General features: G+C 38.7%; 1 protein-coding gene across 2 annotated transcripts; it reads left to right on the forward strand.

Annotated features, from left to right (window-relative positions):
* The first annotated feature begins 15955 nt into the window (after window positions 1-15955).
* Window positions 15956-58098, forward strand: SMARCAD1 (SNF2 related chromatin remodeling ATPase with DExD box 1). Of its 2 annotated transcripts, XM_087724108.1 has the most exons (24): window positions 15956-16068; window positions 23453-23780; window positions 25115-25286; window positions 26700-26877; window positions 27410-27473; window positions 29427-29518; window positions 31817-31900; window positions 32334-32418; window positions 34495-34883; window positions 40675-40877; window positions 41477-41567; window positions 42540-42639; window positions 45267-45326; window positions 45497-45572; window positions 47121-47256; window positions 48480-48617; window positions 49033-49128; window positions 49262-49379; window positions 49929-50050; window positions 51872-52060; window positions 54223-54341; window positions 54909-55091; window positions 55815-55924; window positions 57545-58098. In XM_087724108.1, the coding sequence occupies exons 2-24, from the start codon at window positions 23540-23542 to the stop codon at window positions 57604-57606; spliced, it is 3108 nt and encodes a 1035-aa protein (XP_087580234.1). In that variant the 5' UTR covers window positions 15956-16068; window positions 23453-23539; the 3' UTR covers window positions 57607-58098. The 2 variants fall into 2 exon arrangements, 1 of the variants encoding a protein (XP_087580234.1); XR_015697860.1 differs by lacking the exon at window positions 57545-58098 and having other exon boundaries at window positions 54974-55091; window positions 55815-55922.
* Window positions 58099-72089: the final 13991 nt, after the last annotated feature.

A 72089-nucleotide genomic window follows, 5' to 3' on the forward strand; every position in this document is an offset into this window, starting at 1 on the left:
GAAGGCTTCAGCAATTGAGATAAGAAAGACAAGGATGCCTATTGTAAGCTAGCACAGGTGTGCTTTCCCAGACACCTGATTTAAAGGCCCTCTATATGCTGCAAGGAAGCATATGGTAAACCCATCCCAGGCCCAAATCCATATGGAATACAGGCAGGAATCACATCTTTAAATTATAATTATGATTTTTTTTCTAAAAGAAAGACCTTACATTTCATTAAGCATTTATACACAGCTAGTTCTGACACATCAATTTCACTTTACCTTAGATTTTCTTTTGTAATTTTACTTCAAATTAGAATGGTTTTTTTTTTTTGTAAACTCATTACTACTAGTCTCCTCTTTAATAGAGTTACCAGCTACAACACTAAATTTTCTCACCCACGAGCAGAAAGTTCAAAATGTACAGGGGAGCTATAACCACATTCCTACGGATAATATTGGGAGGGAAAAAAGCTGGAGATCTCACTCAGCTTTGAAAAGAGTTATGTGAGGAGCTTTAAGAAAAACATAGTCAGCAGTTCAATGTATTGTCTGCTTTAGGAGAAAACCTCAAGAATCCATTGCTTTTGGCTTGCAGAAACACTTAACTCAGCCTCCTTTTCTCTAATATACATTGCGTTCCGTTTCCAAATGCATTGAACCATATGATATTTTGTACTGGTGCATTTATATCAGATGAACTGTGACTGGAAATAAAGCTCTGTCTTCAGGAATAAAAAAAAGAAAGAAAGAAAGAGACCTGTCCCTGATCTAAATTCCAAAAAAACAAAACAAAACAGACAGACGTATTATATTTTTACTGCCAGTGGTTTATAACGACCATTCTTTTTCTTCCTCCTCTTCTTCCTAAGTGAAGGCTAGCATAAGGACAATTGCTGAAGCAGCCATCATAACATCCCACTACTAGGGAAATCCAGACTTACGGCTGCTCAAAGGAGAAATACATGACAGATCCATTGTTCTCTAGTAGCAGGATATTGGCCTAGCATAAAAACGCATGCAAACTTTGAAGGCTTTGAATATTTAAGGCAGGACACTAGTGGCTCATCTCAGTGGGAACTACCGAAAAGGGGAACCTGATTAAATTTAATGTCATTGTCACACTTTTTTTTTCCATTGCGAAGAATTATATAGGTAGCCATAGCTACGGCACTGTTCAGACACCATGACCACAATATTCTCCCTCAGAGGTTGGCGTCACGGGCCGAATTGTTCCCTCAAAGAATGTAAATTCATTGTGGGATATGATTCCGATCATTTAAAAAGATTTGTTGGTACCTGATCTGTGTTTGTTGGGTGGTTGGGAGACACTGAAATTGAGAAATGAGGGCAATAGCTGACTAAAAAAAAAACCCTTATGCAAAAGATTCCAAGTAACTCAGCATAAATTCGTGTTTTCCTTGGAATTAACTATCACGTCCCATGCCAAATTATTTTTTCTGTTAATAGCAACTCTTGTGAAAGAAATCACATTTTGAAAAAGCAAAACGTATTTATTGCTGAATTAGTACCTTGGAAAAAGTTAAAACTAAAGCAATAAATAAAAGTAAAAACTGCATAGACGAATTTAATGCCACAAATAAGTTTCTTACATCTCTAGGACCTGAAAACATAAGACAAGATTCTGCATTTTCTTTGGATAAAAGTGAATTTACAACATGGATTTAGTTCCATGTAGTCCATGAAATCATCACAAAACAAACTTTTCTTCCAATTTTGGTTTATGTGATAAATGCTGATTTAGTTTCTTGTGCATCTTCAGTTCATGAAACCTTTCTACAGAGAGGATTTCTGGTTTCAGAAGAACAATAGAATGGCTGTAACATATCAGCTATAGCAAATTTGCTCCATTCTGGAATATAACAACTATTCTTTAGCTGGACGGACTAATTAGACTCATTTCCATCCGAAATAAGTTGGGCAAGCATGCCTCATTTACCACTCACTGAGATGCATGAATAAAGAAATGTCTCTATCTTTCAGGGACGGCACCATTGAAAAAAATACTAGACAATAATTGAAGAGACGGAGAATAAAATCTCAATGCCTTTCTTTTTAATAGTTTGGGATGGTTAATATCTAACACCAGTTCATATTTTCTGTTCTGAGTTTCTGTTTCACAGCAACTATGCTTCACTGATCACAAGGCTCTTAGTAAATAAAACCCAATACACTGAAAAGGAAATCTATGACTGCAAATGGTTGACACAAGTCTAGGAGCTATAGCAATTAGTGTTCCACAACATAAATACATTACAGATCTGCATAAGTGTAGCATGAATTTTCCAGAAAAATTCTAAGAGTGGATAACTGAGTGTAAAGTGGGTGTAGTTACTCATTTACAGCTTTACAAATGTATCTGTGCCATCATGACCCACTTTCATAAGTAATAATTAGTGAATGTGGACCACAAAGAAATCACTTACTTTAGTCATAATACTCCAATCTTCCAGTAAAAGTTGGCAAGATAGCAGAAATGCATCGCCTTTATCTCCTTTAGATTGCTTGATGGGTTCGGTCTTAAGGTCTTGTAGCTCCAGAACCTCTTTTTTCCAAGTCATACTTGGGAAGTCTAGTTTGTAACTATTTTTGGAATCAAGGTCTTTGGGGCCATGCTAACCTCCAGGGCTCTATTTTAATCAGCATTTATAGCACACTAGGGGGAGAGGTCATTCAGAATTTCAAGTGAGTTTTCATCAGTCTCTCTGATAAGGGTTTCAATCCTTGTTGCCACCTAATTCAAAACAAGAAGCAATAATTTTCATGGTGATCTGGGATTGATAATGGAACTGCATTTGTTTTTTAACTTCTTCTTTAAGAGCTTAAGGCAGTGGCAAAATTCAATTTTTTTTACTATCAGTTCTGTGGGTGTGGCTTAGTGGGCGTGTCAGTGGAAGGATACTGCAAAATCCCCATTCCCTCCCCACTCCTGCGGGAAGGATACTGCAAAATTCCCATTCCCTCCCCACTCCTGCGGGAAGGATACTGCAAAATCTCCATTCCCTCCCCACTCGGGGGCCAGCCAGAGATGGTATTTGTCAGTTCTCCAAACTACTCAAAATTTCCACTACCGGTTCTCCAGAACCTGTCAGAACATGCTGGATTTTACCCCTGGCTTAAGGCTACATAGATAGAGGGAAGCATTCTCACGTTTCCCTAACAACAAATTTGTAGAGTAATTTGGACTGAAAGATAACAGGTCCACAATTACTCAATGAATCCCATGATCAAATGGGGTGTCTCTAGTCCCAATACAAAATATAATCCTTTACCTTATATTATTATGTGCCTGTCTGTTTCTTCTACTAAATAATGATGGAGGGGAAACTACAAGTAGAATTTTAAATTCTATACTCATTTTATCTTTGTTAACTGGAAACTGACCATTCAAAGCTGCCACCAGTTCTAGCAGGTTGACCGTCTTCCTTGGAATGTCAACATTTTGTGCTTCCTTTTATGATTTAAAAAGTAATTCCTACACACAATAGAAGCAGCCCTATTTCCAAAATATACTTTAAGGCTTTGGTCATGCAATCCAAAGACATCAGCACAAAACATATCTGTGGATTTTTCCTGACCTGAAAACCCTGAAAAAGGAAATGTTCTCCATTGCTTGCTGCAAGTATGATTAAAAGAAGTTTTCCTCGTCAATTCTTAATCCTTTTGACGAAATAATTTTTTTTCTACCTTGTATTCAAAGCAGAGGATTTTATTTTAAATAATAGGGGTTGGTGGGTAGAGTGCTGATTCTTGTTCTTTCAAAAGACAAAAGAACCCAAAACTAGTGGCTACCTGAAAATAAATTCTACTCAATTTAGCATAATCTTAAATTTGAGAGGGGTTGGATAACCCTTCAAGTGAAGAACTGCCGTGTCTGGAACTCTATTCCCCAGGGAGGTATGGACGTATTTGCCAAGTTCTACTCACACTCCCACACAGACACAAAATGATAAATGCAAAAATAAATATAGAAAAAAGACAGCTGTTACTTGAAAAGCAATATTCTTTGTATGTGTTGATCTTTTCTGAACTGATTTTAAAAAAGAGTATCTCAATGGTAGGCATTATGGCAACAAATCTCCCTTTATAAATTTTCCGCATCCCTTTTTAAATTAATATTAATTAATTAAAAGCGATAGCCATTGCAATACAAAACATCAACCTCCATGCCTTCTGTATTTGGCTTCCTATTGCCACTATACATGTTCTTAGAAATAAAAACAATGCCAGACTGCAGAGACAGCAAAAGATACTGGCTTTGTGTGGGACAGGACAATCAATGCTCTTCCCCCCCCCGCCAGATGTGTTGCACACATATAAAAAGAAGTGAGTCTTCAGGAACACAGTTGCACCCAATTATTTTTAAGCCAACTCTGCCACTATCCTGGGCAATCGAAGTTCAGAACTGTGTTTATAAGTAGCGACCATTCAGAGTTCTGATGGACCCCCCAAAAGGTACTTAGAACCTCATTCCAAAATTCTGATGGTGGCACGCCCCCTGCTGTTGTATAGCCGCATTTTGGATGCTTGGCAATGGACTCACTGTTACAACTGTGACCGCATTCTGTGATCACATGACCACAATTTATAAAGACTGTTTTGCCAGTTTCCATTGTTTGAGGCTGGTTTTCCACCAGAAGAAAAAAGAAAAGAAAAAAGAAATGCCCATAAGAATGAATGGATTTGCTTTATGATTACCCTGATCACTTTACGATTGGCATGATCTCTTTACAGCTGCTTCAAAAAAATCATGATGTAAAATCAAGTCGGTCACATCATCATGACTTACAGAGGAAATTCCAGGCTCCGTTACAGTTGTTATTAGAGAACTACCTATAGAGGTATACCCACCTGGACAAAGAGGAAGAGGAAATAGGGAGAGTAAAATAAATGTTAGGACATTGTAACCTCACTGCTTTTCCTGTCACAGGTTATGACCACCACCATGGTTGCCATTTTATAAGACAACATCATTGTGGTTGCCTCAACCTTGTGTCGAAATTCCACATGGGATCACCTGCCTAACAGATTTCATATGGATGGCTGTATAATCTTCAGTTCTATTTCTACAGTGGCTGGACTCTTTCAGAACACAAATGTGTTCAGGTTGCTCAACAGCTGATTTCCTTCCTTTACCCATCTCCAAAGCTTGGAAGGGAAACATAATTCTAGTTGTAAAGGCCTGCTTTAAAGCTCTCTTGCAGCAATCTAAAGATGCATTCCTTCCAACCATTGCGTAAAGTTCTCTAAAACCTTACAGGGCTCCCATTCTCTGCAAAGGAAGCCTGGCATCTAGTGGACATTCACCGCTGTGTCAAAAAGATTATTATAGACAACTGGGACAGAATGAAAGGAAAACCACACAATCAGGCTTGCAAATAGTCCATTTCTAGCTACGGGTTTTATTGTTTTTGCAAAAAAGAATCAGAATATGAATACTGGTAGGCAAATGAAGTTCTGATACCTGAATGAGCAATTTAATGGTATACTTGCTTATATGATAAGTAAGAGAATATGTACATCTGTCTGTGTTATTTGAAAATATTTTTAAATGCCTTTCAAAAATCTTCATATTAGAACTTAAAGCTCCAGGGAACATTACCACTGACTAGATATAACTTTTGCATGCAAATGACTGAAGCATCATTGGAAGAAAGCAGTTCAGCTAGGTTTAACTTGGCATAGCTGTCAATAATTAGTTATTTGAGTTATAAAAGATTAAAGTTTGTTACCAAATCATAAAAATTGAAACAATAAATAAATGAAATGCAATAATAGTTCTCTTACTATAAGTTTAAGATAATGCAGTGTTTCTTCACTTCTTAAATTCTTCATGTCTTGCTTAGCTTCCATACATTATTCCTGAAATTAGTGAATATGATGCCAAAATCTTTTTTGCAACTATCCAAGAGCTTTCTTCCCCATTCTTTTGATTTTTTCAATGTTTTTTTTAAAATAAAATTTCTGGTATTATTTTCAGTTATTCATCATTGGTGGTGGCTGGTGGGTTATTTTTAAAAACCTTTCCATCATTCTGAAATCACTGTAGCTAGTAAGTAAAACACATATTTCTTTGGTGAATCTAGCTTTCACCACTGATTTGCTTGTCAGAACTCAGCTGGAAAAATCCCCAAATGGCGATCATGTGATCCTGGGTTATGCTGTAACCATTGTAAATACATGCTGGTTGCCAAGCACCTAAATTTTGAATACAACTGTGGGCACTGCACGACAATCATAAGCGCAAGAACCATTCATAAGTCACTTTTTTCAGTGCTGTTGTAACCTCAAATGGTCACTGAACAATTATAAGTCTAGGAGTACCTGTACACGCCTGTCATTAATGAATATTTGTTGCCTTAATGGGATGCAGTGGCTCAGTGGCTAAGAGGCTGAGCTTGTCGGTCAGAAGGTTGGCAGTTTGGTGGTTCGAATCCCTAGCACTAACGGAGTGAGCTCCCATTACTTGTCCCAACTTCTGCCAACTTAGCAGTTCGAAAGCATGTAAAAATGCAAGTAGAAAAATAAGGACCATCTTTGGTGGGAAAGTAACAGTTTTCTGTGTGCCTTTGGCATTTAGTCATGCCAGCCACATGACCACGGAGACCTCTTCGGACAGTTCTGGCTCTTCAGCTTTGAAACGGAGATGAGCACCACCCCCTAGAGTCGGGAACAACTAGCACATATGTGTGAGGGGAACCTTTACCTTTTTAATAATTCTGTGCCTACACCAGTATACATAACCAAAAAAGTATTTGTGGTCACAATAACTACTGAGCAAGGTATTACTGTTATGGGTATATTCAAATAGTTCACGTGATGCATTGGATTCTGAATTTCAAAGTGCAGAGGTGGGAATTAAAAGGAAGGCTCGTCAACCTGGTATCAGATTGGAGGGGGAATTTCGTGCAGATATATTATCGGGAAAAAAGCAAGCCAGCAATTTATAAACTCTGAACAATTTCATTTTAAAAAAAATCTATATCAACAGTTGCCGCCCTGATTATGCTCTATCCATCTAAAATAAAATTCAATTTTCAAATTGAATTGACGATTCAAAATTATGAACTTGAACTGCAAACCTTTCTCCATCTAGTGGACAAAATAGTGTAGGACTGTGAATTGTTTCTGTTTTTACATTTTTTACCATATACCGGTAAATTCTACTTGAAGCCATCAAACATCATAGAAACCTATAATGATAAGGTAAGCTTACTTATTAGTGACTGATTTTTTAAAGTGCTGATTTTTTTTTCCCCAAAGGAGAATTAATTCGTTGGTAAATAAATGAAAACTTTAACCCAGCAAGTCAGGCCTTTTAAATACTTTAGACCTACTTTCCTCTGGATCCTGGAGAGAACCAATTAGGTCGGCCACTGAAAAACCTAATAAGTGTACAAAGGTTATACTTTTCTCTTCTGTTAATTAGGAGGCCATTATATACCAGTAGCTATTAAGTTTATTGAGGCAGAGACAGCTCCCCAGGTACTAAAGCACATGGAAATTATCTCATCAAAATCTTAAGAGCCTTATTTCAAGCGTCCTGCTGTGCCTCTAACACATCTGCAGGAGTTGAACTGTGCTAGTCTCTCCTACAACTGCCTATATTTGTCAATTTAATTATGGGCTTAAACTAAGTTTTGCTAAGGTTTTTGGTTTTAGCAGCTCTGATTCTTTATAATTTCAACTCAGCAAGAAGATCTAGTCCCATAAGAATCTTTGATCCAAATTTGCCGGGACCAAAGCTGGAATTAAACATACACATCCAGGTTCAAGATACAGTCCTCCAAAATTAGCAGGGAGCTTTTACTATACTTTTTGGGCTGAAAATTAATAGAAAACTATTCTAATAATGTTCTCCCAAGTTTATTTTAAAGCTCTGCCCACGACAGTATTAGAAAACATGTTTTCTCAGATGTTGAGTTGGGAAGTTAATGGGGCCTGTGGGTACTACTGTTGTGATTGCTGTGGTTCTTGACTGCCGTTATGTATATTTTTATTTTAGTCTTCATTGTTTTATTAACTTTGTTAGTTATCCAGAGCAAGTATTATGGGATGATGGGCACACAAATTCATTTAAGTAAGTAGATGGAAAAAAAAATACTGTCCTTCCAAAAATATAAATTTTAGGGGTCCCTGGAAATATTCAGAATGGATTTTGGTCTTGCTTACTATGGAATCAGTGTGTGTTACAATTTATAGATGCTGAATATCGCGTGTAAAGCCCCACATGGATGGAGGCAGGTTATTTGTGGGGCTGCCTCTCCTTGAGGTTATCTGCCTGCCCATCATGTCAGATACATGCGAGTATCCTCCAGGTCCTTCCATTAAACGTCAACATTTAGTGGGATCTAGAAAGAGCATCATTCCCATAATAGCCCCTGTTCTGTGGTACATCCTTTATAGAGTGATCCAGCGGGCTTCCAATCTTTTTAACTCCCCCAAAAGACTGTAAAATGATGGATCTTCCCCCAGGAGCTAGAATTGAGTAAGATGGGAGCCTGTACATGGTTTTGTTGGAGTCATCCAAAGAGAATGGCAGAGGTACCAAATTTGTTTTACAGTTTTGATTGTTTCTTGTTTTCATTATCAGGAACTACACAGAATTGTGTTCTAAGAATGGCAGACATACAAATCTTTTAAATAAATAATCTATAGAACTAAGTGTCTCTTATGTTTATATACTGCATTTTTTTCCTATCAAGGAACACAGTAACCAGATCAGTAGTGTTGCACCAGGCATCTTCAGATCATAACAGTTTTTCCAACCAGACATCCTTCAAATGTGTTGAGTTACAACTTGTCAGATTATGTCGTAGCAATCTGCACTGGAAACATTTAATCCAAACAGCAGGTTTCTCAGAGCTCTGACCAGCAACATTTATTGTACTTGTACTACTTGTACTTGTACTTGACGCCTCTTCACCCATCGTGGGTATAGGCGACTTCCATGGAAATTTGACGCCACTGTTTTCGGTCCTGGGCTAGGGTTGTCAGGTGGTGCAGCCAGTCGCTATTATATGATTTTCGGCTAAGATTGAATGGGCGCATGACTATATCTTCGGCTTTCCGTTTGAAGTGACGCAGAGTGGTTAGACGAACACCTCCTTTTGGCCGTTTCCAGGTCGGACCGGGCTCTGCAAGCAGGGGAAATTTTGGGATTCGATTATCTGGCATTCTCAATGTATGGCCTAGCCAGCGCCAGCGTCTAAGTTCTATAATGGCAGATACATTTTCATTGATATCAGCAACATTTATTAGGAAAAAAAGATTAAGGTTCCAATAGTACAGAATGTATGTGGCTCAGGGATGACGTGTTAGGTTCTTGGTGTTCTTTGAGCTCAGGTATTGTTTTCTGAAGCTGTCTCATTACCAGGCTATGGTAATGGTAAGTGCATGGAACAGTGGCTTGGCTGGCAGGCAAGGGAAGAAACAATAGCCTAGTCAAGGAACCATCAAAGATACTATACCCCAACCCAGATTGGCAGGGCAAACTACTATTTGTAAATAAATCAGCACAAAACGTGCACAAAAAGACAACCAAGCTTAAGGCATATCAAGAACCCAACAGAAATCTAAGATTTAACACAACAATTTCAATGAATATTCAAATTTGAAATGAAAACTTAAGCAAATCATTGCAGTTGTTATGGGACTCATGTGGTCCCATTGATTTTGCTTGTCGGAAGACGGCTGGACAGATTGCAAAGGGCAATCCCATGCCCTGGGACACTGCAGCTATCTTAAATACATGCCAGTTGCCAAGAGATTGATTTCTGATCTTGTGACCATGGTGAATACTGCAATGATCAGAAGTGTGAGGACTAATCACAAGTCACTTTTTAGCACCTCTGTAACTGTGAATGATTGCTAAACAAAGGGTTATAAGTTGAGGACTGCCTGTATGAACCAGTTGTCTATTGGCTTCTAGATCTCTTAAAGTAAACTCTCTAAAGGCCTAGACAGAATTTCTGAATTGATCCTATATATTCATATACAGTACTAATCCCCCCATTCTTTTTTAAAAGATCTTAAGTAAGAAAATGTGCTGATATGTTGTGCTTCTGTTAACTGAAACACCAGCAGATGTTTCATCTGCTAAATGAGTTTTGTTAAAAAATAGACCTGGAGATATTTTTATGATAAATATAATTATTAAATCCTTTGGCTGGCTAAAGGTGAATTTTAAGAAGATAAGCATTTCATCAATCACTTCGGACTACTTCAGGCTAGTAAACATTTGTTTTATAGAGCATTTAATAAATAAAAAGAAAGTTATTACCACAAAGTGTGGTTCACTGGTTAGATTAAAAGCAAGCACTGAGTGCTTGTTGTTATTTGAAACTTTAACTCTAACTTTTAGTGGAAGAAAAGCATTTATTGCTGTTTCTGGACTAATTCCATTATTTAACAAGTGACTATTCTTGCTACAAATTGTAAAGTAAGTAAAAATAATCTTCTGGAGCAATGTCTTCAAAGGAAGTTTCTTTATCCCTACTGATTTTGTAATATCAGTTAAGAATATGAGAAATGACCTTGTAAAATCAGATGTATTTTTCACAGAACACTCAATGAAGGTATTTTTAAAGAAACCCAACTGTGAAATCTCAACAGTGTTTTGATGTTGGCATTATCTTACTCTCTAACATAGCATTCTCTAACTACTTTGCCATGTTTCGAAGACTAACACAATCATTCATAATTTTCTTAGCAGATTGTGGTAAAGTTGTAACTGTAATGTATCTTGCTTATAAAAGTTTTGGACAAAGTATCCATGACATTTTGTTATGCAAGGATGTTAAGGGTGAATAGCAGGGCAAACAGATACACAGCTAACCTGAACATTTTATTGAAAGTGTAATCAACAGTTCCTCATCAAATTGACTGTCCACTGGGCTGCCACAAAGTCATGGATTTCTGAACATTTTTATTAATGACATAAGTGAGGAAGGAGAGAAAATGCTTATCAAATCAGCAGTTAACATAGGATTGGTCACTAATACTCTAGAACAGATTATAATTAACAAATTATTACCCATCTTTTCTCAAGTCTTTCATTGTTTGTTTTTGCTTCTTTAGGTTTATTTTCATAGTAAAGGACACATTAAAATATACATTTTGTTCAAGGAATAGGATATATGTCCTGGCTTCCGCTTTACATTTTCTACTGTTTGACAGTTTACCTTTAGAGCAGAGTGACTAATAATCCTTTCCAGTACAGTATTTCAGTTTGTATTTTATTCTTCCTTGCTTTATTGTTCCATTGCTCTTAATCTGATTTTAGTATAATCTTCAGTTTCTCAATACGTTATAAGAGTGATTTTAATTTTTCAGCAGTCTTTCACATTTCTTGATTGTTTCATTATGTTTCACTGCCATTTTCTGGTTGAACATATGCAAAATATACCACAACAGAATTTCGTTATTTGCAGGTATGTGCCCTCAGATATGCCAAAAGTTGATTTTAGTACCAGAAATCAGAATGGATGGGTGCAGGGAGTAATTTTTTAATGACCACTCGTTCAACAACTGTTCAAACTTAAGATGATGCTGAATGAATAGTAGCTACAATTGATCCTTGGAGTTTCAGCTTCACATCCCTTTGGGACATATTAGCTGGAAATCACCAAAGTCAAAGACTAACACATCTAGAGAAGATCAAAATGCAGGACACCATTACAAACAATCTAGGGATTGTAAGAGCAGTATCTTTTGTCTCAACCTTTCAACTTCCTTCTGTTCCTGAACCTCCCAAACAATGTAAATTAGATGTGCTGGTAACAGAAAAATGTGTATGAAGTTAACAAGACATATGAAAATATGTTGAACTTAATTTCCAGTTCTATCCGAAATGTCCACATGTGCTTGGCTTCAAAAGACCAGTTTCAAAATTATTAAAGAATTTGAAGTTGGCATTAAATAAGCAATCTCTAAATAAAAAAAAAAACATTAGGGAAATTTATGACAGTCAGTGACAAACCTGAAACCTGGACGTTATGGATAAAAAACGCTACTTCTGGAGTTAATCTGATTTCATCGTTGAAACCAGGGTGCAGTTACATTGGCATGTTTTTTAGTATAAAAGTTTAGTTCTGCTGGTGAGTGAATCTTTATTTTGCAATTGCAGCATAAAATACAGATAGTCCTTGCCTTTCAACAGTTCATTTAATGACCGTTCAGTTATGTCTTTGGAAAAAGTGACTTACAACCGTTTTTCACATTTACAACAATTGCAGAATCCCCATGGTCATGTGATCAAAATTCAGATGCTTCACAATTGACTCATACTTATGACGGCTGCAGTGTCCCGGGATCATGTGTTCACTTATATGACCTTCTGACAAGCAAAGTCAATGGGGAAGCCAGATTCACTTAACAAGCATGTTACAGTGCTGCACTTAACAACAGTAGCAAAAAAAATCTGTAAAATCGGAAAACTCACTTTACAAATGCTTCACTTATCCGCAGAAATTTCGGGCTCAGTTGAGGTCGTAAGTTGAGGACTACCTGTATTGGTTGTTTTCCTAGCTTTGTCTGGTTAATTGGGGAAGGAATTAATGGTTGGGAATGATTATTTTTTTCTGTGAAACAAACTCAAAATGAAGCTCAAGAGAGTTGGTTTCAGCTCAAAACATTTCCAGAAAGATTGGCAATTCCACATGAGGCACTCAACACTATTTTGTTGTCTATGAAGATTCTCAGTCATTCAGGTCATGGTTATCCCAAAGGTGTTTTTTCAAGTGGAAACTGGAAATGCCACACACTTCAGAGAACTATAACTCCTTTTATACTCTTAGAAATTGTAAGTTAAAATCCCCCATTCCGGCTTCTTGCTTTGGTTTTGTGTATTCTTTATTGCCCTGCTAAAAGATAAAAGCCTTCCTCACAGGCAGTTACATGAAATAAATATATAATGTATCATTTAGTTACAAATACAAAGGCATAATATATATGTGTGTGTTACAGGAAACAAATATTTACATATGCAAGTACAAAGGCATAATCTAGTATTCCAGTACATTATATTCTGGTATTATTTAGTATATCTTTATTATTATTTCCTATAGGTAGCCACAATGTAAAAAATATGTTGAGACTATTCAGGCTATTTTCCAAATCAGTGAAAACAGAGGGATAGAACCAATATCATGTGAAGTGTGAATACCACTATATAAAGCCTTGGTAAGCCACATTTGGAATACTGCATCAAGTTTTGGTCGCCATGATGTAAAAAAGATGTTGAGACTCTAGAAAGAGTGCAGAGAAGAGCAACAAAGATGATTAGGGGACTGGAGGCTAAAATATATGAAGAACAGTTGCAGGAACTGGGTACCATATTTTTCGGAGTATAAGACGCACTTTTTCCTCAAAAAAGAGGCTGAAAATCTGGGTGCGTCTTATACACCGAATACAGCATTTTTTGCCTCCCGAAGCACCGCCTCTTCACCAAAATGGCCATGCATACCCTTATGGAGGCTTTCACAGAGCTCCTGGGGGCTGGAGAGGGCAGAAATGAGCAAAAAAACAGGCCCTTTTTGTCCCACTTCCAGCCTCCAGCAGCACTCTATAAACTTCCATAAGGCTATGCATGCAATTTTTTTGACAAAAAACAGGCCTGTTTTCGTGATAAATGGGCCACTTTTTGCTCGTTTTTGCAAGTCCCCCCAAGGCTATTCATGCCTTTTTTTGGGAAAAAAACCAGACCCGTTTTTGTGAAAAACGGGCTATTTGGGGAGGTTTGCATAGTGCAAAATCTTTTTCCCCCCTTTGGAAAGCTCTTTAACTGATTGATGAGAATTACATTGATCAAGTGTATTTCTCCCTATCTCTATTTCTCTCTCTATCCCTCTAGGAGCCAAGGTGGCGCAGTGGTTAAATGCAGCACTGCAGCCTACTGCTAGATCAGCAGGTCAGCAGTTCAAATCTCACCGGCTCAGGGTTGACTCAGCCTTCCATCCTTCCGAGGTGGGTAAAATGAGGACCCAGATTGTTGGGGGCAATATGCTGACTCTCTGTAAACCGCTTAGAGAGGCCTGAAAGGCCTATGAAGCGGTATATAAGTCTACTACTGCTATCTACCTTCCTACCTACCTACCTACCTACCTACCTACACACACACACTCTCTCCCTACCTATTGTATTCCTATCTATATTTCTCTTTCTCTGTATCCCTTTATCTACCTACCTACCTAATTACTCTCTCTCCCTACCTATCTACTGTATTTCTCTCTCTTTCTTTTTCTCTCTCTATCCCTCTATCTACCTATCTACATTCTCTCTCCCTACCAATCTATTGTATTTCTCTATTTCTCTCTCTCTCCCTTTATCTACCAACCTACCTAACTACTCTCTCTCCCCCTACCTACTATATTTGTCTCTCTATATCCTTCTACCTACCAACCTACCTACTCTCTCTTTCCCTACCTATCTACTGTATTTCTCTCTTATCTCTATCCCTCTACCTACCTACCTAACTACTCTCTCTCCCTACCTACATACTGTATTTCTCTCTCTTTCTCTCCCTCTATCTCCCTCTATTTATCTACCTACATATTTAAAAAAAATAATTGCCTCTTCAAAACTTTGGTGTGTCTTACACTCCGAAAAATACGGTATGTCTAGTTTAATGAAAATAAGGACTAGAGGAGACATGATAGCAGTGTTCCAATATTTCAGGTGTTACCACAAAGAAGTGGGAGTCAAATTATTCTCCAAGGCACCTGAGGGTAGGACAAGAAGCAATGGGTGGAAACAAATCAAGGTGTAGGAAGTTATCACCCAGCCCTCTGCCAGAAAAGTGAAATATCCTAGGAAATATTGAAAAGGCAGAATGTTTCTCTGGATGTGAAAAGGAAGAAACATGTTTTAAAAGACAGAATAGCTTCTTGCCCATCCCACTTTGTCAATGGACCATTAAGAAGGCCAAGTTAGGCCACTTTACATAATAAAGAGCTCTCCCCTTCAACTCCAGGGGAATGGGATTAAGGCATGATAATATTGGCCCTTTACCCAACTCACCACATGGCACCTGAGAACTCAACCAAACCTGGATTCAAAACGCAGCCTAGAGAGTTGCCCCTGCATGGCCCCATGGGAGTCTGACAACCAATCAGAATACAAGCTCAAGATCAAAGGCCAGAGAGGGGATAAAACCAGAGAGTCAGCATCTCAGTCCTGCCTTCTCTTTTCTCCACCAACATTGAAGCATGTGATCATCTTTTCTGTTCAGGACTCAAGCCATATGGTCCTGTCCACCATTAAAACCATCTTTCCAAGCAGCCTCCATGTCTCCAATGTATTTTTCCCCACTTGGAGCCGAACCCAGAAGGACATTTCTTTCATCAAAGGAGAGAAACAACTTAGAACTGAGGAGAAATTTCCTGACAGTGAGAACAATGAATCAGTGGAACAACTTGCCTCCAGAAGTTGTGAATGCTCCAACACTGGAAGATTTTAAGAAGAGGTTGGATAATCATTTGTCTGAAGTGGTGTAGGGTTTCCTGCCTGAGCAGGGAGTTGGACCAGAAGACCTCCAAGGTCCCTTCCAACTCTGTTATTCTATTCTATTCTATTCTATTCTATTCTATTCTATTCTATTCATAACTCTACACAAGAAAGCTGGTGAAGTACTTCCAATCGCTTCTCGAAGAAAACTGCGCCTGCGCACTCCATTGCGTTCCGGCCGTTCCGCGCGCGTGGACATCATCTTCGCCATTCCATGTAAAGAAAAAAAAACCTCCTCGGCTACTGAGGTGAAAAAAAGAAACCTGGACCAACGGGATGCTGGGCAGAAGGAACGGGCGGCGGAGGGGAGGGAACCACACCTATGAGGTCATCAGTAGGCGTCTTTTTGAGAGTAGCGGGCTTTCTGAAAAACCCAGGGCCGCCCGGCTCCTGGCAAAGCGCTCGGCGCGTCCTTCCGTCGTCATTACGGTCGCTGTTGTCGCGTCACCGCTGCCGCCGCCGCCGGGTTCTTTCTGCCCCCGCTTCTCACCTCGCCGCTCGTTCTGCCGCCGCCGCCGCTCTGCAGCCGCTCCTTGCCTGCCCGGTCGGGGTGGGCCCGCGGTAAGGAAAGCGCGGGAAATAGCCGGCCTGAGCTGGAAGGATGCTCGCTCCCCGGCCCGCCCGGCTTTCTCTCTCCTCCCTCCCCTCCCCCTTCCCGTCTTTTGTCTCCATCTCTTTCTCGGCTCAGCCACGGGGGGAAAAAAAAATCAGGCCCGGAGGAGACGTGGCGTGGACGGGCTGCCCGAGGTGCTCCCTGAGTCTCATGATCGTGGTGGGCTAGAGACCCGGATTGGGGGGGGGGCAGGCAAGCGACCCCAAGGAAAGGCGGATTGGGGAGGCTGGAAGAGATAAGGGAAAAATTTTTTTGGGGGGGACCGAATAAAATAGGGAATTGAGGTGGGGGGGAGGAAAAGCTGTGAGGGGGGACCCTCAGATGAGGTGGGGGGCACGATTAAGGCCTGCTGGATTCTGGAGAGAAATGTTGCTGCATCGGGGCGAGGGGGGCGATGGAGGAGAACAATAATGTGGGGGGAGGGAAAAATCTGCTGTTAAGAGGGATGTGCGGTAGGAATCTCGTTTCTAATCAATGCTGAGCAGAAGGAAAACTAAAATCATGCCAGAAGGGAGGGGAAGACGAATGATCTGCCTTGGGAGGAAGAGCGCCTTTCTGATGAAGAGAGATGCCCTTGAATGGGTGGAAGATATCCCGCCTTTTCACCAAGCGAGCTAGAGGAAATAAATCTTATCTAAGGCATAAAAAAAAATTCTGTAGCTATTAGGCATGCGTTAAAAAAACAAAGACAAAACAAAAGGAGAATTGCTGACTAGTGAAATAATGATCTGTGGTCGTGGATGGGAATGCAAGCCTTGTAGCATCTTGTATTTTATCTATTTATTTGATTTGTCAGTTGTTTACAAGATATAAGAATCAACATGAGTATGAATGAAATGGGGACAAATAAATGGGGACAATAGGCACGGTGGTATGCATGTGCACGCCCCTTACAGACCATTTAGGAATTGGCTGAGGGCCACACTAGACAGTCTAAGGTTAAAGTTTTGGGGATTTGAAGATGTAATAACAGAGTCAGGTAGAGCATTCCAGGCATTGACCACTCGGTTGCTAAAGTCGTATTTTCTGCAATCAAGTTTGGAGCGGCCGAAAATCATATAATAGCGACTGGCTGCACCACCTGACAACCCTAGCCCAGGACCAAAAACAGTGGCGTCAAATTTCCATGGAAGTCGCCTATACCCACGATGGGTGAAGAGGCGTCAAGTACAAAGTACAAGTACCTTCAGTTTGTATTTATTGTGTGCTCATGTATTGTTGTGGTTGAGGCTGAAGTAGTCATTGACAGGTAGCACATTGTAGCAGATAATTTTATGTGCTACGCTTAGGTCAGACTGAAGGTGGCGTAGTTCTAGGTTGTCCAAGCCCAAAATTTCAAGCCTGGTGGTGTGGGATAGTCTGTTGCAAGCAGAGGAGTGGAGTACTCTTCTCGTGAAATACTTCTGGACCCGCTCAATTGTATTAATGTCCGATATACAGTGTGGATTCCAGACAGATGAGCTGTATTCGAGAACTTGTCTAGCAAAGGTTTTGTATGCCCTAGTTAGCAATACAATATTATCGAAAAGAAGCTTTGTAACATTAGGTTAACAACTCTTAATGCCTTTTTGGCGATGCTGTTATAGTGAGCTCTAGAATTTAAATTGTTTGATATGAGTACTCCTAGGTCCTTGACAGAGTGAGGGTCATCTATGAAGTTGTATCCGCCTAGCTTGTATTTGGTGTTCTGATTTTTCTTACCGTTGTGTAGAACAGAGCATGTGTTGGTTGAGATTTGGAGGTGCCACTTTTTTGATGAATATAGGAAGTCCTCTTTACAACTGCCCCATCTAGAGAGTTAGAGGTGGTGATGAAAACTTTTGCAACTGATCCTTGCATTTAGGATCTTTACTGGTTGTAAAGCAAAGGAAAGCTGAATGAAGCACAGTGACAGTTTCGTTTAGCGCCCACTTGGATTGGCGGCTGATCCCATTTGTGATCATTACTAAATGAGGACTACCATTACATTTATACAATATAATGATCTTGATTTTCTGCCGTAATGTTATGTTCAGTCTTGGTTTAGTCGTAGAGATGATTTGAAATATTTTGATGTATTAATGACTGTATTTGTAAAAATCAGTGGTTTTGAATTATGGGGTATTTTTATATATACATGCAGAGTTGAAGGTTGGTTGCAGACTGTGTTATAGTAGAAATAAAGTATGTGAAAATAAATTCAGTGCTTAACCAATGATTCAATATTGAGAGCAGTTAAGCCCGTGATGGTGAACCTATGGCACGGGTGCCAGAGGTGGCACGCGCGCCATCGCCAGGTGCTGGAAACGGCACGAAAACAGCCAAAGACGCCCAAAAACCAGGCCGTTTTTGACTGTTTTTCAGGCCATTTTAGGCTGTTTTTTGGAGCTCTGGCGGAAGAACAAAAAACAGCCTGAAAATGGCCTGAAAACAGCCCCCCAAACCAGTCAAAAAACAGGCATGTGCGCGCCGGCCAGCTGGTCTTTGGGTTTCCGGTGCATGTGCATGCATGCATGTTCTGGTTTTGGCACTCAGTGCTGAAAAGGTTCGCCATCACTGAGATGGGCCAATGCCCCTTGATTTTTTAATATGTATTTTTTTAGATAAACCTTTTCTTGGGGTGAAGTTGGTTGTCTGTTGGTTAGAGACATGAATATGCATGTACATTCAGAGGATGCTGTGTTGGATAAGAGGCAATAATTATTTTCAAAAAATGTTAGCATATGAAAATGTTAAGGGAATATGGAACTGCAAATTAATGTATCAAAGATTGAGGGAGTTGTGTCAGACAGGGGAAAAAATGGAACAAAATGTTATAAAGTAAATGTTAATGGCAAAACCTACAGCAAATAAATGACTATGTGAATCATGGTAGACTGTTCCCTGAAAATAGAAAAATGGTGGAATTTTAAATACAAATGTTGATAATAAAATTCTAGGTAGTTTATGGTCTGTAGCAGGGGATGAACATTTATTAAAAGAATTTAAAATGCATACAAAATCATGCTTCCGTCTACTTTGTTATATGTAAATAAGAATTGATTGTCATGAAAAATATAAAAGTAACTAATGTAGTGTGGATGTACTACAGGTAGTCTTCGACTTACAAGAGTTCATTTATTGACCATACAAAGTTACAATGGCACTGAAAAAAATAATTTATGACCATTTTCACTCTTACAACCAGCATCCCTGTGGTCATATGATCAAAATTTGGATGCTTGGCAATTGATTCATAGTTATGATGGTTACAGTGTCCTGGGGTCATGTCAACAGCTTTTGCAATCTTTTGACAAAATCAATGGGGAAACCAGATTCACTTAAGAACCATGCTACTAACTTAACAAGTGCAGTGATTTAATTAATAACTGTGGCATCGTAAGATGGAGCAATACTCACTTAACATAAATGTTGGATTTAATTGTGGTCGGAAGTCAAAGACTACCTGTTCTTAATATGAATGTGATAAAACAAGTAAAGAGAGTCAAGAATGAATGGGGGTTGAATCACTAGATTGAAAAGTGAGTGACCACAATAGAAAAATACCTTGAAATTGTTTAGTCATACTGAGAGAATGGTTCTATAGGGAGATTGAGAATGGTGATCAGATGGAGGTGTTGACATCCTTAAAGAGAGAAGACGGAAAGTTTAAAACGTGGAAGGCAATGTATTTACATAGGGGAAAAGGGTTTGAAAGGATAAAAAGGTATTGAATAGATTTTTAAAATGTGGAAGGCAATGTATTTACATAGGGGAAAAGGGTTTGAAAGGATAAAAAGGTATTGAATAGAACAGTTAATGGTGGCATATGTAAATTAGAGTTACTTAAATAGCATTTTCTTTTCTGTGGTTAATTTCCTTTGCTCACTATTTCTCATTGACTTGCTCTACTGTGAAAGGATAACTTAAAGCATGACAATAGCCTGCAAAGACTCATGTTGCAAGGCCACACTGCAAAAATGTACATTTGCAAAAGGCTATATTCTCAGTCAAAGCACATTCTAGAATAGAATAACAGAGTTGGATGGGACCTTGGAGGTCTTCTGGTCCAACTCCTGCTCAGGCAGGAAACCCTACACCACTTCAGACAAATGGTTATCCAACATCTTCTTAAAAACTTGCAGTGTTGGAGTATTCACAACTTCTGGAGGCAAGTTGTTCCACTGATTAATAGTTCTAACTGTCAAGAAATTTCTCCTCAGTTCCAAGTTGCTTCTCTTCTGGATTAGTTTCCACCCATTGCTTCTTGTCCTACCCTCAGGTACTTTGGAAAATAGCTTGACTCCCTCTTCTTTGTGGCAACCCCTGAAATATTGGAACACTGCTATCATGTCTCCCCGTGTCCTTCTTTTCATTAAACTAGACATACCCAGTTCCTGCAACCGTTCTTCATATGTTTTAGCCTCCAGTCCCCTAATCATCTTTGTTGGTCTTCCCTGCACTCCTTTCTAGAGTCTCCACATCTTTTCTACATCGTGGAAACCAAAACTGAATGCAGCATTCCAAGTGTGGCCTTACCAAGGCATTATAAAATGGTATTAACACTTCATGTGATCTTGATTCTATCCCTCTATTTATTCAGCCTAGAATTGTGTTGGCTTTTTTGGCAGGTGGCTCACTGCTGCCAAACACTGCTGGCTCATATTTAAATAGTTGTCCACTAGGATTCCAAAGATCCCTCTCAAAGTTACTACTATTGAGCAAGGTACCACATATACTATACCTGTGCATTTTGTTTTTCTGCATAGAGCTTCTATAACAAAAATGTCAAACTTGTCAAGATACATCATGTGGTGCATCGCGACTCCCCCCCTCATTAAAATGGGGGTGGGGATGGCCAGCGCGTGACACATCTGGCCCAAAGGCCGTGAGTTTGACACCCCTGTTCTTTAACTGCAGATCTTGAATATGGGAAGAAAGCTCATGATGCTATTAAACTGCTCTTCTTGGCATCTCAGAACCTCAGCAAGATGAAAGAAAACGATTGCTGGAATGATAGAGGATAAATGAATCTCTTCAACCTCAAATTCCCAGGTGTTTTCTAGGCATACAAATTATAAAGGGAAGTTCTTTGTACATATTTCCATAATATAATATACCCACCATTGCTCTTTCTAGTGCCATGTAGGCTACGCAGATTAGCAACATAACTATTCTATGTAAAGGGCCTCAAGTGTTGAGACTAACAGTTTTGTGAAGGGAGATAGTGAACTTATACAAACCCATAAACGTCTTTGTGTTATGCAGAAGGTGAATGTTTTTAAACGTTTGGACATTGTACTACATTGTGCCACAACCTTTATAGTCTGGGTCAGAATTTCAAAATAAAAACTTTGTGAGTGGATCTTAATTTTATTTATAGGCAGCAGCTTTCAGAGTCAGAACATTTGCTTATATACTCCTTTGCTACACAGATGGAAAAGGGTGAAATTAATTGTGGATTTATAGGTACAAATGAATGGTTTTGTCAGATCTTTGATAGTGTCCAATAGGAAGGCTGAAAAGTGAACACCATCTTTCTAGCCTTTAGAATGATCATTTGCAACTTTCCCAGCTGGCTTGCAACAAGCAAAATCAATGGGAGAAGCAGGATTCACTTAATGACTGCATGATTCATTTAAAACCTATAGCGATTTGTTTAACAATTGTGGTAACAAAGGTGGTAAAATTGAGTGTGACTCATTTAACAACCACCTTGCTTAGCAATAGAAATTCTGGTCCCAATTGTCATAATTCAAGGGCCATCAGCATAAGGAAATTTCCCTGTAGTGGTTTCTGAATGTTAGTTTCTGTCTTTATATCATGTGGACACCCTTTTGACTAAGCCTGTGGAGATTCTCAGTCATCCAGGTCGTGGTGTCCCAATGGTGCTTTTCCAGGAGGCAACTGGACTTTCTTGGGGTGGGGGGGTGGGGGGGTGTTTTTTTAAGAGGTCTTTTTTTAAGACATTTTGTTTCTCATTCAAGAAGCTTCTGACTGGATGGTGGTGAATGGAAGGATTTATATTCTTTGCAGATAGCTGAACATTTGCATTCTTTTAGAGAGTCCTTGAGGCCACTAGAAGGTTTCTCTCCCTCCTCAGGGTCATCCAAATCCAAATACTGCAAATGGGTGTGGAGCCTTCTTGGCTGCAAGATGTTTTCTTCCCTGAGTCCCTTCACTGTTGAAGACAGTTGCCGGCTGTTGAGGATGAGTTTGTGTTGTCTGCATCTCAAACTGAAACCTTTTGACTAATGTAAATATTTTGACTCCATAACATTGTTGACTGAACAGACTGGGATTGCATCAAGACAATAGGCCAATAGTACAATGGTATTCTGTATCCGGTTAATTATCCAGTCTGTTCTAGCTGCCAAATAACTGCTTGAGATAAAGAGCTGTGCAGATTCTTCAAATGAAGTTTTTTTAATAATATGTAAGAACATATACTTTTCTCTCTGAATCACAAAAGTAGCCACGGCTTTCTCTAGACTTGTAGAGATTTTTTTTTTAAAGCTTCTTCTCTCAGATTCGGGTGGTATCATATTCTCCTGTCTGGGTATGGGAATATGATGAGTATGTATGTACAGGATTATTGGTAGAATGGCTATCCAATGACCCAAATATCAGATTTCACAATATTTGTCTAAGTTTTACCCTGTTTGAAATCTTAAATGTCTGCAGTGGAATGCATTGTGCTTATATTTTTGTCTGTAAAAATGCCCAAGGGGATGGGTTTATTTGTTTTTGTTTTAGAGTGGTCTTTGGAATCATGATTAGGCTTTATAAATTATGCCTAATGGCCTAGTGTGATACATTAACTAAGTAAATTCTACCTTAGTCAATAAACAGATGTTTTATCTTGGCTTAGCATGACATGTGCACCCAAGAATAGTAGGAGTGGGAAGAAAAAGCTAATATTGATTCATGGCGGCTCCATATTTATCTAAAATACATCTGTACTGCTTTTTCAGGACTCATGCTTTAAAGGATCTTATAAAAAATAGGATCCTATGGTATAAAAGTCACTAAAATTATTTTAGTGATTAAATAATTAAACAAGTATATTAATAAGTAATTAACTAATTAATTAATTTAATCTTAGAATTAAGAATTATCCAATCTAATACATCTAAGGAATGTATGAAGAGAATAAGTAAACGTTAAGAGTTTTGGTAGCATCTTGCGATGCAGGAGTTTGTCTTAAAATGTACAGCATTAAAACAGTTTGGAAAGAAATATCTGAATAAACTAAGACAACAATAGAGCAGCGCTGACTGATAACCCACAGCTGACGCTTGGTAAAATACACACTTTAGACTACATTGCATCGTTGATTATCTTCATTAATAACTTGCCTTATTTTTTCTCCAGTTGCACTCCATTTATGTGGGGCTATTATAATTCCCAGCAATTTTGAAACCGAACATTATAAACTGGCAAACGTGAAGAACGAAGATCATGAGTTTGTTTAATCTGGACCGCTTTCGCTTTGAGAAGAGGGCCAACATTGAAGGACAAAATGCTCCGTCTTCAGATTCTCCTGAAGATCAGAAAGAGCCCACTGTTTTCAGTACTGTAAGGAAGGATTCTACAGTTCCTTCTCCTTCAGAAGATCATGCTACTACTGTTGGTGGAGAAGATGATGATGATCATACTATTGGACCAACCTCTCCAGCATCTGATGTGTCTGAGGAAACCGGTAAACCCTGGGTCCCCCCCCCCATTTATAAATCAATCAAGATCCTATGAATATCACTTTACTGCTCTAAGGAACACTTTAAAATATTACTCCAAAACAAAAATGCTGGTATTCTCTAGAAAACTAGTTAGTTACTTATTAAATTACAAGATTCAATCTGGGTTGGTCACCGGGACCAGAGTTTTTTTTCCCTGAGCCTTCAGACCAGTGGTGGGTTGCAGGCAGTACGCCCCGGTATGGGCATACCGGAGCCAGCCTGGAGCACCGGATACCATTCCAGTACCCACCTGCCCTCACTTCTTACCTGTGCTTTAAGCTTTTGGCGCTTACGCGCACGGTGCATATAGCACCTGCACAGTGCTCCGCCAAGCAGCTGGAGCATCATGGAGACTTGTGGAAGTGTCGCAGTTCAAGAACTGCCAATCACTTGCTGATGATAAATCAGGCTGTGCTGAAGCTGACCGGACTGTTTGCTGCAAGGAGGCAAATTGCTGGGAGGCAGAGGCAGATTTTTTTTTTCTTGTTTTCCTCCCCAAAAGCTTAGTGCGTCTTATAGTCCAAAAAATATGGTAAGTAACCTAAATATTAGATAAATCTCAATTCAGGTAAGATGAAGTTTTTATTAGAAGATTATTTTGTTAGTAGGCAATGTTGCCAATTAAGTGGCATTCAATCTCTTCTAAATGGAGCTTGTTGTGTATATTGATTTTTTTTAAAACAAAATTTTCCATTTCCTTGGCCCCATAGATTACATTACAAAATCATAAAACAATTAGTTTTGTGTATAAATGTTAATCTTTAAAAACATATTTTTTTGCTCTTGTTCAATGAGAGATCTATGTCTAATCCATTCTGAATTTATTCAATGCTTTGGTGCACATATTCTAAACTTGAGAATAAAATATTCTTGAACTCAGAGTTGGTGATAGTTATATAAATCAGAAAATTTTGGGAAACTACATATTTAATTGGAACTATTATCAAATAGAGCATTTATATGTAAACTATGTTTTATTGAGTCCAATGGACTTCAAGTTGCAAGTTTTTTTCTAAATTTCCATCTTGCTATATCAGTACATCTTTCTAGCCATATGGTACTATTACAGCTTGTCAAACTTTCACTATGCTTCAGGGGGGCATATCAAATATGCCACTTTATGTGTGTGTTTTCATTTGTCTCTGCCATCAGTTAAGAATTCTCTGTGTTAAAAATTCAGAGTTAAGAACAATTTTTTATTTATCATTGTATCACAAAATACATCTTGGTTACAAAAGGCATTTTAATTCTGTTTATGAATAATGTATATTTTGTATCGTTCATTCTGCTTCCAAAGATGATTCCAGTATCCCAGAAACTCCTGAAGCTAAGAGGACAGTACAATCCAAGTATTTTAAATATAAGAAAGATGTTATTGAATTGTCATCTGAGAGTGAAGATGAAGAAGTACGAGGGACATGCAAAAATAAAAAGCAATCCTCGGTTTCTAGAAGGGATGTTATTATAATGTAAGTTTTATAACTTCTTTCAGATTAATTGCTTAGTTTAAAATTAAAAATCAATCTGGAATCTTCAGGATTTGATGTTCAGGTTTCCTGGGGTGACCTGGGGCATGGCACAGAGATAACACTTGAAGCTGGCAATTCAAATTGCTCCAAATTTCTCCAAACACTCCCACGTTTCTGGCAAGTCCCAGATCAAAATGATAATAGAGCATATATATTGCAACCTCTGGCTGCATATAGTGCAACCCAACACTGTAAATAGCAGAGCTGCACAGCAATAAATCCAGCAAGTTGAAGAGTCCAGTAAGCAAGGGCGCACAAAGAATGTCCTTAAATCTTTGTCCCCAGGTGTGCTTTGTGAGGAGGGGTGGAGCCAGCTCAGTCTACGCTGTTCTTGCCTTCTCTCTACTCTCCATGCTCACGGATCAGGATGGGGTGGTCCTTGCTCATTGCCTGAGCTCTTTCTTTCATGTTCACTGCTTAGCCTCTCTTGGTCATCCAGCCCTGGTTCCTCCCTGCCTACAAGCCGTCCTAATCCTGAAAAGCCCTGGCCCGACTGACCTGCTGCTTCCCATTTTCCTCCAAAGCCAATGAAGCTGCCCCCTCAATCTCTGACGGCTCCAGTTCCAGCTCGTCTTGCCGCACAGATTCAGGCTCCGATGGAGACATCACATATAAAATTTTCAGCATAAACATAATAAGATGGTAAACCACGAATTTTAGTGAACTTAATGGATATAGTTCTGAATAAAATACAGAGATTCACCATAAAATTGCTTTTAATTAGTAACATTGTGAAAGTTGTCAAGTAGATGCTAAATGATAAGATACATTATGTCAAATACTATAATCCATATCAGATATTTCCAGAAAGGTTTCTCTTATTTAAATTTGAATGTTCTTCCCAATATGCCTTTCTGATATATTGGTCTTGAATATTTACTGTTTTATTTTTTGCTTGTTTTTCTAAAGTTCTAGGTTGAACATAGCATACTGAATCAGAATCATAAATGAAATCAGAAAAAATAATTAACTAGAATAAAATATTCCAAAATGGAGCTTCACGTGTGAGCACCTACCCAAATGGAGCTTTGTGTATGAGTGCTTTTGGGTGGCCTGTTCCAAACAGGCCACGCCCCAGAATGGGGAATGGGTTGGGGATCTAAAATCCTAGGAGCTAAAAAAAATCTACATCATTGTAAAAAGAATGCAAAAAAATCTTCTAGATTAAAGAAAATAAAAATTTCCTGTTTTTCGTAAGATTTTTTAATAGGTCTATAATTTTTGATTTCCAGGAAATTTTCTATTATCATTCTAATGTCTAACCACTGTTACCTAATGTATGTTTATGTATTTTGTGATGTATTTTTTAATTCTGCAGTAAAAATTGTCATAATATTTTATCTCCACATTTAGTTCTGAACCTTCTGATGACGAAAGTGAGAATGAATCATCACAATCTCTCCATAAAAATAGTCCAGCTGAAATGTCAGATGCCACAGAGGAAGAGGAGGAGGAAGAGGATCTGAATTACTGTAAACTCCAAACATTAAAAGAACTTTTCCCACAAAAAAGTGACCAAGCATTATTAAAGGTACAGTATTATAATTATCAGGAAATATCATAGACATATCTTACAGTTGTGGGTTCTTTCCGGTTCAGCCGAACCGGTAGTGGTTTGGGGGCCTAGGTCACTGGAACCAGCAGTGACCCAGGCCTGCCACGCCCCCAAACTGGTTCTCTGCGCATGTGCAGAAGCATTTTTATTGCATTGTGCATGCACGCATTCGGCGCGCACCAGCGAACCAGCAGTAGAGCCTGCCTGAACCCACCTCTGATACCATGAATGTCTGAAGATAAATCTCTCTCAATTTCTTGTCTTCTCTTTCCCTGTATTTCAACAGCCTTAATCAGAATATAGGTAGTCACTAAATGAGTGTTTGTAAGCCGAGGACTGCCTGTATTAGAAAGAAGATAACAATGATGTATTCAGCCTCTGTGTCTCACACACACATATACTGTATATTGCACTTCCGAATAAAAATGCATAGGATTTCATAGCAAAATTTTAAAGTAATAATAATTTTAATCTAGAAAAGAAATTTTTTCTCATCTTCTTCTTGTAGCTCATAGAATCAACAAATACTATGGATGAAGCTATAGCTGCTGGTCTAAAATTGTTTGATGAAGGTATACGGCTATTTTTTATTGATTTTTATGATTTTTTTGTAATTGACATGTTTGATATAACTACTATATCATCCCACCTTCTTATTTATTATTTTTCAAATATTATATAGACTTGCTGACATAAATACTAACAAAAAACTTACATAAAATACTGAAACTTGTATACAAGGAGAGTCAAAAGAGCAACAACTTTGTTACGTACCTAATGTCACATGTTCTTAAATTCTTTTTCCCAAAGTTATGAGAAGTCACTAAGTGTCACTCATTGCTAAATACGCACAAATAGGTGGTTAATTCCTACTGTGCAAGTAACTTTTTTCAGAAACCAAACATTTAAACCATCATTTTATGCATATAAACTTATCCTTAAACTAAAATATATGTTATAACATACTGCATGTACAGAAATCTGTTAAAATTGCTTAAATTGAGACCTTGTAGATGCACTTTAAACAAAATGCTGTTCCAGTTTTACAGTGTTTAAATACTTCACAAAGATGTTTTGTTTTGATTTGGTTCCTTGTTTCCCCATTGCCCTCAGCTTCTTCTTTTTTTTTAACAGTGTTTTCACATAACAGTAAAATTTCAGATCTTTTTTATAGTAACTGACAAAGACACAATAGTGGGTATTTGTGTACAAAGAATCATGGAAGAATAAACAAGTCTGTAAACAATGGCCTAGTTTTAAGTTCCATTATTGAACACCTGTTTGTCGAAGAGGGAGAGATTAATCATTTCTTCTAAAAGGCGACAGTTGATTACATTGTGAAAACGAAACAATAAGGGACGTGTGGGAGAGCTTCCAGTTTCAGCGTAAAATTGAGAGGGAGAGACCCGAGGGACGTGTGGGAGAACTTCCAGTTTGAGTGTAAAATTGAGAGGGAGAGACCAGAGGGACGTGTGCGAGAGCTTCCAGTTTGAGCGTAAAATTGAGAGGGAGAGACCAGAGGGACGTGTGGTAGAGCTTCCAGTTTGAGCGTAAAATTGAGAGGGAGAGACCAGAGGGACGTGTGTGTGGCTGCGCGCGGTCATTCGCTTGCGAGCTTCAAGTTTGAGCGTAAAATCGGGAGGGAGAGATTTTCGATCTTTTTCCATACATAAAGCGCATCGGGTTATAAGCCGCACTGCCGGTTTTTGATCAAATTTTAGGATTTTCAGTGCGGCTTATGGTCGTGAAAATACGGTACATGTGGCATTTTTATCTACTTACCATGTCCTTCCCAAAGACTAGGGATAGGCAGATACTGTTTAATAATATTGCCTGTATCATTGCAGGATGTGAGCTATTCCAAGTAAAGCTGTAGTTTGCAAGTGACTAATGGTGATTTTGTCAATGCTAAATGGTGTTCAAGTGTATGAAGCAGCCTAATGTTTTTACTGCATATTGGACTGCGACTGAATTTGAGCAAATGTGTTTATACACTCTAGAATTTATAAAATTATAATTGTAACTTATGGGTTAGGATCACCACCACAAACTAACATAAAATCAAGAGGGCGTATGTGTTAATGAATAGACACTGATATATATTGAAGATACTGAGCTCACACACTCATCCGAATTGTAGTTTGTGAGAAGAGAAGACAAAAAGCTGTGTTTGTTGCAATAATGGCAATAGATTTCCCATTAAATGATATACATCTTTCACACTGTAAAGTAAACTATATTGCATGTGCATAAACAATACTAAAATACTGTCTGGAACTTGTATAAGAAATAAGTGTTTCAAAACATGTAGGTGGGAGGCTAATCTTAATCGTTCTACAGTACTATTTTAAAGAGAGAATTATGATTGTGAGTTTAGTTTATGTTTTTAAATAAGACAGCCCAACATAATTTTATTAAAGTATTTTACTGTTCCTGAAATAATACAAATAACCATAATCACATAGATATTAGACTGAAAGTCCTTTTCAAATTATTAATTTAATGTACTTTTTTACTTATAAAAGGAGGATCTCGAAAGAGAAAGCTTGAAGATGGTGAAATGAACAATTCTGAAGATAAGGATGACCAAAGTGCAAAAAAGAAAAGACTTGAACCTGTGAGCATTTGGTCATATTTTCAATAAATACCAAAACCTAAACTAAGTGTGGAACTCAGTAGCAAAAGCAGAAGATCACAAACTTCACTAAACTTTTGCTTACTCTATTCAAGAAGTGGAAAAATTCCAGTAGTCTTTGTTGATGATACCTGCTTAATATATAAGGATCTTGCTCTGCTTCTGCTCTGCTAAATACATTTTTCATCTACCGTATTTTTCGGAGTATAAGACACACCTTTTTTTCTCTTAAAAAAAGTGTGAAATTCAGGGTGTGTCTTATACACTGACTACAGTATTTTTGGCCTCCCGAAGCCCCACCCCTTCACCAAAATGGTCATATATACCTTTATGGAGACTTTCAGATAGCTCCTTGAGGCTGGGGAGGGCAGAAATGAGTGAAAAATGGGGCATTTTTTGCTCAATTTTGTCTCCGCAGCCCCCAGGAGCATTCTAAAAGCCTCCATAAGGCTATGCATGCAAAAAAGTTTGACAAAAAAAGGCTCATTTTCATGAAAAACGGCCTATTTTTTGCTCATTGTTGCCCCCCCTCCCCAGGAGCACTCTGCAAGCCCCCCCCCCCAGTATTCATGCCTTTTTTTAAAAAAAATGGGCCCATTTTCGCAAAATACAGGCCATTTTGGGGAGGTTTGCAGAGTTCAAAAACTTTTTTTTTCCTTTCAGAAAGCTCTTTAGTTGGAGGGATTGATGAGAATTACATTGATCAAGTACTGTGCCAGCAGAAACAAAGTTTTAGGTGCTACAGGTCAGCAATTTCCTTCTCCAGCACATGGATAAATACACCTGGAAACATCTACCTGCCTGCCTATCTCTCTCTCTCTCTCCCTATCCACTTTATTTCTCTCCCCCCCCTCTATCTACCTACTCTCTCTCCCCCCACCTATCTACTGTATTTCTCTCTATTTTTCTCTCTATTCCTCTACCAACCAACCAACCTACTCTCTCTCTCCCTATCTACTGTATTTCTCTCTATCTCTCTCTATTTCTCCCTCTATCTCTCTACCTACCTATCTACATACTCTCTCACTATCCCTACCTACTGTATTTCTCTCTCTCAATTTCTCTCTCTCTCTCTATCCCTTTATCTACCTACCTAACTATTCTCTCCCTCTCCCTACCTATCTACTGTATTTCTCTCTCTTTCTCTCCCTCTCTATCCTTCTATCTACCTGCCTACTTTTTTTTAAAAAATTGCCTCTTCAAAACCTGGGTACGTCTTATACTCTGCAAAATACGGTATTTCATGTCTTCAGTTAATGGCGATATAGCTGCTTGGATTATGCCATTAAATGCTAAACATGGCCTTGAGCCTGTTTGCACAATTTCTCTGTACCATGGTCTGTATTTGATAGTGATAGGCATGGAATACAATGGCTGGATAAAGCAGTAGGTGGAGCCAGGACAAAAAACTGAATTAAAATTAATTTAATTAAATAACTGGAAGTAATATGATTAGTCTGGCCCTATTTTAGAATTTTGTCCTGTTACATTCTAAAATATAATTTGACATCAACTTTGAGAGTTTTCTGAAGAGTTCCAAAAGTCCTGGGACCCTAGAGTTATGTAGTGCCACTAAAGATTGCATATCAGTCTGTCACTAGACTATCTACACCTGTCTTTGATTAAAATCTTTGTTTACTGAATTAGTGGAAAGTAGAGAGAGAAAAATATGTACAGTCTTAATTCTGATTAAGCTACAGCTTTTGTGTATAGTTACAGATGTCTGTCTATCTCTCCTTCTCACTCTCTCTTGTGAGAGAATATTGAATATCAAAATTTCACCGTAGTATCTGAAATGCTTAGTTTAATTTTATGAAAAATAATGTACAGTGGGACCTCGGGTGCCGAACGTAATCCCTTCCAGGACTTCAGTCAGCACCCGATTTGTGATTGTGATCAGAAGCAAGACAAACTGCGCATGTGTGCACACACACAAAATGGCACGGAAGGGGAAATCGCTGAGGCAGGGAAAATCACTGCAGCTGTGTTTATTCGACACCCGAGGATGTGTTTGTGACGTGAGTGAAGCATTTAGCATTCGGTCGGCACCCGAGTTGTTCGTCGTCTGAGCCGTTTGGGATCAGAGGTCCCACTGTATTGATCCAACCATTAAGCACTGCTAGTTTACCTAAATGGGTTTTCTGGTTACTGATTTTCCCCCCATTAAATTATGATGTATTTACATAATAAATATTTTAGGATTGTTTTAATTAATGTACATGTATTTAAATGGTAGAGCTGAATTGCAAACTAAAATTGATCTTTTTTTTCCAACCATAGTTGCAAGATCCTGAAAACGAGGGGGGAAAGCATGAACATCTAGTAAGCAAATTGCACAAAGAATTTCCAAGTTTAGATAAAGAGGTATGGTTCTATTCGACAGTATATGTTTTAGGCCAATATTAGAAATAGATATGTAGCACCACCAAAGATTGTATATCTGTCTATCCCATATACCTTTAGGAGCTTGGAGCACTTTAAACTGTAAATAGGAATATTCGAACCATTCCTAACCATGTTTTCAGTCTGACATAAAGGCTGAAGGATTGAAATTTTCACTGAAATTGAGACTTCTTTTGCTATAGCATCTCAGCCTTAATTATTAGATAAAATATAAAGACTCTTGTAGATTTAGCAAGCTGTACATTGTAGTTCTCAATACCAGGATTCTTTCTTGAACTGCTTTTTAGATGAGACTATATACATATGTGCAGTTTTGATAGCAAGCTCTCTGTATGTGTTTTATATGGTTTATTAATCCTGTGATCATGCAGGATTTATTTATTTTGTGAATTAGGAACTGAGAGATGTACTTCAGGAACATAACTGGATATATCAAGAAGCTTTGGATTCTTTAAAAGCATTTATGGAAGATCAAGAGGGTAAAGATACTTTTACTTTAATTGGTATATATCATTAACTGAGCATGCATCTTTCTTATTGCCCACATATTTAGAGAGATCCATAATCTGTTTCTAATAAAAGGTTTTAAAGAGGTTTAAAAATTATTCTGTACGGATTCTATTTAATTTAGTGAAGCAGGACTTAACATAAAAGAAGCAAAAGAAATTACAGTAATATGATGAAAATGTAAGACGACATAGTAAAAATACGAACCTAACAAATGAAGAAAGCAAAATCTTCATGCAAGTTTTAATCAGAATTAAAATAAGAGAATAAGTACCATTTCATGACATGTTAAGTGAGACAGTGTCATTATGGAAGAAGCTCTCTGTCTCATTCTTACAAATGAGCTAAAAGAATTGGTGGCAATGCATATTCTGGTAATCTTTAAACATGAGTGACATAGAGTAAGAAGAATTGGTATTTTAGGTGCTGTGTCCCAAGCCAATTAGAACTTTAAAGGTAAGCTCCAGCATCTTGAAGTAAGCTTGTAAGCAAATAATATTGCTGTTTTATCACTTTAATATGTTCTCCTCCAGTTGAAGAGGGTGGGTTGGTTTCCAAACATTTCATTACCAAGCTAGGTAACATCTTCAGCGGAGTGTAGGGGATGTCAGTTTCAGTGTTCTTCTGCTTATAAGGGCCCTTATAAGGACACTGGCATCCCCTACACTCCGCTGGAGATGTCACTTAGCCTGGGAACAGAACATTTGGAAACCAGCCCACAAGCTCAGAGAACAAACCTTTACCCTCATCCTATACCCAAACTACAGCTATTCGCCAATATTGCATACTATACATATATTTTAGTGGGATGCGGTGGCTCAGTGGCTAAGACGCTGAGCTTGTTGTTCAGAAAGGTTGGCAGTTCAGCGGTTCGAATCCCTAGCGCCGCGGAACCGAGTGAGCTCCTGTTACTTGTCCCAGCTTCTGCCAATCTAGCAGTTTGAAAGCATGTAAAAATGCAAGTAGAAAAATAGGATCCACCTTTGGTAGGAAGTTAACAGCGGTCCGTGTGCCTTTGGCGTTTAGTCATGCTGGCCACATGACCATGGAGACGTCTTCAGACAGCGCTGGCTCTTCGGCTTTAAAACGGAGATGAGCACCGCCCCCTAGAGTCGGGAACAACTAGCACATATGTGCAAGGGGAACCTTTACCGTATACATATATTTTGAACTCTTTCTTATCTTGGGGTTCTTTCTTCTCAAGTTCAGCGAGGCCTTAATTGAGAAGGTATGTACTTAATATGCTTTTTAAGAAATGTGGTAAGTTATCTAGAAGAGAAGATTCATTTAATTCCTAGATATGAGGACCACCTATGTTTTCCAGCTTTTTGAATTCAACTTATGTTTATTCTATAGCCCAATACTGACTCCAGGCACTAGAATGACAGCTGCAAAGCTTTGCTTGAATATGATAATGAAGAAAGATAAATATTTTCACCATAATGGTAGAATGCGTATGAAAGGGCTTCACAGCTTTGTATAGATGGTAAAAAGTATGGCAAATGAAATAATGCTTTGTGAGTCCCCCAAAGGCACCCCCCCCTTTTAAAAGTAGACGTTTGTGATTCATATTTAACTGAGGAGGCCTTTTCAAGAAGAAACTTGAATTTTTATGCCTGGAAACTCAGACCTCTCCATGTATTCTGCCCATGTTCTTTTGCTAGGGTTGAAACTCTTCCATGATCTATGATAAGCACTTATTTAATGGAGTAATGTGGTGAAGTAAAAATACTTCGTGCTGCAGAGTAGAAAAACACCATGTCCTCCCAATATCCATTCATTGGCAGTGTGATACTCACAATGCAAGGAGGGTTTTCACTGCTTCTTGCAGTGCTTTGCCAGATAATCTCTGAAATGTTCTCTTGATTGCTTTCGGTCATTTTGATAGCAGTGCCATGGGGCAAGACAGCTGCACTGAGTCTTAAAAAGTTACTAAATTTGTGCAGAAGCAACTTCATGATACTTTTGTGGACTCCTGCTAGATTCAGTGGGCTTGCTATTGTCCTCGCTTTTCAAATTGTCTCCATCCTTTTATGTTATATCTACAGATGCACCTTCAAAGAGTGAAGTTTCAAACGGAGAGAGCGTCTCGGTTAATAATGCCGCTCACCACAAGAAAGATACCAATACAAAGCCGAAAGAGAAATCATCCAAAACTTCTGAGAATGGCTTCAGGAGAAAGAAAAAAAAGAAGAAAATTTGGAGTACTAAAAGGGACTCCCAGGAGGTGCAATACGAATCTGCTTCGGAAGCCGGTAGCTCCCTTGATGAGGACTATAGCAGTGGTGACGAAGTGATGGAAGACGGTTATCGGGCTAAAATCCTTAGTTTTCTTCAAGGTGCTTCTCTTGGTGAACTCACTTTGATTCCACAGTGTTCTCAGAAAAAGGCTCAAAGAATAATGGAGCTCCGTCCCTTTAATAACTGGGAAACCTTGGTAAGTCTGTATTCTTTTTTTAAAAAAAAAAAATATCAACAGCATAGAATATATTCATGGGATGTCTTCCTACTAAGAAGGCATACATGTGTCGCTTTAGCTAACCAAGCTAAAACACTTTGCTTCTTCTAAGCCAGTAGCATTTCAAACAGTGTCAGATGACCTCACTTTGAATGCATTAAGGGATGATTTTCTTGAAAAATAGAAGCTGATTGGCTGGCAACACTGTCATTAATTCTTGAGCTCGGAAACTTGGTTCACTTTACTGCAGAAGAAGAATTTGGAGCTTTCATTTGTGAAGCTGCTGTTTGCTTGGGTTTTCTGATCTCCTGTCGTTGAAAAACCAAACAGAAATGAAGAACGTGGCAATTTTTTTTTAACTGCAACTTTGCTCAGAGAATCGGTAACCAACTTGCAGAGTTTCTCCATGATTGAGATGCCAGGATAATTAAGTGTGTTAAGCAGTTGATGAAGAAACTTTTGTTATTTCTTTTGATTCCTTCATTTTAACTCATCACTGACTTTTTTTAATCTTAGTATTAAGCAATTTTGGTAATTTTCTTGAGTAGTATAAAGGTGTTTTTTTAACCTTCAAAAACAAATTAGAAGTCTTGACATGGAAATGAAAGAAAGAAAGAATACCTGTTGGTGAGTACTTTTTATACTATTGCAAACATAATGAAAAAAAAATGTTTTCAGTAACTTTATTTCATGCTGTTCCATCAAAATGAACAATCTTTAGTTTTTAGAGGTGTGACTTTGTGATTGGGTTTGTTTGTTAATTTCTCAAAGGAAAAATTGTGGGATTTTGTCCCTGGGAGTTTTATTTGTCATTGTTTTAGATAAATGATTGGAAGTAAGCTACTTTATCTAATACTTCTGATGTTTGTTCCTTAAAACATTATTTCTAGGAGTTGAGACCACAGCATTTAAGCACTTTTTAAACCCGACCTCTATACATGCTGCATTGTTCCGAATTAGGCATTTTAAGCATATTGGACCCTAAATTGTTTGGGTCAGGTTTTTGAATGGAAAAAAAATACTATTTCTTGCATATTTTAAAGTGCATACATGGAAAATACATGAAGATATCTTTACAGCAGCCCTGCCTGTGAAATTGTTTTGCCTGAAGTCTTATACTTTGAACAGAACATCTGTCCTCTAGAAACATGTTGAGTTTTGTCTAAACAGCTTCTTTGCAATAATAATTGCTAAAGGGCTGCCATTCTTTGAAATGGTTCCACAAAATTAAATTGTGTAGGCCTGTTTTAATTCAAACCTCTTTCATAAAGGATTCATTTGTCAGTACCAAAATATTTACTTAGCTTTTGTAACAACATACCCTAATATTAATGAAATTCAGCAAATTATATACTTGGGACTTTTCAAGAAGAAATAATTTCTGAAAATGCTGACAGCAGACTATTCAGCTGTCCAGTATTTTTTGTTACTATGCATTAAGGCAGTGTTGGGGGGGGGTGTCATACTTTGAAGCAAAATATAAATAAAAAATGAAAGTACTCCAGTTTCTTTTTAACAAAGACGTTAAAACAACTTATAAATTGTTCAGCTATCAAGCATAACGGCTTGCAATATTTTTAAAAAATCTAATAAAAGAATCACAGTGCCACAATTCCTTGCACAGCAGGAATTTGAATTGTATAGGTTAGTGAATGGTTATTGTATGCAAGTTTAATCAGATGTAAACCATAGGTTAGTTTTGGATATGGAAAATACATTTTTATAAAGTTTCTGTATTAATTATTTCAATTGGACACAGCTATCTTTTCAATAATAGGAATATTCAAGTAATTAATCATTTTTTAAAGTTTGGAATGGATATTAATATATGTTTCAGACCATGAACAAAACACAACATGTCAAGTAGCATATGGAATTGGAGAATGTGGGGGTAAATTAGAGATGTTTGGAGTGGTGAGGTGAATGGTGAAAAGTAGATTGTTATTTTTCCTACCTCATATTTTAATATCTTTTATAGTATATCATATTCCTATCTCGCACATAGCAAAGCATTTCTTATCTTGAAAAGTAATGCCATGATGAATATGTATGTCCATTACACCAGAATAACAGATACAGAGTTGGAAAGGACCTTGGAGGTGTTCTAATCCAACCCCTAACTCAGGCAAGAAACCCTATACCTGGGATGGCGAACTTATGGCACGCATGCCACAGGTGGCACACGGAGCCATTTGTCAGGGCACGCAAGGCTTGCCCTGTCAGCTGGCCAGCGCGCATGTGCGCGCTGGCACACTGGGTTCAGCCTTTTTTAAAGCCATTTTTTGCCCTCCCAGGTTCCAAAGGCTTTATAGGAGCCTGGGGAGGACGAAAACAGCCTCCCCTGCCCCCCCCCCCGAGGCCCTCCGGAGGCTTCAGAAGCTTCCAGCCCTACAGGCAAACTGGAGGTGACTTCCATTTGCTCGTAGGGCTGTTTTTTGTCCTCCGGAGCCTTCGGGGAAGCTCCTGAAGCCTCCGGAGGGCCTCGGGGGAGCGGGGGAGGCTGTTTTCGCCCTCCCCAGGTTCCTATAAAGCCTCTGGAGTCTGGGGAGGGCAAAAAAAAGCATGCAAAAAATGGGGAACACCTGTCATGCACCCATGCGTGTGGAGTGTGTGTCACGCATTGCATTATGGGTGTGGCAGGCCCCCGCACGACCCCCCTGAGCTCCCCCCGCTTATGGCATGTGAGCCAAAAAAGGTTTGCCATCGCTGCCCTATACCATTTCAGACAAATGGTTACCCAAGCTCTTCTTAAAAACCTTACCTGTTGAACCAACCACAACTTATGGAGATAAATCACTCCACTGATTAATTGGAAATTTCTCCTTAGTTCTAGATTGGTTCTGTCCTTGATTAATTTCCATCCATTGCTTCTTGTTTTGCCTTGTGGTACTTTGGAGAATAGGTCAATCCCCTCTTCTTTGTGGCAGCCCCTTAAATATTGGAACACTGCTATCATGTCACTCTTAGTTCTTATTTTCATGAGACTAGACATATACAATTCCTACCACCATTCTTCATATCTTTTAGCCAACAGTCCCCTAATTCTGTTCCTGTGTTAATGCAGCCAAGAACTGTGTTGGCTTTTATAGCCGTTGATATTGTTTTAGTTAGTATAATTTAAAACAATATCTAACAAAATATTTCATAACAAAACAAGCATTGTCTTAAAAAATAATAGGTTAAGAAACTATAGGTTAAGATAATATGTTGTTAAAAGGTCAACAGAACTAGAAATGAAAAAGCAATTTGAGATAATTTTTAAAGGGCTGATTGAGTGGTTGAATCAAAGTAGTCTATGTACAAGTCTATTAGAAAGATATTCATCAGTTGGTGCATAGTTGATTGAAGAAATTGGACTTAAAAATTTCCCTGGCCCAACCTAAAAATAAGGCTACTTAGGCATATCTAAAGCACCGGTGTCAAACTCGATCACGTCATGAGACGTATCACGACGGGTTTTTTGCCTTTGCAGAGCTGAGATTGGTGTGGCCTGCACGTAATGCATCCGGCCCGCGGGCTACCAGTTTGGCAGGCATGCCCTAAAGGGATAAATAAATCTGATCCTTTAGGTAACTAGAACACAACCTTTGGATATATAAATGTTCAGTTTCCAATTCAGGACTCTACTGTCCATCAGTTGACTATATTGTTATATTGCACTAGATGACATCTCAGAAACTGACTTTGTTGTATCTTCAGGTGCTTCTATATAGAAACTTTTATTTATCAATATATTGCCACTTTCATTGTAGTCAGAGGAAGGTTGGAATGCATAATTTTGACTTGGGTTGTGTGCGTACTTAAGTGGAATTTGTTTAATCTGACTTAAATTTGTACAAGGTGAATGCTTCAATAATTCATAAGATTTATTTTGGAGAGTGGCTGAAGGTATTGTTTTTACTCAAGACTTGGAAACAGATGGAGATAATGCAACGTGAAACAAACTGGGTGGTTTTTTTAAACAGATGGTTTCACTTAAGGTGTAATATTTAAAAATTGCAAGTCTTCACAACATCAATGTGGCCTTCCAGCACTTAAAATAATTATTGAAAATGTTAATTAACCTATTAAACTATTTTTACAGGTGAGATAAATTCACTTTTAGAGGTTCAGTCCTACTTCAAGCATATTTTGTAACAATTTAAGAGAGTTCATCAGAATTGCCAAATAAAAGCCACAACTTTCTAAGGAAGAGATGATATGCGTTTCACAATAGGTTACTTAATGAATATTGCTGGTATAATTTAAATAATTAATATTTTACAAGATTAAATGATGTAAATCCAATTATTCTGTTATTTTGCTACAACAGTCCATAAAATAAGGTTCTTTGCTATAATTCCTTAGCTTTGGGATTCCCATTGTTGCTATGGCTCTTGTTCCTTACCATAACATTACTGCTGAATTAGAATTAATATTAATCGGTTTTAATTTTTAAACAAGTTTCAAGATTAGAAGAAAGTATGTATGTGCTTCCCTAAACTTTCCATACGACCTTACAAGCTTTCTGTTCTACCTGATTTTTTAATCAAATGTTTTAATTTTAAAAAGTAGGCATGTTGCAAACTAATAACCTGTAGCATCAGATTTATTTCCAACCATGGTGTTGGAAACAGATGGACTTTTTATAAATTCTTGATGTTTTTGTAAGATGCATTTAACTTATGTTTTTATTATGAATCTGTACAATACCAAGATAAAAATAAAAGGATGCCTATTTAGTCTGCACACTGTGAAGGAGATTACCTCTTTTAGAAGCAGAGAATAGATGCTATTTTTTTTTACTGATTTACAATCATGGATTTAACAAAAGATCTTTATAACTTTAGGATTAGGAAAATAAATCTTACTTTACATTCTGTTGTATATAACAAGTTATTTCCCTGTTTAAACAAGCACAGAGATTATTTCTTAGTGCTGGAGGCAATCATAACATTGCAGATAGAGTTTTGACAGGTATTGTCCAGGTTGATTATCTTGGCTTTAAAAGGACATTCCATCTTTTCCAGGTGGGTGGTGAATAGCTTTGAAAACTTTAAAGCAGACTTTAGCTGTTCTTTCTCTTTTTAGAAATAATGGTTTGTATATAGAAACCTTCTGCCAAAGTAATTTATCACTGTAAGCCATGGACATAGCCTCAGCAGTTCCCAAATAAGTCCTATGAATGCTTTGCAGCTCTTTATTTTTGATTTATTTTTTGAAAAAATCACTTTGTTAGCTTTGGTTTGGACCAGCTAATAAATAAAAGCACATCAAATAAATTAAGGATTGATATAAAGATTCTAACAAATTTTCAGCTCCATATTAATAGTGCCCTCTTTTGTTGCAACACGATTTTACAGTTTTTATACTGTGTGCTAAAGCAGTTTGAAAAATCCTATTTTGGGTTCATGGTGTCCATGAATTCATTCTAAAAATAGCACAAGAATATTAATTACTTAATATGTGTTACTATGGGCAAGCCAAAAAACTGTGATCGTATGCTACTCCAATATTTAATGAATAAGACAACAATTCATTAAATTATTGCAATAATTAAGTTAATTAAGTTTTGACCAGTTTTGCTTGGTTTTTGAACTTTTATTTTCCTTTTTATAGTTTGTATTTTAATATTTTCAATCAAAAATGAAAACGTATTGAGAAAAAAATAGGATAACCCAAAAGTCTGAGGAATAAAACTGATGGATTCTCTGTGTTCAATTTATTTTGATTTTGTATTTAAACCTAGTGACTCCACCCCCTCTTCTCTCTCTCTCTCCCTCTCTCTCAGTTCACAAAAATGTGTAGGACTAATGGCTTGTCAGAAGATATTATTTGGAATTGCAAAACTCTACTAAGAGAGAGAGATGTTGTGCTAAGACTTATGAACAAATGTGAAGAGATCTCAAATAAACTGACCAAACAAGTAACAAAAATAACTGGAGAGGGAGGTGGTGGATGGAACATTGCCCAGCCAGCCATCCTAAATCCATGGTAAGCAAGTTTGCTTATTAATAAACACAACAACATAAACAGAAAAGAAAGAGTGTGATATAGTATGATGGTTGAGATGCTAGATTAAGAGCAGAGAAACTCACATTCTAGTGTAGCGATCCCCAACCCTTCTGGCTTTGCGGATTGGCAGCGGGGCCGTGTGTGCTGGTTTCATGGATGTGACTGCTGCTTGCACAAATGGAGCTTTGTGTGCTTGTGTGCTCACTCACTTGCACAGACTGTTTACAGATAATTGCAGCCATGTTTAAATGTCTTCCATTAAAATTAAAAGGACTAATTTGTTGACAGAGCAAGCTGTGAGCTTTGTACATTGAAACTTGTTATAATTATTGTAAATGCTTTGAAGCATTTAACATATTTACATGTCCTAATTCATCCCAAAACCGAATATATAATTTAGTATTATTTCCCGTATAATAGTGGGATAGTTGAGAGCCAAATGATTGTAATACAAGGGCAGGTTTTGATTAAGGAACTTGTGTCTTTTAGCTATTATGCTACATGTTTGGAAAATTGTACAGGCCAGGGGATGTAAATTCACACAACAGTAACTTCTACTTTTCTTTTTCTATTGTCAGCATGGAACTTAAGCCATATCAGACGATTGGTTTAAATTGGCTAGCACTTTTGCATAAGCACTCACTGAATGGTATTTTAGCTGATGAAATGGTAAGTTGAAAACACTGTAGCTTTTATTTGCACTGAAATAATTTATAACACATGTAGCTGGCCCAAAGTCACCAATAAATTTCCATGAATGAGAAAGGACTTAAACATGGGTCTTTTCCAGCCTTAACCTAACTCCTTAACCATTGCCTCACATTAGCTAATACAATCTTATGCTTCTATGCAAGAGAGAAAGTGATACGTCTGAATGAGTTAACATAAAGACCTGGGACTAAATCATACTGTGAGTGTGTTGACTGTGGCATTCCAGATAAGTTCTGGAAAAAAGTAATTTGGCTGATTTGCAACTTCAGAAAGGTGCCACTAATAGAATCAACTATGAGACTGCAAAATATCAAATGCTGAGTTTTATGGACAACTAGCCAGTAACCCAGCATTGCCCAGGTATTTATTTATAGGGGGGGAAATGTCTGGACCAAACGTAATTTCTAAAGTTAGATTTTCTCCCTTACCAGAGGGAGCCCCCTTGTGGAGTACTGTGAAGCCATTGCTAGGGCAACTCCACCGTGCTATATGGTGGAAGCCATTTTAAGGCACAACAGACTGTATCTTAACACACACACACCAAGGGGTTTTAGGGGTGTTTTACCCCCACAGTATTTGTTTCCAGAGAGTAAGTCATCTGTGTTCCAACTTTTGCTGAAATTGCTCAAGGCGTTCCAGAGTTATGCTGGAACATACAAACACACATCCGTTTTTATATATATGGAAGAAGCAGTAGTCGCTAAGAAGGACCTGGCTCTTTCTTATAAGTCTAGACTTACTATATTAGTGAAGAATAAAGAAAAAGTTTAGCGGTTGTACTGTGTAGATTAGAGATGTTACAAATGATTTGAAGGAGGAAATATTATCTGACATTTAAAATAGTTTATCCTTTACTTCTCAATATGTTTCTATATTTAAGATTTAACAATGCTATGAAAATAATTATATTTTAAATTACTTTTTACCTAGGGTTTAGGAAAAACCATTCAAGCAATTGCTTTTCTGGCATATCTTTATGAACTGGGTGATGTAGGTCCACATTTGATCGTTGTGCCAGCATCAACATTAGGTAGGTAAACCCTTGGATCCTTGTGTTGGGAAAAACACCAAGGGAATTTAAATATTTATTTTTTTTCTTACAAATTTTGAAAAATTGGATTTGTTACAGCTAAGAAAAAGCCTCACAGACAACAACAGATTTCAGAGTAGGTAATTGAACATTCAATATCTGCTTTCAATTGTGTTTAAATCTAGGAATGTTATCAGCCCTATAGAACAGACCAGCCTAAGAATCCAATACCATATATTGTATGCATAAAAACTAGCTTATTTTTCAGAGTATAAGACACACCTTTTTCTCTCAAAAAAAGGGTGAAAATCTGGGTGTGTCTTATATGCTGAATACAGCATTTTTTGCCTCCTGAAACTCCGCCCCCTTTGCAAAAATGGCCATGCGTAGCCTTTAGGAGGCTTCCAGAGTGCTCCTGGGGGCTGGGGAGGGCAAAAATGAGTGAAAAGTGGGCTGTTTTATGTGCGTTTCCCCCCCGCTCCCAGAGCACTCTACAAGCCTCCTAAAGGCTACGCATGCTCTGCAGACCTCTGCGGGCCGTTTTTGGGAGGTCTGCAGAGTGCAAACACTTTTTTAAAAACATTGCCTCTTCAAAATCTTGGTGCTTCTTATACTCTGGTGCATCTTATACTACAAAAAATATGGTACTTTTATTAGATACCGTGTTTCCCCAAAAATAGGACAGGGTCTTATTTTCTTATTTCAAAATAAGCGCTTGGCCTTATTTTCGGGAAGGTCTTATTATTTTTGAGACACAGGAAGCGGCGAGCATGGTCATCTCATGGCTGCTATTGTATTGCAATATGTTCAGGGAGGACTTATTTTAGTGCATGCACTCAAAAGCCCAACTGGGCTTGTTATCTGGGGAGGGCTTATTTTCAGAGAAACAGGGTAGATATTGTTAAACAGAATCTTGCAAGTCAGAATGTACTTCCCTCACCTAGGAAGAGGCATGTCTGAAACATTTTTCTCCATATTCCGTGGAATTGATTTCAGTTGCACTTGTCCAATCATTGTCTTGGTAACATATCTTTCAAGGTCCTTTAATGCCATTCTTTATGCCCTCTACAGGATGAAATCTAGCATAGTCTTAGAGCCCTTACATATTTAGAGCTGCCTGGTATGCTTACAGCATCGTATGATAATCCTAGAAGTCACTGAAGTACAGGCAGTCCTCGACTTATTTTGAGCCCAAAATCTCTGTTGTTAAGTGAGATTTGTTAAGTGAGCTTCGCCCCATTTTACAACCTTTCTTGCCACAGTTGTTAAGTGAAGCACTGCAGTTGATAAGTTAGTAACCCTTTGTTGTTAAGTGAATCTGGCTTCCCCATTGACTTTGCTGGTCAGGTCACAAGGAGTGATCACATGACCTTGGGACACAACAACAGTCACAAATATGAACCAGTTGCCAAGCATCTGAATTTTGTTCACATGATCATGCAGATGTTGCAAAGGTCGTAACTGTGAAAAAAAGTTTCTTGTTTTAGTGCAGTTACAACCTTTGAACCATCATTAAATGAATTGTTGTAAGTTGAGGACTACCTGTATTTGTCAGCACTCCTTCATTGGATAATCAGGAAAGAAAACCACAAGACTCCATTGATAGAAATCAAGTGTACTTTTACTAATTATAAATGAACAGAAGCGTAGCAAAGCGAAGACTGATTATTTAGGCACGAAAGCAAATGATATATAGAATAACCCATTCCCCACCCCTTGGCATCCCAGTCACAGTCCAATCATAATTCTCCCAAGTGTCAGGTGCGAGATAACTTCGAAAGGCACCACCAAGATGGAATGTTGGTGCCGTTGGCCTTGGCGGGAAACCTCCTCCGCATGCGCAGTAAGACAGGCAGCAGAACTCCAGAATCTTCCTCCAGCACAATTAGTAGTCCCCTCCCAAATACCATGCCCCCCCTCCCCGTTTCAATGGCAGTCGAAGCAGCAGCAAAGCAGAGGCTGACAGTATTCCTCAAAAGTACTGAAACAGCCATTTCCCAGGAATTAGCTCAGAAAGAAGGCCAAAGACATTGCAAATTTCTGAAAGTGGAAAAACTACAAGATGGCTTAGGAGCATCTAGATTCATTCCTATGCTCATTTATCTTTGAGTCAATAAACTGCCTCAGGTAGTCCTTGCTTACTGGCACAGTCATTCAGCAGACACTCAAAGTTGTGGAAAGTCGCAATACGACTATGTGACGAAGTGAGTTTGATACCCCTGGTCTAACGTTTTAATTAGGGAGAGTCTCCCAACAGATTTATTATGGAAACATCCTTTTGTGTTTTGAGGAAAATACAATAAGAGATTACATAAAACATTTTAAGATTGCAGTGCAAATAACTGCCCACTCTCAACCCCAGTTTCACTATGTTTAAAAGTATGTATCTGTTGAACCCTTCCTCCAAAGAGCGTAGGGCTCTTTCCACTAATAGTGCAATCCTGCATACATTCACTCCAAGGAAACCTGATGAAGGATCCCAGATGTCCTCATAGTGAGAAGAATCCCAGTCACAGCTGTGTTGTAGTTGTGTACATTAGTGTGAGCCAAGTTAGGACTAATATTTGCCTGTGGGTAGATTAATAAAATGCTTCTTTAACAGTTTGATGTATTTTTTTTAACAATAGATAACTGGATAAGGGAAGTTAACTTGTGGTGCCCAGAACTCCAGATTTTATTTTATTACGGTAAGAAATTGTGTTTCAAGATAAAATAACTATAACCAAAATATAGTTCTATGTTTTTATGCCATAATGTAGCAAACTGAACATGTGAATTGCAATTAAATTCATAAGAATGATTTAATAAATTACCTGGAATTAATGAAAAGTCTAACTCACTTTGCATTTTTGCCTAGGATCTCAAGAAGACAGGAGGCATCTGAGAATGGATATCCATAATAAAGTAACAGATTTCAATGTGATAGTGACAACGTAAGTAGAAATCCATTAAAAATGTAGTTACATATAATCTAACAAAGTACTTCTTTTCAAGTGTTTCAATTGAGCGTGACGTTTTTATTTAGTATAATAATTTTATTTAATAATTTCAAAAAGAGATGTACAATTTCACCTACAGTAATATTTCAAACATTTTGTAAAATTCAGAGTTGATTTGCACAAATAAAAATATATTAATGCTCAGTGCTTAGACTGAGGAGAGAGAGTACGTTCTTTCTTTTCTCCCATTATTATTATTACTCAAAGAAAATATGCACAAAGAAAATACTTTTGGGACGATACCTACAGTGGAAAGAAACTGCTTTTGTAACAGGAAGTGAATAAATATATTACAATAATTTTGTGGCCTTCTAGTGTGTCAGCATATTTGGAGCAAACAATTATTAGAGGTGGCGCAGAGGTTAGAATGCAGTACTGCAGGCTACTTCAGTTGACTGCTAGCTGCAGTTCGGGAGTTCAAATCTCACTGGCTCAAGTTTGACTCAGCTTTTCATCTCCCCGAGGTGGGTAAAATGAGGACCCAGATTGTTGGGGGCAATAGGCTGACTCTGTAAACTGCTTAAAGATGGCTGTAAAAGCACCATGAAGCAGTATATAAATCTAAGTGCTAGTGCTATTGCTATTCCCAACCTTCTCCCCGAAAAAGATTTGTGTAGAATAAAAAAGTCGTCTATATAATTCAGTCAGCTATAAATCATAACAATTGATTATTTGTAGGACTGAATAATTATCAGTATAGGACTTTTTATTGGAATAAATATATTTTTCAATAAATTGTGTTATTCCCGTTGATTGTAGGGAGATATAAATGAATATTCTTGTAAGCACACCAAATGTAATAGATGTGGCATAATCCAAGATGAATTGCTAGTTATACTTTCCCAGTAAAAGATTATATTTAGAGATTTTGTTCTCTAAATATATTACAGGTAGTCTTATTTAATGATCTAAGTGGGACTAGCAACTTGGTCCTTAAGCAATGTGTTCACTAAGTGAAAATCACATGACTATGGTTGCACTTATGATTTTACACAAGATAATGCATACTAACTGACTAAGTTACACAATTGAGACATCGAGAAGGTCATAAATGTAAGCATTGGTCACAAAGTTGCATTTCATCACCATTGTAACTAGAATAGTTGCTGTCCGAGGCAATTGCTAAACAAGGAGTATATGTAATGGAAAAATAGTTGTGCCTATTGTGCCAGAGTGTTACGTACAACCAAAGGCAAATATAATATTATAATATAATAATATAATATTCTAATGCTATAGTTCAAATACTCCCAGCAATTTTATATTTTTTCTGGTAATGGTTCTTAAAACTCTTGCCGGAGTTAAATTGGTCTTTCATTTAAATATGCAAGTTTTTAAACAAGAAACATGCATTATTATACTATCAGAACTGACTAAATGAATGCTAGATTTAGTATGTATGTATGTATGTATGTGTATGTAATCAATAAATGTATGCATATTTGCAAAGCAACATATATTCATAGTTTGTTCTTTTGATAGGTATAACTGTGCAATTAGTAGTCCAGAAGATCGTAACCTGTTTCGCAAGATGAAACTTAATTATGCAATTTTTGATGAAGGCCATATGCTTAAAAATATGGGTTCTGTACGCTATCAACATCTAATGACAATCAATGTAAGGCAGTGATTGTTTCTTTACTCTTAGGGTTTTTTTTGGTCAGTATTTGATTTACATGTTCAAGGATTACTAAATGTTACATTATAAATAAAATATTTTAATACATAATCTGTTTCGTATTTTACAACGTTAAATTGCAGTCCTGTAAAGAGTTATCTAACTGAATTCTGTAAATATACAATAAGGTCTAAATATAGAAGCTATTTATTATATAGAAGCTATAGGTGTCACATCTCTTGCATGACCATCTCTTCTTATCATCTCTTCCGGTCCCATATGGTTGCATAGAGTTGACAAACCCATTTTTGAAATAATGCCACCTAATAATGCCATCTAAGAGGCATGTCTTCTCTGTTGCTGTACCCCCTCTTTGGAATAAGCCCTTCCAGTAATGTGTCTCCATGTTTTACCACCAGCTGCTGTTGTGTATTGAATATTTTTTTTTATTTTCTTGGTGTTTGTTTATTTTGCACTATTTTCTCTTTTGTGTGTCTTACAAAGCTACAAATTATGAGTGAGGTGGCTTTATTCATTTTTTAAATAAACACGCATGCATACTCTTGTGATTAACAGCATAGCCAACCGTAGTAGCTATTATCCGTCAGGTTACAAAAATGGTTGAGATTTTTACTCTATTGTTGTGAAACCTGGAAGCCATCTTTTACAGTTGGGCCTTCAGGCCTGCCACATTTTCTACTGTGGGAAAATGGGAGGGTGGATTATACAGAGTGTGGGTGATATATAGTCAAAATAACATTATTTCTCAGAAAGTCAAGGACACTTTGCCCTGCAGCTGTGATGAGGTGACTGGGGAGGCATCTCCAGTTTTGGATGGTGCCTGATTGGATCATGTGATGGACATGTGGGTGCTGGGCAGGGACTTGAACTTTCAACTGGGTGGGAAAACCTGGAAACTTTCAGATTCAGGTTTTTCCAGATGTGCCAATAGGACATTGCTAATAAAATGAAAATGAAAAAACTCAAGCCTCGGAGTCTTCTTTTGTTAGGAGTGTTACTTGGAACCCTGACAATTGTTTCACTTTGGTGACATTTAAGACTGTTCCTGAACATTTTAAATAGGCCATTTTTAAAATATGTAGCTATGATAGTATTACACTTCTCAAGAGTGAGGTGAACCTCATAATTCGATGTTTTTGCAAAATGTTGGTGATTTAATGTTTCATCTTCTAATCACTGCTTATTTATTTTTATCAAAACAGGCAAAAAGCCGTTTGCTGCTAACTGGAACTCCTGTTCAAAATAATCTTTTAGAACTTATGTCCCTTCTGAATTTTGTAATGCCACACATGTTTAGCAGTAGCACCAGTGAAATTCGGAGGATATTTTCTTCTAAAACAGTAAGTGTATTTTGTGTGGGTTTTTTTCTTTTGCAATGGAGATAAAAGTTATATGATTATTGTTAATTTTGCATTGTGAATTTAAAGATAATTTTACAACATAGTTCAGAAAAATCATAATGCAATCTTCAAATTTGCAATTGTGGATATTATTCTGTACAATAGGAAATGTTTTAGTCATTGTCATAACCACAATGTACCTGGACGTGGACATACTGTGATTTAACAGTGGTTTGTTTAATAAACAAAAATGATTGGGTTCAAACATTGTATTAAACTAAAACAGGGTACATTATTGCTTAGCGTGGATTTTGAACCAAGCTTTATTTAGAATCAAGATATTCATGTTAAGGACAAATACATGTGATTTCTGTTCATGCTTTCATTGACAGTATGAAATATTTTTTTTTATTAGAAAGCATCTGAGGAGCATAGCATTTATGAAAAGGAGAGAATTACACATGCAAAGCAGATAATAAAACCATTCATTTTGAGAAGAGTAAAAGAGGAGGTATGCTTTTATTCTGCTGTGATAAATAATTATTTGATATCAGGTTGCCATAAATAAGTGGGACTTCCAGATTTGTATCTGTGGATCTAAGTTTGTTGTCCTAATACATAGAATTTCGGTCTTGGTCTGCCAGGTGCTGCAGCAACTACCTCCCAAAAAAGACATTGTTGAGTGGTGCGAGATGTCTGAGAAACAGGAAAAACTATACCAAGATCTTTTTAGCTGCCTAAAGAAATCTATTGATGGTCAAGGTATAAATGCATATTAATACTCAGCTATTTTTCTTTTGCACGAGGGAGCAAAAACACTGAGTTTAGTTTAGTTTAGTTTCCTTTATTTGTATGCCGCCCTTTTCCCTGGGGGGACTCAGGGCGGCTCACAATTCAAAAAGGGGGGGGGAGACAAACAGTAGACAATACAACATGTTAAAAAAAGAGCACAACAGTCACACAGTTCGGGTGGGGCTACAATCTTAACCCCAGGCCAGCCGGGACAGCCAGATCTTTAAAGCGGCGCGGAAGGACTGGAGGGTGGTGAGGGTCCGAATCTCCACGGGGAGTTCGTTCCAAAGGGTCGGAGCAGCCACCGAGAAGGCTCTCCTCCGGGTAGTTGCCAGTCTGCACTGGCTGGAAGATGGAATTCGGAGGAGGCCTAATCGATGCGATCGTATCGGTCTAGTGGAGGTAATTGGCAGTAGGCGGTCTACTGGGGTGTTTTTTTTTAGTAAAAAAAAATATTTTTAATTAACATGCTTTTGAAGCATGTGGATATATTTCCCTGATGCCTGTTTCTGTTCCTAGAAAAAAATTCTGAAATGCGTAATGTCATGATGCAGCTAAGAAAAATGGCTAATCATCCTCTCCTCCACCGCCAGTATTATACCTCTGAAAAACTTAGAATCATGTCCAAACTCATGCTCAAGGTAAGAAATAGATGCATTTTAGTTTTGTCATAAAAAGCATTTGCCCCCAAAATGGGTGATATATTAAATAAATAAATACAAGCTAGTCCTCAACTTAACAACAGTTTCCTTAGTGACCATTCAAAGTTACAACAGCACTGAAAAAAGTGACGTATGGCCGTTTCTCACAGTTACGACATTTCCAGCATCCTCATGACCATGTGATCACAATTCAGATGCTTGGCAACAGGTTCATACATATGACCATTGCTGTGTCACATGGTCACCTTATGCAACCTTCACTTCACAACCTTCAGGTTCAGTTCACAACCAGGTTGCCAATTTATCCACTGCAGTGATTCATTTGACAACAGGTAAAATGGGGCAAAATTCACTTAACAAACATCTCACTTAACAACAGATATTTTGGGCTCAATTGTAAATTACACTTCTCAAGAGTGAGGACTAAAACTTACAATCTGCCTGTTTCTAGCCTGGTACATTATCCATTATACCAATCTGACTATCTTGTCAAGAGTAATTTTATATTTTGGGAGAAACTAACATTAAGAATTGAAAATCAACCATTAAAAATTGAAAAAGATTGGGAATAAGTTCTAGAATGAAAAATGGTTTTATATGACAAAATAAATAAAAGTGTTTTAATTTTGTAATTTGCCCAAAGTTATGAATGGATTAAAAAAAAAAACAGGAAAATGATCACACAAGGTACATTTGTCCTGTTTTCTCACAATTTGAGATCTGGCTTTAGTGCAGTAGGTAATAGGTAATGCACCTCTCCCTGCACGATCAAGACAAATTCAGAAGGTTCTGCATTTATTTATTTCATTTTATATGGTCACCAATTTCCCCAATGTAAGTCTGGGAGATAACAGATTAAACTATAATATAAATACAAAGTTTATTTTTTTAAAAAATAAAAGAAAACAGTGCTCCCACCTGACTAAAATAAAGTGACAGCCAAATGAAGCATTCACCAATAGCATTGGCTCAATTGCTCTTCTGACCTTCATACTTATGAACTCAGTCAGGTGTAAGGAGAACAGAGTTAAAGCAACTGAACCTTTCTAGAACATAGGCATAGGTAAGGAAAAGGCATGTTTCCTGAGACCTACTAGATGACAATCTGTAGTTGTTGTTAGTTGCGAAGTCATGTCTGACCCATTGCGACCCCATGGACAATGTTCCTCCAGGCCTTCCTGTCCTCTACCATCTTTTGGAGTCCATTCACACTCACAACTACTGCTTCAGTGACTCTATCCAGCCACCTCATTCTCTGTCATCCCTTTCTTCTTTTGCCCTCAGTCGTTCCCAGCATTAGGCTCTTCTCCCATGAGTCCTTCCTTCTCATTAGGTTGCCAAAGTATTGGAGTTTCATCTTCAGGATCTGGCCTTCTAAAGAGCAGTCAGGGTTGATCCCCTCTAGGACTGACCGGTTTGATTGCCTTGCAGTCCAAGGGACTCGCAGGAGTCTTCTCCAACCCCATAGTTCAAAGGCCTCATTTATTTGGCGCCCAGCCTTTCTTATGGTCCAATGCCATACATTGCAACTGGGAAAACCAATCTGTAATAGGTGGGACCAAAGCATGTCCAATCTGATGGAGAAGGTGATCCCTCAAATACTTTGTCCCCATGACTAGCAATGATGATATTATCTAGTTTGGGTAATGAAACGTCTGCAAGAAAGCAAGCAAGCTCAGAGAGCACCAAAGAGTCTTCTTTAAAAAAACAGGACTATGGGATAAAATAAATTACAGGACAGTAGGTGTGTTTTGCATGTTAATGCTATTCATTTTCAAATAAGGTTTTTTGTTGTTTTAGGAGCCTACACACTGTGAAGCAAACCCTGATCTTATTTTTGAAGATATGTGTGTGATGACTGATTATGAACTGCATTTGCTTTGTAAACAGTATGCAAATATTCATGACTTCAAACTTGAAATGGAACTAATTATGGATTCTGGAAAATTTAGGACACTTGTACGCATTTTATCGGATTTTAAAGAAAAGGTGCACCCTTCATACCTATCCCTTTTGATATACTACAAATAAATGAACTGTTTTCAGCTGTAAACAGACAGGAACACATTTTAGAAAATGATAGTTGCATTAGTTAAAATGTGGACAGCTCTCTTCAAATTCCTCACCTTTGAAGAGTCTTTGAAAACAAAATAGATATAACATTAGCCAGGGCTAAACAGTCAGCAGTTGCTTCTAGGATTATGAACTCATCTGCCCTCTCAATACCCTTTATCTAGATTTGTCATTAACCATGGCTAAAAATCCTGCCTGCTCACAATTTACCCATGGCTAGTGTAACATGTGCATAGGGACTCTTCGTCAGGTAGGTTCCTCAAATGTTTGTGTGAAAAATAGTATATTGGGGGGGGGGTGTAAACGCAATTAACACCTAAATGAGTTTTATTAAACACTTTATAATATAACAAAATAGGCCTTAACTAGACAAGAGAGATGAGAGGGAGATTGTTTGGTAACAGCTAATTGTTGGTTATAGAACTGATGGCCAAAAAGAGTGAGGTTCAGAGCTAGGAAATCTAGTTTTCTAAGAACCTTTTTGGAGAATACATAAATATTGCTTTTAGTGGCCGAGGTTAGGGGTGGGATAATAAGTCTTAAACCAACTGGATTATTTTTGAAGCTGTTTTGAAGCTATTTCAAACGTGGAGAGAGGAAGACTACTTTCACAAAATAGTAATAGCAATAGCACTTAGACTTACATACTGCTTCATAGTGCTTTTCAGGTTTACAGAGTCAGCAGACTGCTCCCAACAATCTTGATCCTCATTTTATTGAACCTCGGAAGGATGGAAGGCTGAGTGACCCTTGAGCTGGTCAGAATCAAACTTCTGCCAGTTGGTAGAATTAGCCTGCTTTACTGGGTGGGGGGGTGGGGGGAAATCTATTGAAAGTATGAAGTATTTTTACTTTCTGACCTCTTCACAAGATAACATGATGGGAGGTTTTTTAGCCCAAACTCCTACTTTTTAAAGACAAGGTAGATGTATTCTTTTGAAGTAATAATAAGCCTGCATATGTGACAAAAGTGGAAATATCTTTTGTAGTAATTTGCTACTGAGTGATCCGAGATTGAAACATAAAATCTTCTTTAGAAAATACCTAGGTACTGAAGTTTATGTTCAGAACGTATTTTTCTGCTACTTAAACTAGAATAAAGTAATCTGATCATAAAGTATTAGACTCTTCCTGTGTCTTATTAGCACTGTATTATTGTTGCGTGGCACGACAAAACCGCGCTCATCAAAATAGCGGTGATAAAATCGTGTCGCTAAAGCCGCGACGTCATCACCGCCGCGACAACAGCGCAGCGACAGAAGGGCGCTTTAAAACAGCGCGGCGGCAGAAAGCGCATTTAAATTAAGGTAAGGGTTAGGATTAGGTTTAGGGGTTTGCTTTAGGGTTAGGGTTAGGTTTAGGATGCTGAGTGCTTCGGAAGACGCGGATTTGCCCTCCGCGATTATGTCATCGCGGTAGGGTCGCGTTTTTCCTTAGCGCTTCGAACGGCGTGGATTAGCCCTTCGTGCTTATGTCTCCACGGATAAGGGCTTCGCGGATTTGTGGTGGAACCTTATTGTTGCACCCCATAGTTTTGCTTATGTCCAAAGTTACAGTTCTTTAATAATTAATTCTTATTAGACATATCTTCTACATAGATTACAGCTGACAGATAGAGAGATAGGGAGCCGAGGTGGCACAGTGGTTAGAGTGAAGTACTGCAGGCTACTTCACCTGACTGCTAGCTGCAGTTCGGCAGTTCAAATCTCACCGACTCAAGGTTGACTCAGCCTTCGATCCTTCTGAGGTGGGTAAAATGAGGACCCAGATTGTTGGGAGCAATATGTTGACTGTAAACTGTAAAAGCACTATGAAGCAGTATATAAGTCTAAGCACTATATAACACTGGTCATTTCATGATCAGGTGAAGCCATCACACTCGTTGTTTTGTCCCTTGAAAACAATAGACTAGTTTGGTTCTCAACCTAATAGGTATGTTAAATATTGGCTTTCAAATGGATTGCTTAGTTTTAAATTCAGCCTCTGTAGCCTAAAGCAGCTTTAATATTTGTGTGCTTCACTTCCTGCTGAAAGTAGGAGCTTTTTTCTTAAATTAATTGTATTCCTTTGTCCATTAGGGTGACAGGGTTGTTTTGTTTAGCCAATTTACCATGATGCTGGACATCTTGGAAGTTCTCCTGAAACATGAGCAACACCGCTATCTGAGACTGGATGGAAAGACACAGATCTCCGATAGGTAAGAACCAGTGGTGGGTTGAAGCCAGTACGCCCCGGTACAGGCATACCGGAGCCTGCCCGCAACACCGGGGAACCGTTCCGGTACAGTGCTCCGGAGGGCCCACCTGCCCGCGCTCCTTACCTGTCTTTAAACCTTTCGGCGCTACTGCACGTGGCACGTACAGCACCTGCGAAATGCTTTGCCAAGCAGCTGGAGTGTCGCGGAGTCTCACGAGGCATCGTTGGATGGTAAGACGCATGCGCGTGCTGCACGCGTTCATGTGGAGGACGCTAGGCCCCGTTGCAACCGTACCGGTTGCAATGGGATCCGGAACCCACCACTGGTAAGAACATATCTGCTATATGAGATTTTCTTTATATATATGCTTTGATGCTGTGCTCAACAAATGAACGGGAACATATGCCAGTTTTTATAATATGACCAACCAGTAGGGCCGGGGTGTCAAACTGGCCTGCGGAGGAGAACTACAGTGCTGATCCGGCCCTCAAAGAAATCCAGTTTGACATTTTTTAAAAAGACTTGGCGTGCTAATGAATTCTTTGCTTTTTCTTTCTTTTTGGATAGGATACATTTGATAGATGAATTCAATTCAGATATGGGTATCTTTGTTTTCTTGCTTTCAACTAAAGCTGGAGGCCTTGGGATTAACTTGACTTCAGCCAACGTGGTCATTCTCCATGATATTGACTGCAATCCTTACAACGACAAACAGGCTGAAGACAGATGCCACAGAGTTGGACAGACTAGGTATGGATTGATAAGAAAACTTTCCCAATTTTACAGAGTGCTGATTTTATTATGATTAGTTTGTTGTGTTGGCGTAAATACCTCGATTGGAGACAAAACTTTAAACTTTGGTTCATTTGTTCTTCTTTTTTAAGCCTAAAGAAGACTGTTTAGAGTCTCAGACAGTGATAAGAATTACCTCTCCGTACATCCATCTTCACACTGTTGCCTAGCAACATTTATCTTACTTATATAAGCTAAAATTGTTTTTATATTTCTCTTGTTTTTTGTTGCTATTCCTTTACTGTTTGAGACCAAACCATAGATTCACTTCATTGAAATTATGGAATTAGTGCAAAACAAGAACAGATACAAAGACAGACTTTAGGTCCCTGCTTAAAATAACTCCTTTTTTTGGTAAAATATTTTTAGTAATTCATATATGAATATAGGAATTGTCAATATTAAAGTTTTTTTGCGATTTTTGTCTGATACTATGCATGTATGATATATGCCAATGACATAACTGCATGTATGATACTTGTATGCATCACAGTTCTAATCCACAGTTGCTGTCATTTTATATATTTGTCTTTGCATGGTTAGTCACATTGCTAAAAAAATAAATAAGATTTTCTATAAAATTATGCCAGATGGGAAATTATACTTGTAATAAACTTTAAATACTGTTTTACATAATTATATGAATAAATGTTTGATGTTGCTTGGTTTTACTTTATTTAGAGAAGTGAAGGTCATTAGGCTTATAAGTAAAGGGACGATAGAAGAATCCATGCTCAAAATCAGTCAGCAGAAATTAAAATTAGAGCAAGACATGACAGCAACAGAAACAGGTGAGTTCTTGCAGAATACTTTTTAGTAGGCTAAAAAGATAGGGCTCACGAGTATTTGAGATAGAAAAAAAAGTATTTATAAAACCAAAGAAATACAGAAATAATAATCATGTCACCAAATCTACTATTGCTTTTGTAGAAAATAATATTTATAAAACTAAAGGAATATGGGAATAATAAGCATGTCATCAAATCTATTGTAAAAAAATTAAATCATAAGTTCAAGTTCATGTGTTCAAGAAAAACAGTTATTTTTCAGTACAAATCACTATATAATAGCTACTAAAGTCTTTTACCTGGCGAAATCTCCATATGCTTCTCCTACATAGGTTCTTTTCAAAAAAGTAGTCTGAGAAATGTCTCTGAATCAAACAACATAGCATATGATTATTTAGAATAAATGTTCAACCTTGTGAAAGTGATCTAAGGTCAGCCCAATCTATGTTGTGTTATACATTCAGAATCTGGAGTCCTAAATTGGATAGAGAAAAGTACTCCAGTATGTATATTAATTCTTTTAAATGTACTTTTAAAAAAAAACAAAAAAAAACAAAGACATTTAGGGACCACATGGACTGGAAAGCTAGAATTCAATTTTTTTTTTTATATATATACCAGGGGTGTCTAAATTGATTTCATTGAGGGCCATATCAGGGTTGTGTTTGACCTCGGGGCCGGGGAGGGGCGTGGCCAGATCGATGTCACTCACTGTTTTCATTTTCACCCGCAATGCCCTCCAGACCTCTGCCAGAGAAAATGGTGCTCTGGGAGGTTGCGTGCAACCTCCCCGAGCTCCGTTTTGCTGGCAGGAGGCTGTCACGGTCGAAAATGGAGCTCAGGGGGGCCGTGCTGGCAGAGGCAACGCAGGCCGGTCCTTCACTGTTTCCAGGGTGGGCCCGTGGGCCGGGTACAGCCCACAGGCCTTGAATTTGACACTCCTCTTTTATACAATTTTTCATCAAATTTCATTCTTTTTTTGGACCAAAAAAGTACAGAAAGTTTTGACTCAGTTGTTTGATCAAAATCCAGTTTTACTTTTACCTGTTTATTTATCATATAAATAATGGTGTAAATGTTTTAATAATCTAAGTTAGTATTTCTTTTACATAGATTTCTTTGTCATGCTGTCTAGAGAACTATTTAATAAACTTTGAAAAGCAATTAGTACAGCAGGATGCAAAAGTATATATAAAAGTAAAAGTTACCAGTGGCTACACATATGTACTTGATGTGCCCAAAATAATTTTTGGAATAGTAGTTTTGGCCTTGTTAGCTTGCTCAAACATTTGAACCTGGGTTCCAGATTTAATTTAATTTATGCCAGCTACCATATTGATTACAGCTAACTCAGACACGTCAAGAAGATTAACCAGAATAGTAACTATTATGCAAAACCCCGAGAGTAAAACTGATTAAATTGAACCAGTGATTTGCAAATAAATATCCAAACAAATTTTGCGTTCCACTATTTTAAAAAGTATTCCATTGCAGTAGTATATTCATGTTTAGTTAGCAAGATTGCAGAAATAATATTTTGGTTGCATTACTCATAACTATTAACTTGAATTAAATGTTTGAAATTGTGCATGAAAATCTGACGTATTTCTTTTAATTCTACAGGAGAAGAAGGAGCCATTCCAGCAGATATAGCAACACTATTAAAAACCTCATTAGGTCTCTAATGCTAATATTAAAAAAGGGGATGTAGATTTTTTTTTAATTTGAGGGGGGAAAATGTGGTGCTTCAATAAATCTTTGTTATTAAATACATTTGTATGAACATTTATAGCTTTTTAAAGAAATCTTGTTGTATTGGCCATGGAATTGCATTTTCCCACTACTGGTACTCAAATTAAAATGTACAGATGCCATGAAAATGTAGTGCATAAAATGCCATCTGTACCTATCTTACCAAGGCAGTTTTTAATAGGGACCCCAGTTTAAACAGAACTGCTAAAGGTTAAAGTTGTTGCATATTTTTGTAATTATTTCTACCTCTAAATATAAATATATATATATATAAATATAAATAGAAACTTGTCTATTTCACTGGATGTGTGTTTTTTTACATGTGCCTTATTTGAAATGCCCCATTTTTCTTGTCTCTTAGTTTGTTTTTATTTGAAGTACTGTAATGTTTTATATCAAGATTGTTCACATAATAAAAATATTAATCTTAATTCTGTTTTTATATGGTTCTTTTAACTGTAAAAAAGGAAAGAAAAATTAAAATCCCTCATATTTGTTTTTTTAAATCTATGATAGCTTTTACATTAAGGCTTCTCAGTAGTGATGATTTAGACATTTTCTCCAAACTTTAGTGACCTTTAAGAAAGCTTTTATTATTTTTCCCCTCCGCAAATAAACCATTAAGATTTGTTTTTTAAATCATATATCATTGTGCATTTGTTTGATTCCATTTTGTCATATTAGTTATAAGATGTTTATTAAATTAATTTGTTCATTAAATTAATGAATCTCTGTTAAGGTATATTTCTGTGTTTGGGGATAAAGGTTCTCTTAAATTTATGGGAATAGACAGGATGGTAATTGTGAAGTGCTTAAGATTCTTAATGCTGTTCAGAACGCATGCAAGGCATAGGCAGTGTCTGGTTGGATTGCAATCTGTTATCAGTCTAATAAAGTGATATCATGATTATCATCATCTTTTAATGACCACATAATCCCTTGCGGGTTGGAGTCTGGGCAACTGAATGGAGCTTAGTGTTTACTGGCCAGATGCCTTCCTGTCACCAATGCGGAGTTATATTCAGCAGATATAGTCTCATCATGCCCAGAGAGACAAATATCTGCTTCTACCTAGGATCGAACTCATAGCCTCCAGATTGTGAGGTGAGAGCTCCACCTCTAAGCCACCACACCACTCATATCTATCTTAGCATGATGCTGGAGTGATATGTGTTGCCTTCATCCAATAGTGTAATAGAGGAGCACAAAATCTTCACAACTCAGATGCTTAGGAAATAGTAAGGTAAGTTGGGGAAATGTGTTTTAAAAAATATGCTTCAATCTAATTTTCTGTATTTTTGCTAAAACAATTTATGTGGAATGTTCTTCATTAAGCAAGGATGGACTAGTTTTGAGGACAAGGTATTGTTTGCCCTGCAGTGCATTTTGCATTTGGTCAAGCACAACATTGGGCTGGCTGGACAAAAGAGTTAATCCTCTTAAGTTTCTGGCAATTATGAATAGATATAAAGCAATAAAAGGAGATACATTTCCTACCTCCCTGCAGAGCTGAGAGATCAGAGAAAGGATTACAAGACAGTAGCAATAGCAATAGCAGTAGACTTATATACCGCTTCATAGGCCTTTCAGGCCTCTCTAAGCGGTTTACAGAGAGTCAGCATATTGCCCCCAACAATCTGGGTCCTCATTTTACCCACCTCGGAAGGATGGAAGGCTGAGTCAACCCTGAGCCGGTGAGATTTGAACCGCTGACCTGCTGATCTAGCAGTAGCCTGCAGTGCTGCATTTAACCACTGCGCCACCTTGGCTCGTAAACAGACATACAGTGGGGAATAGCTTTAAATGCAATGCATCAGCAGCCACAAGCGCACAAATCAAACAGCTGGTTGTATTCTCCATGGTATACCACCTTACTCTCTTGTAGTCCCTTCAACTCCAATCTCTTTGCCTTGTGGGAAGGTGAGGGAAAAACACAAGCAAATTCTGTAAGCAATCACCTGTGCCTGATACATCCACCTCCAACCCTGCAGAGTAGAGAGCTTGGAGAGAAAAAAAATTAGAAGGCAGGAAGACACCAGCCTGTTTGTGTAGCATATTGCTTTCAATGTGCATGAAAATACAAGCATAAACTTGCTTCTTGCTAAATAGCTAAACAGTTGAGTAAATATTCCAAAAATTGGGTGACTGATTGTGAGGACAACAAAAGTGGAAGGGTGAAACTAATTAGTTTTGTCAGTTTTTAGCCAGCTTTAGGAGGTACTGAGAAGGAAAACGCAGTCATCTGATTTCTCACTTAACAACTGCATCACTTAATGGCAGAGCTGCCGGTACCAATTGTAGGCCCAAAACAAGGACTACCTGTACAAAATATTTGCTGAATTACCCTGGGCTACTTAATTTCATTTAGTCCAATTTAATTTCCAGATTGTATAAAGGATGGAGCTTGGATAACTATTTGTCTGAAATGCTATAGGGTTCCCTGCCTAAGCAGCGGGTTGGACTAGAAGACCTCCAAGGTCCCTTCCAACTCTGTTATTCTATTCCCATGATGTCAAACCGGTGGCACGCGTGCCAGAAGTGGCACACAGAGCCCTCTGTGGCCACACGGGCCGTCGCCAGCTGCTCTTCTGGTTTCCGGCACAGCCAACTGGTCTTCACAGGCACCGGAGTGCCAGAAAATGGCCTGAAAACAACCCCTATAATGGCCATAAACAGGCATGCATGCAACAGTCAGCTGGTCTTTGTGTTTCCAGTGCTCTGGCGCATGAACATGCACACATGTTTTGGTTTGGGCACTTGGTGCCGAAAAGGTTCGCCATCACTGTTCCATTCCATTCTATCCTATGGGAACCCTTGATATCTCAGTGAATAATTCTGACTTGCCTTCTTCCTGGCATGAATGGCTGTGCTTGTCACATCCATATTAAAGTTGCTCCACAGTGGAAGTGAAAATTAAACTACATAAGGAAGCTAAGGTCGTGCCAGTGGCAAAGCACTCAGCTGAGCTCTCAGAGCCTTAGTCACCAATGTTGCAATCCCACCAGACCAAAACCCGGGAAAGAAACTGTGTTTCTAAACAATTATTACTCCCCCTCCGCTGTGTACGTATGCTGAAAGGTCACCGAGGAGTACCAATTTTAGTTTGTTTGATGCTGTGTGTTCAGTAGTGAAAAATAAGACATTACCATAAATAGAAACAACCTGTATGTATATCTAATATTGTAACCCTTTATAATAAGGATTTCTACAAAGCTCTTAAGTAGGTTTTGTTACATTTACGGAGAATGCACTGTTTACATCCCTCAAATGCAGGGGTCCTCAACCCCCGATCCGTGGACCAGCACCCGTCTCTGGCATACCAGCAACCAGTCCGTGCACACAAGCAAAGCCCCATCCACATCCCATTTGGGATGGAAAACCTTTTGTTGTGGCAGAGCTGGCAGCAGAGTTGGACAGTGAAGAGGTTGGGGAGGAACTTGGGCCAGTCCTGGGGGCTGAGGAAAGCTCAGACGAGGGCTCTGCGTCGGAGACAGAGGAAGTTAGACAGCAGTGAGGCAGAGGAACAGCTGGAATAGCTGTTCCCAGTGTGCGCATGCGCAGAGCTGCCAGAAGACAAGAACAACTAAGAAAGAAGGGTCGACTTAGGAGTAAAGCCACACCTTGGAGATGATTGGTCCCTCCCGTAGGAAACAAAAGAGGAATGAATGGGGAGTGGGCTTTTGCAGGAAATAATTTGTTCATTTGGTTGTTTCAAGAGTGGAAAGTTCTGTTTGTGACTGTAAGGGACTCTGTGCCAAGTTTTGCCTTGCCCTGAGTTTGGAAACTAATTATTTGGCAGCTCTCCAACGAGATAAGGTTCCTGTTGAAAAACATTCCTTTGAAAGACTGTTTGCTAAGCCTTGCTGACTTTGAATGAAAGGAATTCACAGTCGTGTAAATAAAAGGGGTTTTGCCAGGGCCAAGACTCTGCTTCTTGCTTTTTAAGGAAGCCTGGGTCAGAACACCTTTTTCCATTGAACTGGTTACTGGTGCCCAAAAGGTTGGGGACAGTTAATGCACTATTGGGGAAATAATTCTAGAGTTTTAAGCAGAAGCATTTTCTACAATCTTCAATCTTGAGATATATCAAATATCGAAGATGAGTCTAGATACGGGTTTTGGCTTCCTTATGCTCTCTCTTCTGGTTGGCCATTTGTACACAAAAGAAATGCATATTCTCCTTTGTCTCAATATATTTTAGACTGTTTTTTGTTAAAAATCTATACCGTTTACGGGCTCTGGGAAGTCGGGGGGGGGAGGGAGGTGGGGTGTTAGGGGGGAGGGGGGAGGGGAGATATATAGTATGTGCTAGATTTTAAAGTAATGTGGCGGCACTTGTATACTGTTGCTCTTTAATTTCACTGTAAAAATAGGAGAAGCTGAATATATTAATAGATTGTAGAAATACACCAAAGGGAGGAGTAGAGGGATAGAAGAAAGAGGGGTAGCGAGGGTGGGAGAGAGGACTGGAGGGAGGGGGAGAAGGGAGGGAGTGTATTGGGAGAGAGGAGTGGTAGAGGGGGAGGGGAAGTAGGGTAGAGGGGAATGATGGAGGGAAGAAGGGAAGTTGGAGGGGGGCGAAAGAAAGAGTGTATGGAGGGTCGAAGAGATACATTGGGTTTCTATTTTGGGGGGTATTGCCGACAAGAGGAATGGCTGTGTTTATTGTTTAATGTTATATGGCCCCGGTTATGCACAGTATATATGTGACTGTACGAAAATGAAATGGAAATAAAAAACACATTTAAAACGATTAAAAAAAAGAAAAAAAAGAAATGCATATTCTCTTCCCCCTCCCTGCCTCAAAAAAGAGGGAGATGATACAACATTTAGCCCTTTAGTAAAAATTTACTCCTAAACGTAATCAATCAATGGTTCTTTTTGTTGTGTATCAAAGGAAGTAGACTTATGCTGAATCAAGCCATGCAGATCACGATATTATCTTCATTGATTAGCAATAGCTCTTTTTCATCCCTTTTTCCTGATGCCACAGAGTGAATCTGGTATCTTTTGTGTGCTCAGGATGTGTTGTCACCACGCCACTGTCTTTTCAACCAATTCCATGCCTGTCTTCAATGTAGACCATAAAGTAGGCCATTATGGTAGAAGTTCTGTAATGGTTGAGAGGTCGCTTTGAGAACATAACAAGGGGAATAGCCTGTGGAGAGCCATATTAAATTATTGATCTCTGGGTTCTGCTACATTTTCTTCAGATGGTCATAATATTTCGTATTGCATAAATGAAAAATGGGCCATCTATTTTCTGCAACAGAAACAGGGACAGTCCCAATTTCATTTGTTTCTAAGTCGTGGGCAAGTAGATCTAATAATGCCTATAGGCGAGGCAGTAAATATTTGACTAAAAATGTTAGGGTTAGGGTCCCTCTGCTGTAAGCTTCTCCTCTCCTGGTCATGCAAACCATAACAGAATTATTATGGAGCTTAGAAAGAATTCAAGAAACCATGCTATCCTTATTTATCTTTCCTTCCCACCCACCCCTTTTTTTTGTAAATGTGAAAAATAATCCAGCAAAACTCTTGTTCTCCACAATTTGTTTCCAGTCTAGCATACCTGTGGTTGTCCGCATTTCCAGAAAATATCTATAAGCCAAGGGTGTCAAACTAAATTTCATTGAGGGCCCCATCAGCATTGTTTGATCTCAGGGAGCATGGGCGTGGCCAGCTTGATGTCACTCATGTCAGGGGGGAGGGTGCCTGTGGCCCAATCATTCTGCTAGCAAAAATGGGCTCCCGAGCTCCATTTTCAGCCATAATGGCCTCCTGCAGCCCTCTGCCAGTGAAAACAGAGCCACGAGCTCTGTTTTTGATTGTGATGGCCTCCTGCAGCCAGCAAAAAAGGAGCTCAGGAGGACCACATGCAGCCCTCACGAGCTCTGTTTTCAGCCCCAATGGCCTCCTGCAACCCTCAGCCAGTAAAAATAGAACCTCTCCCAACCCCGTTTTTGCTGGCTGAGGGCTGCAGGAGGCTGTCGTAGCTGAAAACGGAGCTTGGGAGGGCTATGTGCTCCATTTTCACTGGCAGAGACACCATGGGTTGGACCTTAACTGTTTTCAGGGTGGCCCTGTGGGCCAGATCTAAGCGCCCTGTAATAAGCCAGGGGTCCTCAAACTTTTTAAATGGGGCCAATTCACGGTCCCTCAGACTGTTGGGATGCCAGGCCAGCTGGGTGGGAGTGGCTAGGTGGTCATGTGACTGGGTGGGGGTGGTCAATTTAGCTGCCCATTAAACAATACACACAAATTAAACTTTAATTTGTTATGCTCCTGGGGGTGGAAAGCAGGTTAGTGATGGAATTTGGCTGCTGGGGGGGGGGGAATGAGGGACTTCCCCATGTGTGTGTGTGTGTGTGTTTCTCTCTCTTCCTACTCCCCCTCTCTGGAGGCCAAAGCCAGACCAGTTTTTGGCCTCCCAAGACTTCTACGCATCCCATGTTCAGCTTCTTCGGCCTCCAGAAGGCGTATAGGTGTGGTGATGTGGGCAGAGCAGCCTCATTGTCCCATGCAGGTCGGATTAATGGCTTCGCAGGCCATAGTTTGAGGACTCCTGTGATAAGCATTTATAGCCCAAGCCTCTCAACAAAACAAGCCTTGGATCCTTTAAAAAAAATAGAATGATTGGGAATCAGCTTGATCAGAAAGTTCTTATTTTGTCTTATGGCCTTGCTGACAGATAAACCAAAAGCTATGAATAGCATTCACCTCAGAGGATGCAGGTCTCCTTCATTTCCTCAGGAGAGGCCCATATTGCTTTCACCAAGAAATATGTTATAACCCTTTTCATTTCCCTAGGGATCCACTTGCCTGATATATAACTGCCTTTGTGTTGGCTTATCTCTAGACAGTCTACTGTGGTTCCAAGAGACATTGCCTCTGTTTCCTTGCTTTCATTTTCAAATATTTCTCGAGGAGCCATTGGGACTGTGCTATTTTAGGAGCCACAATGTGTAAATACCCTGTTTTCCCTAAACTAAGCCCTCCCCAGATAATAAGCCCAATTGGGCTTTTGAGCGCATGCACTAAAATAAGCCCTCCCCCAAAAATAAGCCCTCCCTGAAAATATTGCAACACAGCAGCAGCCATGAGGTGACCACGCTCACCGCCTCCTGCACCTCAAAAATAATAAGACCTCCCCAAAAATAAGGCCAAGTGCTTATTTTGGGGGTCAAACGAAAATAAATCCTAATTTCTACATATCACACATTCTTAATACTTTATTTTCCAATTCTTAATTTGTCTGCGTTTTTCTATCCCGGCCTTTTTTCCTATTTTCTAACCATCGGGACCATTTGTCTCAGATTTCGTGATATTCTTTCGTGATATGTATAAATTGGATATGTATTTGTATGATTAGTAATTATATAAAAGAAAGGATCAACAGACAGATAATCTGACTGACTACATACAACTATGTAATGGATAGAAAATGTAATAGTCATAAGATCTAATTGCTGTATGGAAATGTTTATGCCAGAAATGTCGCGCTATGTCCAATGTTTTTAATGTTAATCTAATAAAAAAAACTTTATAATTAAAAAAAGGAAAATCAGACCCTGTCTTATTTTCAGGGAAACATGGCACTAAGTAGAAATGGCTGGTGTGGGCTGTGTTATTAAATTCCAGGTAGAAACTTAAGTTCTTTTGACTTATGTAAATTGGGCATTCTTTGATTGCCTCTGTTTTTGTAGTCAAATGTATACAGTCATATATCTATGCATATCGCTGATAAGACAATGCAAGGTTCTTCCACAGATGTTTCATAAGCACACAATATGTCTGTTCATTATTCTAAATACTGTGAAGAATTTACTAAAGAATACAAAGCAACAATACAAGGTCTGTAAGTTTTCCTTTACTAATAGTATAGTATAGTTGGGTTACTATCCTCAGCTGAGATCTAATGGTAGTTTCTTCCCCTATGAGTCCTAATAGAAACAATCAAATAAGATGATAGTTTGCTAAATAAAAAAGTTGAGAAAGCACAAGAATAGGGACAAGACTTCAGAAATCTATTTAGAAAGATGAAAAAGCATATTTTAGTGATGCCCTCAGGAAAGAAAAAGATGATTTCAGAATGTGAGAACAGAAGAGGCACCAAATATAAGCATTTTTGCTAACTGAAGGATGGGGAATCAGCTAGCTAGCAAGGGAAGGAAAGATTATGATGAGGTTTTTTTTTAATAACTTTACTTAGCAATTCCATATTACAATTAACCAGGTAGAAATTATAGAAACATCAAAATCTGTTCATAGTGCTGCATATGACTGAAAAATTAACAAGTAAACTGATGTGAAATAATTCATAAAGGAAGAAGCAGATGTAGGGGATATGGGATGAATAGATTTAAAATCAGGAATAATTATATCGGAATGATATTTTAAAAAGTAATTTTTAAGGATGGTATCAATTCATAGTAGATGATTTTGTCTAGCTTTGTTTCTACAAATATGTATATATGGATATGGATATGTATCTATATCGGTTCCACCACAAAAGCGCGTAGGACAAAATCGCGCTCGACAAAAGCGCGCTGTGACGTCATCACAGCGCGACGAAAAAGTTCGAAAAAATGTAAAAATAAAGCTAAAACCTTCCCCTAACCCCCCCAAACCTAACCCTAAACCTAACTCTTAACCTAACCCTAAACCTAACCGTTAAAGTAACGAAAAACCTAACGCTAACCCTTAACCTAACCCTAACGCTAACGCTCTAAAGCTAACCCTAACCCTTAACCTAACCCTAACCCTAACCCTAACCCTAACCCTTACCTTTATGTGAATCGGCTTGCTTTAATTTAATTTTTATTAATTTTTATTTGAATTTTTCGATCTTTTTCATCACGCTGTGATGACGTCAAAGGCGCGCTTTTGTCGATCGCGCTTTTGTCATCCGCGCTTTTGACGGGTCACGTCTATATCAAAGTAAGTTAAAGTTAGCCTTTTTTTATTTTTTTTCCTTACTCCTTTACACTTTCCCCTTTATTATTTTTTCCTTTGTGTTATATGAATATGCCATATTTGAAAGTGATACTTTTTAATAAGCACTGATACCAGTGGTGGGATTCAACCAGTTCGCACCTATTTGGGAGAACTGGTTGTTAATTTTCTAAGCAGTTTGGAGAACCAGTTGTTGGAAGAAACCTCATTTTGTTTTTTTCCACTTTATAGGGCTAATCCTGTAAGGAAGGCAAGGAAACATTCTGGTGATGCTTCTAGCCTAATGTTTATTGCCCTGCTTAGAGAAACTGCCCCTCCAGTTAACCCTTATTGCATTGTAACAGGTAAAGCGACATCCATCGACATGAGTGACGTTGAGTTGGCCACGCCTACCGTCACATGATCACCCAGCCCCACCTACCCAGCTGGTCATTAGGGCAGAGAACCGGTTGTTAAATTATTTGAATCCCACCACTGACTAACACTTTTTCTAAGCTGCTGTAGGTAGAAATGATTCCACCAAGGCTTTAAATTGAGCAGTTTAAACTATCTGCTTGATACTTTGATTCAAGTGAACAAAGTAATTGAACATTTGCACTTATAATAGGTGATGCAGTAGTTATGGTGTTTGATAGGTATTAGAAAGACAGATTCTAATCCAGTCTCAATGATGGAAGACTGGTCTGGGTGATTTCAGTCTAGTCATTTGTCTAATGCTAACCTACCGCACTCTGGTAGAATATCTAGCAAAGCCTGTGTTGGAAGAAATGTCCATCTGGGTTCAGTTCCAAGTGGGGAAAAAGACACTGGAAACATGGAGGCTGCTTGGAAAGATGGTTTAATGATGGACCGGATCACATGGTTTGTGGTCCTGGGAAAAAAGGCACATGGGTGAGAGATATAGACCCTCTGTTGGGCTTTGAATTTGAGCTTGTATTCTGATTGGTTGTCAGATTCCCATGGGGCCATGCAGGGGTAACTTTGTAGGTTGTGCTGTGTCCTGGGCTTGGCTGAGCCTTGCTGGGTGATGATGTAATGAAGAAGCTTTGGGCAATTCCTCCTATGGCTCTGCCTGAAGGAGGTAGATCTTTGTTATATAGAATAGACTGGCCCAGGCCTTAATGGTCCATTGACAAAGGTGGGGGACGTTGAGTTTCTGCCTCCCTTTTAGGGGAAATATTCTGCCCTTTTAATATTTCCTAAAGTATCTCATTTTCCTAAGAGAAGGGTGGGTGCTGACTTCATAAACCTGGAAACACAGAGCAGGAAATGTGACCACTACAGGAGATAAGAGAACTCTATTATTACAGAAAATATGCCTTAGTCCATGGGAGCAGAAGAGGCTTAGAGTAACTCCTTAATTAAACTACACAAAAGTTGATCAGGAGAATTGGTTTGGTATACTTTTAAGATTCTGTACCGTATCCGGTAGCAGTAAAGCAATGGGCCCCAATTGATTGCTGTTTCCTGAGATCGCCAACCTTGGCCCTTAAAAATGTCAGCATGTTTTAAGTTTCTTGGGCCATTCCTCCAATGTTGGCAGGCAAAGCAATCCAAACGCTTCTGAATTGTCTTTAATCTGATGCTTAATTCAAAATTGTAGGACAGATACCAATGAACAAGAACATCAAGAGAGAAGCCAGGACAATCATAAATATTTGGGGGGGGGGGAGTTTTTAAAGAAATCACCCCTGAACATACTTACAGCATCAGAAAGATAGAATTCCCCAAACAGCCAGGTAAACCCAAACAGAGCAGGTGTTTTGGGAACACAACTCAGAAGAAAACTGGGGAAAGGCAGTTATCTTATTACAGGAGTCAGCAAGTACATAATGGGAATACATGTTGCACCCGCTGTTTGGTTAGTGTGGCTCCCAGCTGCTTAAAAAGCAAATGAAAATCTTAAAGGAGAGACTGATTAAGGACTAGCCAATTTCAGGTAAGGAGTTAATTAACTTAATCAAGGCTACCTCTGAGCTTGTTAACTTGCATTAGCTCCTTTTAGGAAAGCTGTTTGCTGGAAGTAATAGCTGGTTTAAGCAATCACTCCCCTTTTGAAAGAGGGAGGGGGAGAGGAAAAATAAATACAAAAATATAGGTCAGGCACAGGGTATGGTGGTCTCATACACAGAATCTGAGAGAACGCTGTTGGAAGAAATGTCCATCTGGGTTTAGTATTTTTTTAATTTAGTATTTAGTATAAGTTTATTTATAGGCCGCCCTTTTCCCTGAGGGGACTCAGGGCGGCTTACAACTTATGTAGGAGGGGATACATACAATGACATATAGACAATTCATAATTAAAAAATAGAGCAACATTCATCATTCGGGCGGGGACGGATTATAATCTTTAACCCCAGGCCTGACGGGATAGCCAGATCTTGAGGGCTGTGCGGAAGGTCTGGAGGGTGGTGAGGGTACGAATCTCCACGGGGAGATCGTTCCAAAGGGTCGGAGCTACTACTGAAAAGGCTCTCCTCCGCGTAGTTGCCAGTCGACACTGACTGGCAGATGGAACTCGGAGGAGGCCCAATCTGTGAGATCTGATAGGTCGCGAGGAGGTAATTGGCAGGAGGTGGTCTCTCAAGTACCCAGATCTACTACCATGAAGGGCTTTATGGGTGGTAAGTAGCACCTTGAAGCGCATCCAGAGATCAACAGGTAGCCAGCGCAGCTCACGGAGGATAGGTGTTATGTGAGCGAACCGAGGTGCACCCACAATCACTCGCGCGGCCGCATTCTGGACTAGCTGAAGTCGCCGGATGCTCTTCAAGGGCAGCCCCATGTAGAGCACGTTGCAGTATTCCAGCCTAGAGGTCACAAGGGCACGAGTGACTGTTGTGAGAGCCTCCCGGTTCAGGTAGGGTCGCAACTGGCGCACCAGGCGAACCTGGGCAAACTGAACCTGGGTTCAGTTCCAAGTGGGGGGAAAGACACTGGAATCATGGAGGCTGATTGGAAAGGTGGTTTTTAACGGTGGACAGGACGACATGGTTTGAGGTCCTGGGAGAAAAGGGGGATTACATACCTTGAAGATCTTGAAGAAAAAAGAGATGCTGAGAGTCTCTGGGTTTTATGCCCTCTCTGGGCTATTGAATTTGAGCTTGTATTCTGATTGCTTGTCAGACTCCCATGGTGCCCTGCAAGGGCAACTCTGTAGGTTGTCTTTTGAGTCCCAAGTTTGGTTGAGCTGTTGCTGGGTGAAAGGGCTTTGGGATTCCTATTATGGCTCTTCCTGAAGGAGAACCATAATAGGCTATATATCTTTGTTATACAGAATAGACTGGCTCAGGCCTTAATGTCCCATTGACAAAGAGGGGAGAGGGTGAATTTCTGCCTCCCTTTTAGGTGGAAATATTCTGCCCTTTGAATGTTTCCTAAAATATCTCATTTTCCTAGGAAAATGAGTGTTAACTTCCTACAACATATTTGATTTTTTTTTTTTTACATCAAATTTAGAAATGGCCCATCTCCCTCACGGAGTCAATCTTCCTCCTGTGCACTCAAGTAAGACCCAGTCTCCATTTGCAGGAACCAATACTGATTACCTCAGTCATTCCCCTGGTTATGGGTGATCTCGTGTCTCTATAAATCAAATATTCTTGTGGTGAATTATTTTCATTATTCTTTCATTCACTGTAAAAGAGTCCTGTGAGACTCTTCGGAGGTCCTTTACTTTCATTTAAAAAAAGGAAGTTAAAAACCTGCAGTCATCCCATGGGGATTAGCGCCATTGTAGACTGGAAAAATCATCTACCTCACCTTCTCCGTCTCTCATATCCTTTCTATGGATGTAGGAGAAACAAGAAGACAACCGAGACCCAATGAAGTATCTAGGGAAGCCTTGCTGTTTTATTTGGGAGGACAATCTATAACTCTGGATTTGCTTTGGACGGCTGGGTAAGGGGGTTAATAATCCTCCAGTCGGTTGATTTGCTGTTCATATGATGTGCTAATTTCCCCCATCAGACCCAATTAAATGTGCTGTGTGAATAGCACCACTGAGCTCTCTGGGAGTTAATCTGAGAAAGATGAGTCCTGAAGTATGGTTTAAGGATTCTTACAATTGTAGACTGAACCTCCAACCGATTTCATTAAATTGACAGAGAGGAAAGTTCCTGCAAGTTCCAATTATAATTCCTAGTATCTGCAAGGCAAGGAATGCAAGACTGGGGAGGGTGTGTGTGTGTGAATCATGCATTTTCAACATGTTTCAAATTGTTGTCAAAGAGTGAACTAGAATAATGACCCAGTTATGAAATTCCTTGTTCTTTTGTTCATTCGGGTAAGAGTTCTGTTTAATATTGTAGGAAGTCAGTAGCCACCCCGCTCTTAGAAAAATGAGATATTTTAGGAAATATTAAAAGGACTGAATGTTTCACCTAAAGGGGAGTGAGAAACTCATTCTCCCCCACCTTTGTCAATGGACCATTAAGGCCTGATCCAGTCTATTGTACATAACAAAGATCTACCTCATTCAGGCAGAGTCATAGTAGGAATTGCCCATCTCACCACTTGGCACCTGGGAAGATTACATCATCTAGCAAGGTTGGGGGGGACAGACAATCTACAATTAGATAAGACACCCACACCCTGGGAGTCTGACCACCAATCAGAATACATTTCTTTCACAGGAACAGGAAGCTTCAAAGCAGAGCCCAAAACTCAGGCTCTCTCAGCATTTCTTCCCTTTTTTTCCTTCAAGATCTTCAAGGCATGTGATCCCTTTTCCCCCAGGACTTCAAGCCATGTGGTCCTGTCCATCATTAAAACCATCTTTCCGAACAACCACCATTGTATCTTTTTCCACACTTGGAACTGAACCCAGAAGGACATTTCTTCCAACATTTCATTGAATTATTTTTTCCAGGTAGTTATTTGGATTTTCTTCCCCGAACATTTCTTTTTTTTATTATGTTGTTTCATAAGCTTTCTGGGATTTTACTATGAACCTCTTGTTGTTTGAAATATGGGCACATTATAGCACTACTCATTCACTAACAACAGGATACAAGATATAGCCAATGTGTCCTGTCAATGTCCTGAAAAACATCCTGGAAACGTCCTGAAAAAAGCCAAAAAAAACAGGCTCCAAAAATGGCCAAAAAACAGGCATGCGCTCACCAGTCAGCTGGTCTTCAGGTTTGCAGTGCTTCGGCGCAATGTCCATACACGTGCATTCTGGTTTGGGCACTTGGTGACGAATAGTTTTGCCATCACTGATACAGGTAGATCAAAGAGAAAGTAGCGTTTTTCCTTTGCCATCTCCTGTTCCCATAAAACAGTAAAGCTTTGGGCCAATGTATCTCGATGTGGTCAATGTTAGTCTGGGGTCCATTCACTCATTACCAAAACCTCGACCTTGGAGTTAAAGTGTGCTGATATGTATGCTGATTACTGGTGGAGAGGTGCTGGAAATTTTTTGTTCTCTTTTGGGCTGGTTGGAATTTATTGGACTCAC

The sequence above is a fragment of the Thamnophis sirtalis genome, unplaced genomic scaffold (genome assembly GCF_051295495.1).
Source record: "Thamnophis sirtalis isolate CommonGarterSnake01/CBP01778 unplaced genomic scaffold, rThaSir2_p1.2 scaffold_10, whole genome shotgun sequence".
NCBI lineage: Eukaryota > Metazoa > Chordata > Lepidosauria > Squamata > Natricidae > Thamnophis > Thamnophis sirtalis.

What these genes read in the sequence shown, in the direction of transcription:
- SMARCAD1 (XM_087724108.1), top strand. Translation starts at nt 23,540, where the DNA reads ATGAGTTTGTTTAATCTGGACCGCTTTCGCTTTGAGAAGAGGGCCAAC. An exon ending in TTAATAACTGGGAAACCTTG is followed by an intron (nt 34,884 to 40,674) that starts GTAAGTCTGTAT and finishes CCTCTCTCTCAG; the next exon opens with TTCACAAAAATGTGTAGGAC. An exon ending in CCAGCCATCCTAAATCCATG is followed by an intron (nt 40,878 to 41,476) that starts GTAAGCAAGTTT and finishes TTCTATTGTCAG; the next exon opens with CATGGAACTTAAGCCATATC.